Source organism: Vombatus ursinus, unplaced genomic scaffold (assembly GCF_900497805.2).
Source record: "Vombatus ursinus unplaced genomic scaffold, bare-nosed wombat genome assembly UNPS02000580.1, whole genome shotgun sequence".
NCBI lineage: Eukaryota > Metazoa > Chordata > Mammalia > Diprotodontia > Vombatidae > Vombatus > Vombatus ursinus.
The window spans coordinates 31,055,888-31,121,378 of record NW_020940358.1 but is presented as its reverse complement, the minus strand read 5'-3'; the positions used below and the strand labels follow the sequence as shown (position 1 = coordinate 31,121,378).

Here is a 65,491-nt window from a genome sequence, read left to right as displayed (position 1 = left end):
GTGCTGACATCAGCAGATGTGAGGAGCAGTCAATAATAGAGTTAAAAATAAACAGAAATTCCAGCTGGAATACAGCTCTAGAAGCATGAGTCGCCCTGACTATTCACAACCCTTTCCCATTTGTGTCCCCTGGCCATATATATTCCCTATGCATGTAGCCCTCTGTCATGCATGGTGTGGAAATCTATGGGAGAGTGAGCCCCCAAGTGTATGAGGGAAATATTCATTGTCATTTATTTTGCTGTTTTGTTTAATTAAATGTCTTTTGCTCTTTACTCGCTGACCTGACTAGGCTGATAAAAAAGAAGAAAAAAATCATCATTGGGGCCCATGAGATATGTTGTTAAGTAGATGTTAGACCAAAGGTGGCTTTGAACCTGTGTTAGCTTTTGGGAGAGGCCCAAGTGGGACTGGCTCCTCCAGCCACAATAATACAAGTCAATATATGAGACCTCCACAGTCTATAAATTGAATTCCACCTTAGAAAGCTGTTTGCTTCTGGGACATAGTGGAGATAGAGAAGTACAGAGTAAATACAGTCAAACATGACTGAAACAACTAAATAATAGACTAAATACGGTATTGACATTCCCTGGATCCCTGGAAGAGAGAGAGCAGACCTCAGTGAGACAGCATGATAAAGTGGAAAGTTTGGAACTCAGAGTCACACACTGCCAATGCCACTTATTGCCTGTGTGACCTTGGGCCAGACAACTCTCTAGGCCTCAGCTTCCTCATCTCTGTAAAATGGGAGCAGTTGGACTAGGTTAGATCATCTCTAAGGTCCCTATGATCCTCTAGTGTGCTATGCTGGATTGGAATAGGGATGGAAAGCAGTGAAGGGAATGGGGGAATGATGGAGGACAAGGATAAATGTGGTTGTACTAGAGGCAAACCCCAGGACTGGCTATTTCAGGGAGGGGGAATGCAAGCCATCTTCCCACCCTACTCTTGGTCAATCACATAGAGTGTTAGATAGGGAAAGGAAATTAGCATCACACAACTTTTAGAACTAGAAGAAATCTTGGAGCAGAGTCTCCAAAGTGGGGAGTAGGGTACCCTGGAGGGACCAGTCTGACTCCCAGGGATATATGATAAACCACTCAAAAAGTAGGAAGATGAGGTGCATCCCACCCTCCTAGTAATAGCCAATCCTAGGGCTTGTCTCTAATGCAACCAAACTTGTCCTTATTGTCTATCATTCCATGCCTTCCACTATGCAAGCTCCCAACCTCTCCAGTTCTGACCTGGCTGTCGGACTACCAATCCTAACCATCACCTGGGCACCCACAACAGTAGCTGCTCAGGTGCCTTTGGGAAAATATCTTGCCTCGCAGCATCCTCAGCCTTGTGAGAGGGACTGAACCAGGCATCCTTGGAGGATAGGTTCCTGTGCACAAGGAAAATGAGCTGTGACTAAGAGCCCCTCCTCTTCATTTTGGGGGACGGTGAATCTCCCAGAATCAGCTGACCTTGGCGCGGGTTGTGATCTACACTTCAGATCTCATGTTATCTTCCCCATCCCACTACCCACATCCCACTCTTCCTCCAAACGTCTTTGTTTCTATTGAGGGTGCCAGGAACATCCCCATCACCCAGGTTCACAAACCTCTGTATCACCCTGGACTCCTCACTCTCATGCCACATATCCAGTCAGTTGCTGGATCTCCTGCTTTTAGCCTCTCCGCCATCTTTGCATCTGTCTTCTTTCTCTTCACACAGATACTACCCTATCTCAATCTCTTATTTTCTCTTGCCCAAGCTATCAAAATTCTTCTAACTGATCTCTCCAAGTCCTAACCCTCCTCTCTCAAATACATTGTCTGCCTAGATCTCAGAGTGATTTTCAAAAAACTTGGTGACCCTACTCCTGTGCTCAATATACTCTGCTGGCCCCCTCTTGACTTCAGGATGTAATATCATTTTATCCTTTTAAAATTTATGTTCTTCTGTCAGTTTTATATTTATAGAAGAGTTAGTATAGTAGTACATGTATGTGGGGCAACAAGGTGACACAGTGGGTAAAGCACTGGGTTTGGAATCATGAAGACTCATATTCGTGAGTTTAAATCTGGACTCCAACACTTACTAGTTGTGTGACCCTGGACAAGCCGCTTAACTTTGTATGCCTCAATTTCCTTATCTGTAAAATGAGCTGGAGAAGGAAATGGCAAACCATTCCAGTATCTCTGCCAAGAAAACCCCAAAATGGGGTCACAAAGAACCAGACAAGACTGAACAACAACATGTATGTTAATTATAAGTAATATGTACTTATCAGGAGGATGTGCTTCAAAATTCTTTTTCTAATAAGGGTGAATGGTCAAAAAACTCTGAAGACCTTAGAGAGAGAAGCTGAAATTGGTGTCCAAGGAGATGCTGCTAATTCAAGAAGAGCTATCTACAGAGTATAACCAGAGATCCTTAAGGTTGCATAAAAATTGCAAACTCATACTAGGTGGAAGAGAGGGAGTTAGATCCTCGGCAGGATTCAAAGATGTTTATGACAAGGGATTATTTATATATAATACCTCTTTCAGATCTAAAATGTATAGAGAACTGTTTGTAAGTTAGTAGATAAGCCTTCAAAAGTTTCCTAAGATTCCAAGGGGTCACAATTTTCTAAGTGTCAGAAGTGAGCTTTGAATTTAGTTCTTTCTGATCCCACCTGGCCCCTTCTTACCTTTTCAGTCTTCTTAAACCTTATTTACCTCCCCTTATCACCCCCTCTAGGATAATCTATGATCTAGTGACACTGGGCCCTTTGCCATTCCACGAACAACACACTCTATCTCCCGACTGGGCATTTTCTCTGGCTGTCCCTTGTACCTGGAACTGTCTCTCTCCTCATCTCTACCTCCTGCCATCCCTGGCTTCCTTCAAATTCCAGCTAAAATCCTAACTTCTATAAGCTGTTCCTGATTCATCTTAATACCGGAGCCTTCCCTCTACTGATTACCTCCAATTTATCCTATACATATTGTGTTGTTCCATAGTCATTTGCATGCTTGTCTTACCCATTATATTGTGAGGTCACTGAGTGCATCAATGGTCTTTTGCCTTTCTTTGTATTCCCAGCACTTAGCACAGGGCCTGGCACATAGTAGATACTTGATAAATACATATTGACTGAACAACTAACTCCAAGGCCAGCACTTGATCCCTTTTACCATTCTGCCCCCTTCTAAATTCTCACTTGCTGAAAATGAGTTATTTAGTATATTGAGAGTCCATTATGTGGATGACCAAAAAACAATGGAGAACAAGCTAGTGTCAGAACAAGAGAGCCCAGGCTCAAACCACCCAGCTGCTTCCTTGTTTCTTTTGTTTCTTTCTTTACCTATAACTTTACTCAAATAGTTCCTGAACTGAAGGTCTATTTATTTTACAATCAACAATGGGCTTGTAAATGTTTTCTAGCTAAGCCACAACACTCCACAGTTGTTTTCTGATTCCTCCAGGGCTGAAAAAAAAAGAAGAAAATGGGTTGAAATGTCATCAAGGGAAATCCATCCTACATATGGAAGAATTTCTGGATTGAGCATAATTAAAAACTGCAGCAGGTGACCAAGAGATATTGTGGTCTTTCCATCACACATATGTCTATATGTGAGAAGTTAGGGGGTGTGTATGTGTGTCTACATAGACAGATAGTCGGATAAATTAAGAACCCCCAGTCTAGATCAAGAACAGGTACTGTCGGACTTAGCTCGTTTTCTTTTTGGATAGGATGACTAAAGGAGCAGATAAGGGGAACATTGCAAATGTGGTTTAAGTTAGATTTTAGCATCACTGTTGATAAAATATTTCCAACTAGAATATGGAGAGATATGAACTATCAGATAGAGTCAGATATAGATATTTACCTTCTATATAGGTAGTATACATATATACTAATTGGATGACCAGACTCCAAGAGCAGTTGCTAATGGTTCATTGTCCACGTGACAAGAAGTGACTCACAGATTTGTGCTTGACCCTGTGATGTTTAGCATATTGGTCAACATCTTAGATAAAAGCATAGAGGGTAGGCTGATTAATTTGCAGATGACACAAAGCTGGGAGAGATAGCAAACACGTTGGAAGACAAAGTCAGATCCAAAAGGATTCAGCATTAGGCTAAATCTAACAGGATGCAATTCAGTAGAGATAAATGTTAAATTTTGTCCTTGGATACAAAAAATCAGCACCACAAGCATAAGGTGGAGGAATCTTGAATAGACAACAGTGGCTCTGAAAAATATCTGGGGGTATAGTGGACTGGAAGCTCCAGATGAATCGGCAGTGTGATGTGGCAACCAGAAAAGCAAAGGCCATCTTAGGTTGTGTTAAGAGGAGCAGGGCACAGCTTCCAGGAGCAGGGAGATGATGCTCCCACTGTGGGCAGCTAGGTGGCGCAATGGTTAGAGTGCCAGGCCTGGAGTCAGGAAGATTAAGTTCAAATCCAGCCCTAGACTCTTACTAGCTGTGTGACCCTGAGCAAGTCATTTAACCCTGTTTGCCTCAATTTCCTCATTTGTAAAATGAGCGAGAGAATGGCAAACCATTCGAGTATCTTCAACAAGAAAACCCCAAATGGAATCGCAAAGAGTTGGATATGACTGAAAACTACTGAACAACAAACCCCCAGTGTACTTTGCCCTCGTTCAACCTCATTTGAAGTATTGTTCTCAGTTTGGGGCACCATGGTTCAAGAAAGACATTGAGAAGCTGGAGAGTGTCCAGAGGAGAGCACCAGGATGATGATGAGCCTTGACGACCTCATGAGCATCAATTGAAGGAACTGGGTAGGTTTAGCCTGAGGAAAAGAAGACTCCAGGGGGAAATGATAGCTGTGTTCGGTTATTGGAAGGATTGTCAGGCTGAAAAGGGATTAGATCCACTCTGTTCTGCTCTGGAGGGGAGACTCAATAGCAGTCAGTGGAAATTACAAGACCATTTAGGCTTGAGGTAAGGGGAAAAAATGCTTCCCCACATTGATAAATGCCCCAAAGTAGAATGGGCCACTCTGAGAGATACTGGGTTCCTCCTCATTGTAGGTCTGTAAGCAGAGACGGGATACTCACTCATCAGGTACGTTCTAATGGAGGTTCCTTCTGTGTATTAATTGGGCCAGGCGGACATGGAGGTCCTTTCCAACTCTGATGTTCTAGGATTCTAGGATGTCTTGATTTGGTCTACATGTTGGCCTCCAAATAAACCAAAAGGGAGTTCAACATAAAGGTAGAAAGTAAGGTAGACTAGTCAGAAGAAGGAGCCAGAATCCCCAGACAAAGGACCCAGAGACTAAAGGGATACAACTTTAAACATCAGGGATCACTGGAGAAGGTTTGCTCCTGCTTTAATCCTGGGCAAAGTTTACTGAGTGATGGCGTGCTGCCCCTGTGAATTACTTATGTGGAGCTTTTGCCCTTGAAATTCCATTACACTCACATAAAGTTTGGCTGTACGTCTGAACAGACCTCGTATATATGATTGAAATGGACCAGATGCAGGAAAGAACCTGTGTTGGGGCAGCTAGGTGGTGCAGTGGATAGAGCACTGGCCCTGGTGTCAGGAGGACCTGAGTTCAAATCCAGCCTCAGACCAAACACTTGATACTTACTAGCTGTGTGATGCTGGACAAGTCACTTAACCCCAAATGCCAAAAAATAAAAAAAAAGAAAGAACCTGTGCCTGAGACATGACAATGGGGAAACACCAGGAGTCTTTGATAGGAAAGATGATAGAATAAGGTCATCTGCTAGGAGGATGTAGAATCAACAAGACCTGAGTCTGAATCCTGCCTCAGGCAAGATATTACTAGACATATGATCCTGACCAAGTCACTTAATCCCTCTCAGTTTCTTCATCTGTAAAACTTGTTATGATAACACCTACCTTACTATTGTTGTGAGGATCAAATGGGATACATAGAGCACTTTATAAGCCCTAATGTGTTATATAAATGTTATCAGCATCCATCATCATCATCATCATCTAGATCAACTATTATTTTGCAGATGGGGAAAATGAAGTCCAGAGAGGTAGAAGAAGCAACACTTCCCTGTGTTTTGCTTAGGGAATCACAGCACCTCAAACTCTGAAGGTGCCTTAAAGGTCATGTACTAGATGATATAAACTGAGCCTCGAAGAACACTAGGGGTTCCGGGAAGCAGAGATAGGAAGCAGAACATCGCAGGCATGGAGAGGAGCTCATGCAAAGGTGCAAAGGCAGGAGATGGAATATGGTGTATGGGGAACAGCAATTAGGGAAGTTGGACCCTAACCCCAAATTTAGAATGTCTGTGGGGAGGAGCAATTAACCTGGAAAGATAGATTGGAACCAGTTTGAAATGAGTCTTAAAATAGTCAATAAAACAGTTTGTATTTTATCTGTCACAATTGCAACTTTGCAAAGGGGTAAACTGAGGCAGATCTCCGGTCAAGATAGCATTTGTTAGCAGAGGCGCACTACCTGTCAATAAATGGATCAATGGATTGTCTCCATTTATACCAAAGACTTTTAATGAGAGGACAGTTCTCCTTATGTAGGCTTTGGGGAGGACAGAACCAGGAACAGAACCACGTTGATGACATCATGGAATTAAGGACAACATGATTGGGTACAGAGCTAAGATGAGGGGAGCAACATAATTGGTTGAAAGTTTGGTAATGGGGGCTAACAACAACTCACCTTCTTCTCTCATGAGACTATTATTTTAGTCCAGGTACAAGATAGCAGCCCAGACTTTTGGACAGCAAACCAGACATCCTTGAAGGATAGCTTGGCGGAGTAAAGATATCAGGCCCAATTCTTTCTTTCACACACATTCCCCAAAGTCAGCAAAATTTCTTGGGGCAAGAATGGCTGAATTTTTAAACTTAACCCATTGCAGGCCAGCTGAACTCTAAACTAAGTTCAAAGACAAAAAACCATGACTTAAGCAGTCATAGGACAAAATCAATTAAGTGTAAATATGATTAATAAGAAAATGATATTGGATCAATCTTAATCTTAGCATATCCTAGAGTCAATAGGGAGCCTTTGGAACTTCTTGATGAGAAGAGTGACATGGTCAGGCCGATGCTTTAGGAATATCAATCTGGCAGTTGTAGAGAATGGAAAATGGATGGATGAATGATGGATGATGGAGTTGTAGAAAAGGGAGAGGCTGGATAAAGAGAGACCAGTTAGGCGCCTGCTTCAAAAGTACAGGTGAGAGCTTTTGAAGCCCTGAACTTGGTGGTAGTTGTGTAAACAGAAGGAAGGTGACAATTTGAGAGATGTTGTAGAAGTAAAATCAGCAAGACAACACCTGAATTTAGAGGAATGATGAGGAGGAAGGAGTTGCAAATGGCATAGAGATTGTAGACCAAAGTGTTGGAAAGAATGGTGCTGCCGTCACCAGAAACAAGAAAGTTAGTTACTTTGGGGAAAATATAATGAGTTCTTTTTGAGAAATATTGAATTTTAGATGCCTCTGGAACATCCACGTGTAGATGTCTGGCAGGCATTTGGTGAGGCAATATAGTACAGCAGAAAGAGTTCTGGATTTGGAGTCAGAGGACACAGGTTTGAATCTCAACTTTGCTATTTACTATCTGTGTGGTCTTGACTTAGTCACTCCCACTGGGCCTCGGTTCCTATAAATGAGAGAGTTGGACCATATGGCCACCGAACGTCCCTTCCATGTCTATGAACATGACCATGGTTTGGGACTGTAGCTCAGGAAAGATGGTGGCTGAATATGTACATTCAGGAGTCATCTGTATAGAGATGATAGTGGAACCCACGGGCTCTGATGTGATCACCAAAAAGAGAATGACTACAGAAAGAGAAAAGGGTCCAGGAGAAATCCTTGATAACCACTCACACATAGGCCAGGACATAGATAACAGTTCCATAAAGGAGATTGAGGAGGATCAGTGAGACAGAATGGAGTCATGAAAACCAAAGGAGGAGAGAATATTCAGAAGGAAGAGATAGTCAGTGGTTTCAACAGCATCCAACACTGGAGTGAGGTCAAGAAGGATGCTGACTGAGATTCTATCTTTTTCACTGTCTTCCAGTCCTGGCCTACTTCCTATCTCAACTAGAGTTGAACCCATGACAAGGTTCTTTAGAAGTTTTCTAGACCATGAGTGCATTTTCACTAGCTAACATATATCAAGGTGTATATTTCAGGGTCAGAGATGGCCTATGATTGGGCCAGGGACCCAGGTCTCTGGGACCAGGCTTGTTCATTATAATTGCAGAATTCATGTTTTTTTAAATGATAATTACAGTTTCATCTTTTTCCCTTTGTTTTTCCCATTCACATTGCTATAGTCATTGTTTTGTTTTATTTATTTTGATATTTTACTCTGCATTTTTCATAAAAGTCTTTCCATACCATACTTCTTCATATTTTTTCATATTCTTTGTTTCTTTTTCCTTTTTAAAAATAATTTTTTCAAGGAGAGGGGAAGTGAGGGAAAGAGAGAGAAAATTTGGAATTTAAATCATTTTAAAAAAGAATGTTACAAATTGTCTTTACAGGTAACTGGGGAGAAATAAAATATTATTAAGAAAATAAAAAATAAAACTTATGAGACTAAACAAATTAATGAATAAATAAATTTTATTGGTATCTTTTGTTTTTGTGCCACCTGTATTTCCCAGGTTATCTTTCTTACCTTCCCCTCCCAAAGAGTAATCCTTTAAAATAAGGAATAAAAAAGAAGAGAAAAAACAGTTTAGCAAAATCAACCAATATATCAAAAAAGTTTGAATTCTAAGCTTTATATCTAAGGCATGACTCTCTTTCCATCAAATAACAGTTCCACAATGAATACACAGAGCACTTAGCCACTTAATCCATTTATCCAAGTCAACGGTGAAACAGAAATCAGAGAAAGTATACATTTCTTGTTGTTTTCTTTCTTTCTTTCTCTCTCTCTCTCTCTCTCTCTCTCTCTCTCTCTCTCTCTCTCTCTCTCTGTCTTTCTCTCTCTCTGTCTTTCTCTCTCTCTGTCTCTGTCTCTCTCTCTCTTTTTTAATTTTGGAGGCAATGGGGGTTAAGTGACTTGCCCAGGGTCACATAACTAGCTAGTAAGTGTCTGAGGCCAGATTTGGACTCAGGTCCTCTTGACTCCAGGGCCAATGCTCTATCTACTTCGCCACCTAGCTGCCCCCTTTCTCCAGACCTGGAGTTAGGAAGACATTCAGTTGTTTCAGTCACATCTGACTCTTCGTGACCCCATTTGGGGTTTTGTTGGCAAAGATACTGGAAATTTGCCATTTTCTTCTCCAGCTCATTTTACAGGTGAGAAAACTGAGGCAAACAGGGTTAAGTGATATACCCAGGATCGCACAGCTACTTAAGTGTCTGAGGCCAGATTTGAACTCATGAAGAGGAATCTTCCTGACTCCAGGCTCTGTGTTCTGTGCACTATGGCGCCACCTAGCTGCCGTTTTAATCTAATAGCATAGCAAAATGAATGACAGGAATGCCCTGCCTCCATAAAAAATAGGAAACATTACCCCACAGATTAGCAAATGACCAGTGGGATACAGGACACATCCAGGGAACATGCCCAACTAAGAAACATACACATAGAAGGACGCTCAAAAATGTGGCCTGGGAGTAGGCATTGCTGGCTAGTTCTTGCTTCTGATGCTGCAGAACTGCAGAAGTCCTGGAGGGATGGCATTGCACTGCCCTCTTTGGGGTATCTCTAATGAGCAACTCTCCTTATAAAGCATCTTCATCTTTTGGGGACATCTTCCCTGAGTTGATGCTGCTCTCTGATGCCACCTGCTGGTGATCAACTATACTGTGGCTTCCCAGGGGAAGGACCAGCCAGCTTTTAAAATGGAGGTTTTAATTTCAGTGCAACCTTGGATCTCTTGTGATACAGACCTCAGCCAGCTAGTTCAAGAAACCCCTAAGTATCTTAAACCATTTTATTTCTATTCTATTTCTATTTTTCTCCTGCTACCACTTCAAGTCTTTCAGTCTAAATGCTTGTTTGACTTCGGGTGAGAAAATCTGCTTTTCACCTTTGGCTGTTGTGGGTGGAAAAAGACTGAAAGGGGCTGGCAACAATTATCCTACTCCCCACCCCCCCAACCAAATCCCTACACTCACTACGTTATTCTGCACGCCATGAAATGTATATAGAATTAGCTTTGTTGCAACTGTTAAGTAAAATAATCCTAAACTCTGTTCATGCAACATCAATCTCAATTGGTCTTACAAGGTGATAATTTATTCTTTGTTTTTAAAAATTAAATGGAATTTTGACCTTCAATGGACTATTATATGACCTAGTGGTTTCTGTGTAGGCTTTGTAAAACAAAACTGAATTCTGTGTAACTACAATGACCAAGCTTGGTCCTAGAAAAGAGGTTAAAAAAAAATGTAGACTCCTGGTGAGTGGGGAAGGGAGGATATGGGTGTGAAACAGTACAAATACTGTCAGACTCAGTTGGTGTGATTAGTTTCCCTGAGATGCTTTTTTCCTTTTTTTTGTTACAAGTTGTTGTTTGTCGTTGGTTTTCAAAGAGGACATCACAAGGGTGACGTCCTGACTTGCACATGAATTGGATATGAGTGGGGCAGAGCTGAGCAGTCATCCTTGTCCAGAGTCATGGGAGTCCATTGGCAAGACAAAGGTCAAGACAACTGGCAAATGCAGTAGGTGACCTTGGCCTTTCTAAATTAAGGTCTTTCCCAGGTGTCAGTTTGTCTGAGGCCACGCCTTGTCAATAGGAAGGGGTGAGAGATATATTCAGAAATCAAGGTGATATAAAGACAAAAGGTTTAAAATATATTTAGACCTCACTACAAATATGTGGGTTCTGTACAGGTTTCTCTTTTTTGGGATCAGTCAGTCAACAAGTATTTATTAAGCACCTGGGGATACAAAGAAAGGCAAAACAAACAAAACCTAGTCCTTGCACCCAAGGAGCTCACCGTGTAATAGGCAAGACAACAGGCAAACAACGATGCACAAATGAGATATATACAGGATAAACCAGGCATAGAATTTGAGGGAAGTTTCTAAGCCTAAGGAGCGTAAGAAAAGCTTTTTGCAGAAGGTGGTATTTTAGCTGGGACTTGAAGGATGCTAGAGAAGCCAGGAGGTGGAAACGAGGAAAGAGAGAATCCCAGGCATGGGGGACAGCCAGAGAAAACGCTCACGATTGGGAGATGGTGTGTTTTGTGCAAGGAACAGCAAGGAGGTGGTGTTATTGGATGTCAGTGTGCATGGAGGGAGTAAGGTGAAAGAATACTGGAAAGGTAGGAAGAGGCTAGGTTATGAAGGGATTTGAATGCCTGGGAACTTCATATTTAATCCTAGAGGGGCTTGGGAGCCGCTGGAGTATTATTAACCTTGGAATATTATTATTGAGTAGGGGGTAGTGGGGCAGCATGGTCGGATCTGAGCTTAGGAAAATGACTTTGGTGGTTGAATGGAGGCTGGGCTGGATTAGGGAGAGATGTTAGAGAGGCAGACCTGCCAGCAGACTGTGGCAATAGGAGGCAATTAGGGCCTGCACCAGCATGGTGGCAGCACCAGAGGAGAGAAGGGCATGTCTGAAAGATGTGATGAAGGAAGAGAGAAAGGGACTTAACAACTGACCAGATGGGGGCAGGGGAGGGAGATCTGTGCTAGCATTGGTGTGAGGAACTCCAGGTGCAGAAATCCCCTTTACTAGTACAGCTATAACTCATTTGTCATTTACAGTCTTCAAGAACTTCCTGGGATGCTAGTTGATTGTCGTACCCAGCGATCACATTCTTAGTATATGTCTGAGGCAGTCCAGCCCTCTACCCACTACTCCTTGTGTTCAGTGTACAAACTTGAGTGCTTTGTAGAAATGATAAGACAAGAAGCATTGGGTGCAACATGAACCCCTGCAGGTGAGGAATGGGCCCTGAAGGACATGTTCCACAATACCACCCCCAGGTGACACATACCAGCCCAACTCTATTAAACATAAATACTGAAGTCAAGGAAAGAAGAGAATCAAATTTCTTGGAAACAAATGAGTGTGGAACCAGGGATATGCAGGTACAGGAGAAATTCACAGGGTCCCAGGGTGGGTGGGAAGGTAGAGGAAGCTTAATGGTGGAGAGAAGTCCTCAGAGTCACTGTCCTGAAAGTGCTTCCAAGGAAAAATGAACTGCTATGCAGCCTAATGAGGGTTCCAGTCTCCAACCAGGTGCTGCCGCATGCACGGCGTGCCAGTGGGCATAGGCACCTCCATGTTTACTTGCTCAACCAGCTCCTAACTTTCTCTGCAACGTCCATAACAACAGTTATCTTGCTAGCCTTCTTCTGACCTCTGGTGATAGGAGAAGGGGGAAGAAATACAATCCACTGAGACATTACTCCTATTCATGAGAACACTTTTGTGATTTTTATCACATAAGCCAATGGAATCATTAGATTCATTTTTCATAAAGTTACACCAACTTTTCCTATAGTGCATTTATACCATAAAGCAAGTGCTGTACTTAGAGCTAAGAGGACCTGAATTCAAATCCTATCTCTCAGACACCTACTAGCTATGTGACCCTGGGCAAATTACTTTATCTCTCTGAGCCTCAATTTCCTCATCTGTAAAAACAAGAATAATAATAATACCTACCTCATGGGGTTATTATGAAGATCAAATGCGGTCATATGTGTGTGTAAGGGTGAAGGTTGATTGCGTCAATCAATTACTCCACCCAACTTAGCTAACTCTGCAAACTTGAAAGCATTGCATAAATGCTACCTATTGTTTTTCAGTGTAGAAGCATCAAAATTAGAGGATTTTCGAGTCAGAAGGGACCTTAGCTGTTACCGGTTCTCCCATGCCCCTAGTTTACTTTATTTTGATAGCTTTTATTTTCTGGACCACTGTGATGTTTCTGCTGAAGGCTAGCTTTGTTCTCAATGAGCATAACTGCCCCCCATCCGGACACCTGCCCCCAAAAAGGGAAACTATAAAATAAATCCAGGCCATCCATGTCAGGTTTAGTTTATTGAGTTAGTTGTTCAAGGAGGGAGGTATCTCCCTACAGCAGCAAAGTACAGGTGTTAACAGTGTGAAATCTGGAAGTGCAGGCAGATGTGGGGTGTGAAGGGGGCCTCTACTGGACCAAGGTCTCCTTTATTATCCCACCTGACCTTGGTGACTAGGGAGCATGCAGGAACCTCTTGGAGAAGCTGCAGGATCTGGATTCTCTCAGCCAAACAGTGGGGGAAGCTCCAATCACACGATTTGATTTTCTCTGAGAAAAAGAGAGAGAGGAAGAATATTCCTTGAGAAAATGCTGATGAGTTCTCAAATAGCCCTACAGATAATTAACTTCCTTTAACTGGGGAGGAACAAGTAAGTTCTACTAGGCAAGAGAGGTCTCCACTAATTGGGAAGGTGCTAAGCAATTTGCAGCAGATGAAAGTGGCGGGATATTACTGCACCCTAACAATGAATCAATAGGGGGCAGCCAGGTGGCACAGTGGATAGAGCACTGGCCCTGGATTCAGGAGGACCTGCGCTCAAATAAGGCCTCAGACACATAACACTAGCTGTGTGACCTTGGGCAAGTCACTTAGCCCCACTGCCTAGCCAAAAAAAAAAACCAACAACAACAATGGATCAATAGGAAGAATTCAGAGATGCACGGCAATACATACTAACTGCTGTGGAGTGAACTAAGTGATAAGACACAATGATTCCAAAACCCCAATTGAACACAAGGTAATTAGAATGATCAAGCTTGGCCCAGAAGAAGAGATGAGAAAATGCACTTAGCTTTCCTTCTTTGCAGGTACATAATATTGCACAGGCTTTTAGGCTTATCGTTGGGTCTATTAGTTTTACTAACCTTCTTTTCCACCCCCACCCCCCACCCCTACCTTTTACAGCCTATTCTTTGCTGTAGGAGATGACTTTCTTGGGTGAGTTGGGAGAGTAGGAAGAATTCATTTGGAAGTGAAGGTAATGTAAACATTAATATATATATATAAAATTAATGAAACATTTTAAAGAAAAATACATTAAAAAAGTCTCTTCATGATTTTAGCTAGCAAGTAAAAGGGAAAAGAGGATGGTAAATTTTTCTTGGTTTCTGGATTGAGCTAAGGGGCCTCCCTAGAATAGCAAATCTCATAAATGGGGGATACCCCACTTGAGATGGCATGGTGGAGAGGAAAGAGCACTGGATTTGGAATCAGAGGTCCTGAGTTCAAATCTCAGTACTTTCTACTTTCTATCTTGACTTGGGCAAGTCACTCTTTGATCTTGTTTCCTCATCTATAAAATTAAGGGATTGGATGAAGTGACCTCTTTCAGCTCTAAATATATGGTCCTATGATCCAGGCTAATAACAGTGGCCACCAGGAATGGCCACAGGCATCCTCTGATCACGTGACTCACAAATTTATCTTTTTGTATTGCTTTAGGGCTTCATCTGCTACTATCTCCATGAACTTGGGGTCATCCCAGGAGATCTCTGCAGGCACAGTCAGCGTGATTGGCTCCGAGTCAAAGATCTGCACGACCACTTCTGTGTCGGAGGGTTTGGATGGGTCCTCTGGGTTTGAAGATCTGGAGTATACCTAGGGAAAGGGAGAAGAGAAGGGAGAGCACTGGAAACTTTCTGTTTCTAAGGACAGGAGGATTTCCCAGAAGATCTCAGATTTGAAAGGGGCCTTAGGGGTTGTCTGGTACAGCCTTTACTGAAAGTATCAACTTTCTCTGCAACATTCATGACAATAGTTTTCTAATAAGGCTCTCCTTGATCTCTGGTGATAGGAGATGGGAGGAAGAAAATAAGCATTTATATCATGCGTATGTGCCAAGCACTGTGCTGAGCACTTTACAAATATTATCTCATTTGCTAATTCTCTACCTCTGGAAGCAGCTCCTTTCATTTGGGGGGCAGCTCTAATTATTCGGAAGCTCATTCTGTCATTGAGTCAAAATCGGCCTCCCCCATGATTCCCAGCCTCTGGTCCTCTGGGACCAAGCAGAATAAGTCTCTTCCAAATAGCAGCACTTCAAACACTTGAAGACAGTCATCAAGCCCCTATTAAAACATTTAGGCAATTAGATGAAGAGGCAACCGGCATGCAGGGCTTGGAGTCAGGAGGCCCTGACTTCCAACGCTGCCTCAGATGTTACCCCGTTACCTGTGGGACCCCAGGCAAGTCACTTCACCTCTCTGTGCCCGAGGGTTGCTGTGGGATCAAATGAGTAAGCATATTGAGAGAAATGATTATTTTTCTCTTATATTAATAATCAATTATTGAATTAGGGCCTGTAGGTTGTTCAATCTCTGAAGGACATTGTTAATGGATGAGATTGCCCAAATCCATAGGGTACATGCCTTTCAATCCTGGGTAGGAGACCCCATGCAACTAGAGAAGCTTTCAAAAAATTTACTCTAATCTGGGTGAAATCTGGCCTATTGTGTTCTACTCAGAGACGAGTCTGGGTGATCAAAGTCACATCCCCCATTCCCTCATTAGAATATGTCCACCTCTCACTAAAAATATTCATTCTCTCATTACTTGTTAATCAATCAGAGTCAAATGCCACCCTGAGGAATACCCACTCTTCCAGGGACATATAAGCACTGAGTGGGTTGCATGAAGGTCTTGGGTATTCAAGAGTGCCACTGATCCCTTCTTATTAGTTATCTGCTAGCATGATTAATAAAATGATTAATTACCCAGAAACTACGTCTCTCCAACTTTGTCACAATATGTAAAGCACTTTGCAAACCTTAAGATACTATATAAATGCTAGCTAGAATAATCAACATCAATAATTATATCTAATTATATTATATATTATATCAAATATGTATAATAATTATACCTATATAATTATTAATTAGAGTTTGCTTGTAAAAAATAAGATCTTAGAGAGGCACCATAGATAGAGTCAGCCTTGGAATCAGAAGAAACTGGCTTCAAGTCCTGCCACTGACACATACTGACTGTGTGACCCAGGTAGGTCACAAAACCTCTCAGGGTTCCGGGCAACTATCTTTGATGATTAAGTTGCATGACAGCTTTTGCTGTTGTTTAGTTGTTTTTCAGTCTTGTCTGACTCTTTGTGACCCCATCTGGGGTTTTCTTGTCAAAGATACTGGAGTGCTTTGCCATTTCCTTCTCCAGCTCATTTTACAGATGAGGAAACTGAGGCAAAGGGGGTAAAGTGACTTTCCTAGGGTCACAGAGCTAATAAGTGTCTCAAGCTGGATTTGAACTCAGGTCTTCCTGACTCCAGGACCAGTACTTTATCCACTGAGCCACCTAGCCACCCCTGCATGATAGCTACTTGTTTGCATTTACAGAGGGAGTTCCTAATATTAATGAAATCAGACATCCAATCCAAAATAAGGAAGAGGAAGAGGAGGAGGAGAAGAAGGAGGAGAAGAAGAAGAAGATGATGATGATGATGATGATAAGGAATAATTTCTTCATCATGGCACTTTCTCTCATTATTACCAAACATTTTGATGAAATGTAAAAGCAAGAATAATCAGAAACCCGTTGGATCTGGTTTGGGGAAAGGGGAGTTGTTTTCATTTTAATTATATCTACATTGAAGCACCAAATCCTTGATATTTCTAGAAATGGTAGTGCTCAGCAAACACTGAAAAGTTTTTGTCCAGGATATTGTATGAGAGGTTCCTCTATTGGTAGGGAGTTAGACCAGATGAAATCAAAGGTCTCTTCTAACTCCAACATTCTAGAATTCTTTTCTCCTCCATACTAAACCTCCCCAGCTTCCAACTAAAGAACTTTGAATCCCCTTCACCATCTCAACTGTCCTTCTCTGGACATATTTCAGCTTGTCAGTGGCGCTCATGAAGTATGGCCCAGGACTGAAGCCAATGCTCCAGATTCAGGCAGGCTGAGGAAATTATTCAACGCGTTGCTCTGACTACTTCATCCCTCTGCAGGGTGCACTCCTGACTCATCTCTACAGGACTTTCTCTACTAAGCCAGAGAAATCTCTTGACCCTAGAAGCTCATTCACTCCGCTCCTGGACTACAGCTCATATTGGAGTCAACAAGACTCATCTTCCTGAATTCAAATCTGGCCTCAGACACTTATTAGCTATGTGACCCTGGACAAATCACTTAACTCTGTCTGCCTCAGTTTCCTCATCTGTAAAATGAGTTGGAGAAGGAAATGGCAAACCACTACAGTATCTTTGCCAAGAAAACCCAAATGGAATCATGAAGAGTCGAACATCACTGAAATGACCAAACAACAACAACAATTGTGCTGACTGACCATTGGGAGTTCTCCTGAGGGCACCTAGCATCAGCACAGAAATATATTTTACACTAACAAATCCTCCATCCTCTACCCCCACCCCTAATCTAATTGAGGTGCAGAAAAATCTAGAGAGGGGATAGAGTATACCACAGTCTAATGAAAGGCTTAAAATGTTTATCCTTTTTAAAAATTTATCTATTAAACTGATAAAATTGTGACTAGGGTAAACCTGGCCTTATTTACCAAATCCTAGAACTAAGGTGGCACCACTTTGAAATTTAAAACAAACACATTTATAATGATCCCAGCTCTGTCACTTGCTCCATATGTGACCCTGGGTAAATCAATTAACCTCCCTGGGCCCCAGTTTCCTCATCTGTTAAAAAATGAGGGAGTTAGACTAAAAGATTCTATGGTCCTTTTGAGTTCAAGATCTTAGCATGATATTTTATCATTACCGATCAAGAACTGGAAGAGATCTCAGCCCAACCCCCTCATTTTACAGTGGAGGAAATATAATCCCATGACAAATCTCAGGAAGCCCAAAGCACTCTATGAATTTTGAACAGGTTGACCACAGAAAGAGCATCTGCTAAATACATAGAAGATACCCCAAATGGGCTCTTAGTAAAAACCAAATACTTGGGAAATATCTCCAAACTTTTAAGATTGTCATTAAAAAACAATAACAACAAAAAAAAAAACACCTCTGCCCTTCAACATCCTGGGCTGGGTGGAATACTGTCAGTTTCCTAGCCAATGAAATATCCACTTAGAGATATCTCCCAAACCAGTGGGAACTCTGGATATCATAGATGTACAAATTAGCCTATTGGAGAAATAGACAAAAATACGGAGAACTCATCTAGTCTGAGGACGCAAGACTAGGGCATGTGGCAAACACTTAATCTGTTTCACTTGCTCACAGAGAAGGAACTTACAGTGGAGACCTGGAGATAGTCTCCGTTCTTGCTCTGGGTGAGGTTGGCCAGCCGGGACACCCAGCCGAACTGCTGGTTCAGCTGGTCCAGGAGGGAGGAGGTGTTCAGCATCTTCAGCTGGTACATCTGAAGGAGGTCTTCATACTCTCTGCCAAATTTCTCTACTATCCGAAGAGCATCTTCATACTTTTCCCTCAGCCGGCTCTGGCTTGGGTCTGTGTCAGAGCAGTCTTTCCACAATGAAGAGAAAGGTAGAGAATAGAGGCATGAGGTGAACAGGTAAGAATAGAAACTTGGGCCTCCACTGAGCTACAGGTCAGTCTAGGGTATTCAAGCTAGGCAGGATGATATAGTGGCACTGGATTTCAATTCAAAAGACCGGAGGTCAAGTTCTGATCCTAACATTTATTAATTGTGTGACTTCAGGCAACTCAATGAACCCCTCAGTCTCCTTTTCTTCATTTGTACATGATAATACCTAGAGTACCTACCTCACAGGGTTCTTGTATGGAAAGCACTTTGTAAACTGCTCATGTAAATGGGAACTATTCTTGTCATTATTTTTATAACTACTCATTACTTATTACTTCAGCAGCTAGGTGGTCCAGTGGATAGAACATTGTGCTTGGAATCAGGAAAACTCCTGTCCATGAATTCAAATCTGGTTTCAGATACTTACTAGCTCTGTGACCCTGTGCAAGTCACCTAACCTTGCCTCAGTTTCCTCATCTGTAAAATGAGCTGGAGAAGGAAATGACAAACCACACTAGCGCCCTTTCAGAGAAAACCTCAAATGGGGTCATGAAGAGTCAGACAGGACTGAAATGACTCAACGACAAACAGCAACGATTCACTTCTAATTGAAAAGTCCCTGAAATAGCCTGAAAATCAGCTGTTCTCTCTAGTCTCTTTGCTTATGCAAATGGCCCTGGGTTTTTTCTCCACACTTGCTCTTTGCGCATCAGAATCAGGGATTGGTTTTCCTACTTGGGTTAGTCATAGGTTAGTCCTCCAGAGTCAATACAGCAGCAAAAAGCATACAGGATATTTTATTCTTTCACTCACCAGTTGATGTTCTTTGTCTATTCCCCTTTGATGAGTAACAAAATATGCCGGGAGAGTGATAAGAAGGATATGGATTTCAAGCACTCTGCTACCCAGTGAATGGGCACTCCCGGCTAATAATGTCTTAGGGAGAAATCACCATAAAGCTCTATTTTATGAGGGTGCCATTTTGTTCCATGGTGTCTTAAACTGCTCAGAACAATAAAATACTTTGGGTCCCTTTATGAAACCTCTGGCAAGAAACTAGGTTTTTTATAAAAAAAAAAAAGTTTTCTAAATCCTGTTGGGAGTTGTTAAGCTAAGCTTTTGTTTTGATAATGAAAGGAAATGAAGCAAACTCAGGGTAGTTGAGAACACTGCCAAGAGCAGGGAATGATTCCCCTCATAAAGAGGTAGTTCTTTATACTGAAAAGGAACTAAAGAGATATTAAAAAAAAAATAACATGGAGACAACAAAGAGCTGAACTAAAGAAGCAAATAATTAATACCATCTTTCTGATAATATACAATACCATTTACACCTAAAAACACCATGTTGTTGTTGTATCGAGTCATTTCGGTTGTGTCTGACTCTTTGTGATCCCATTTGAGGTTTTCTTGACAAAGATACTGGAATAGTTTGCCATTTCCTTCTCCAGCTTATTTAACATATGAGGAAACTGAGGCAAACAGGGTCAAGTGACTTGCCCAGGGTCACAGTGCTAGTAAGTGTCTCAGGTTGGATTTTTGAACTCAGGTCCTCCTATCTCCAGGGCTGGTGCTCTATTCACTGTACCACCTGGCTGCTCTTAAAAAACAAACCAAAAAACCCATACATGTGTGAAAATGAAATGCTTTCCTTGAAGCAATAGTTCAGCTAATTAGTGATTGATAGCAGTTGAGTTACTTGGCAAAGGTCTTTGCCTGGGTGTTTGTATGTCCTAATTCTTACTAGAACATATATCACTTTCTTATATTTCAGTTCTACCAGGAGTTGTAATTTCAACAGTGTAGGGACTTTTCCCACCCATGAGGACTGCGATCTTTTCACATCTTCACTCCCTGTAAAAAGAGAAAGGCTAAAAACCTCTCCCTGGACAGTCTTCATGAGTTGTTATGGCCAAAAAATAAATTCCCCTCCCAGAGGCCAATCTTTTTTTTTTTGGCAATAAGCCACTTCAAAATGAATTAAGTTGGTCCTTTAACAGGAGACACAGTTCATTCCCAGGTCCACACTCAAACCTTTCCAGTAACCTCGAGGCTCTCATCACTCTTCCTCCCCCCCCCCCCATTCACTTCATGCCAGCTACTAGAATTGCAGGTGTGGTATCTAAGAGTAACCTGTTACAATAGGGCTAATTGTGCATAACATAAACCTGTGAAGCCACATGTCAGTCCCTGAACTGACAGACCTTATAAAATAAAAAGACTACTGTTTCAGGATTATTCACACAATGGGAAGAGAAAGAAAGGCAAGTTTCTAGATTCCTGGTAGACTTTACAGCACCCATGAAGAGAAGAATATTTCTTTTGCCTTTACAAAGAAAACAGTGGTAAAGTACTGAGATGTTTAAAGTGGCATTCTGACCCCAGGAGCCAATGATTGTCAAACCTTCTTATCACTGACCTAAGCTTTCTGCATCTGGAATTTAGAAGAGAGAAAAACAGAACATGCTCTTTGTCCTTACCTCATAGAATTTTAAGCTTTGATTTGTCAGGATCCCCAGGTCAAGACCACCCCTCTCTTCTTACCCCTCTCTTTTTATTATTAGGAAGCATCCTGTTTTATAGAACTAAAGCCCAGTAAGCAATCCGTGCCCTGAGCTTGGCATAACAACAATCCTTTGTGCTCACCCTCTGGATGATCTCAGCCACAGCAAAACTCCAGAATTGTTTCATACCAGCACCAGGTGGTCCCTGAGCAGTGGCAGTACCCATGTTCCGACTGTGAAGTTCTACTATGAATCAAACTTGTCTCATTGTTGCTGTTACCCCTCATTGTCAGGGCTACAGCTCACTGTGTAGGCATTAATATATGTACTGAGCTTTGCCCACACTAAAGTGGGTCTCGTAAAAGAGGGGGACCCCAGCACATACGTCTAGCTTCCCTCCTTTAATGAAATAAAGAAAGCTTTTTGCTTATGACCACCGTTATCTCCTTGGTTTTATTTTGTTTTTGCTTTTGTCTTTTCAGAGTTAACTGTGGTTTTGATCATCTGTGTGAGCTCTTTGGTATTTTTAGAGTTAACAGCAGTCACAGAGCTGCTGTGGTTCTTTGGTCATTTATTATTAGAGTTGGCAGATTCAAAGTCTAGTTTAAGTATTACTGAGACCCTTGCTAACCCATCAGGTTACTTTTTGTGTGCTTTCTATACTTATCTGTATACATGCTGTATTGCCCAAGTAGAATAGAAGATCCTTGAAGGAAGAAAGGAAGCAGCATGTGGAGCAGGGAGCCCAGTGCTTGGGCTGAACCACTGCCTTCTTTGAAAAAGAACAACCTGACTGCTTGTTTGGAAGCCCTAAAAGGTCGGACCAGGGCCCCACCTAAAAAGAAGGTTCCTTAAAACCGTGACATAATGCAGAGACACTGAAAGGAAAAAAAAGGTATGGACCTGGGTAAATAAACAGGGTTTATGGTGAATGATCACAGGATTGTAAATTTAGAGCTGAAAGAGACCTCAGAAGTCATCTTGTCCAGTACCCTTTCATTTTACAAATAAGGAGACTGAGGCCCAGTAAAGTGACTTGTCCAAGGTCACACAGGAAGTAAATGACAGAGCAGGGATTTGAACCTAGGTCTTGTGGTTCTAAATTCAGTACTCCTTCCATCGTACTACTGGTACAGTGAATGGTATAAAGGGATACATATGCTCCTTGGGCAATTAGTAAATAGTCATTAAGAATAACATTGTACCTATGAAAAATATTTTCTCCATGCTTCCTTACCTACTGACAAAATCTCCCGGCACTTCTCACATTGATCCTTCATCTTCAAGCATCCCGCTGAGTTGCGACGGATTTCCCGGCACACCATGCGATCACTGGTGCCATTTTCTAGGGACAAAGGAAGAAGAAAATTGCATCTTGTCACTGTTTAACCATTGGCCAACCATCAGAGGAAACAGTGTTTCTATGGTCCACATACATCCCTTTCTTCTCTGAAAACACATTTCTTCATTCCTACATCTCTTCTTTACATCCCTATCTCTCTAACCCTGAATGTTTATGTACAAATATAGAGACTGAAGTTCACAGGAAGAAACAAAATTAGTAACTAAAGCATCATTCTCCTAGGATAGAAACATAAGATTGTAGAGCTTGATGGAACCTTACAAATCCTTAAGGAACATATTCAAAGGCAGAAGTTACTTTCTCTTCATTCATTTAATTTATTCATATCCACTGGTGTTGAACTGGACTGCCTTGGAGGGTGGCCAAAAACTCAACTAGGGGAAGGAATCAATTCAGTTTCTTATTAAGTACCTACTATGTGTGCCAGGCACTGTGCTGGATGCTGGGGATACAAAAACAAAAATTAAATAATCCCTGCTTTTAAGGTGTTTCCATTAATTGATAATCAGCAAATTGGTAACCAGTGCACAGCCCCAGCCTTCTTTCACTGTTACCAATCCAGAAAAGGGGAGTCACCCCAGTTAAACTGGGGAAGGAGACAGGAAATCTATCTAACTGTCAAAGTCCAGGAGAAAATCAAGGGCTGTGGAATTGGGGAAACTAGAACAGGGTTACATGGGCAGAGGAAGCTGGGGATGGCACAACACCAGCCGCCCACAGCCCCAGTCTGCCCTTACCCTCTGTTCCTTCCTATCTGTGGGACACTGAACCAGGCACTTAATTACTTTGTTTTCTTAGCTTTAAAATAAGGCAGTTGAACTGGGAGGCCTCTGAAGCTTTAAATTTACGATCCTATGACCTTATCTATTCAGCCGTGCTGGGATTTACCATGAGAATGGTCTGAAGAGAAAGGTATGCTGTTGTCAGCCTCTCCCCAGACACCTAAGCAACACGGGGCAGCAGCCAAGGCTTCCATCCCAAGGCCCACCGACTCCTGTCCTTCTTGACAATGATACTTTTCTGCCACCCACTGGAAAATTCTCTCCCAAGGCAGAGCTCTGCCAAACACTTCACCCTGACCAAATTCATTGCGTTTAAAATATATAGATTCCTGGACCTCTCTCTGACTCTAATAAGGAAGCAGTAGTCTTCGGGACAAAACAGAAAAAAAAGATCATAGATTTAGCATAGGTTCCCAAAATGGGTGATACCTCCTCCAGGGGAGTGCTGGAATGACGGGGAGGGTGGGCAGTAGCAGCCTCAGGTGCAATTGGGGGGCATTGAATAAAAATAAAGGGGCGGTAAAAACATAAGGAAAGAAAAAAAGATAAAATCTGAAAAAGCATTCATACACGTTTCATCTGTTGAGTAACAGAATGAAAGTCATAGTGATTACATTATTTTCCAAATAAACACACAAAATGCAAGTTATAAACAATCAGTGGTCAAATCCGCCAACAGGTCTTAACAAGCAAGTTTTGGCAGGTGAGTGTGTCCCACCTTGTTGGGAGGTCCAGCATGCATTGGCAGGAATATGTGCGTGTAATGACTTGTATAAAATACGATACCATATGGTTATATGACACAATATTGCATCATCAAAATTTCAATGTAGGAAAAAACCCACAAATTTACAATAAATGATTAAATTTAAGATGCATCATTTTTTTAAAAATACATTTTTGAAATGATGCAAAATTTTTAAAAAACTTTAAAAGGTTAAAGAAAGTAGATTTTCGGGGGGGGGAATGAATAATTTTTTTAAAAGGGGGCAGTAGGCCAAGTTAATTTGGAAACCTCTGATTTAGAGCCAAAGGGTACCTTAGGGGCCATCTACTCCAACCTTCTCATTTTGTAGATGAAGACACTGAGGTCCCTAAAGGTTAAGTGACTTGCCCAAGGTCACATGAGCGACTGAGGCAATATTTGAAGTTAGGTCCTCTGCCTCCAAATCCAGTGTTCTCTTTCTCTGTGCTAGAATCCATTTTAGCTTAACCTCAACACATGGCTTCAGAACAGAAACATGTTGAAAGTCTCAGCTTTTGCTGCTGATCTTGTATAGACCTATGTTTTTGAAAAAAAAAATTATTCTGAACTTATGCACACACACATAAAAAGAGCAATTTCCACATAACAGAAGACAGACAGGATTCTTGTATCTATTTATGTAGATATTGTTTCCCCAATTAGAGTGTAAGCTCCTTGAAGGCTGGCATGGTTTTTGCTTTTTCTTCGGAGCCCTAGTGTTCATTACAGTGTCTGGCATATAGGAAGCACTTAATAAATGCTTGAGGATTGATCAAGCCTTAGCTCCCTTATCTAGAATAAGAATGAGATGATCTCATTTGTTCTGAATATGTAGACATGTGGATTTTAGGCACAAGGCACCCCAAGTTCCTGGAAAAATGTTAGTAGCAGGGAAGAAGAGAGAGGAAAAGGAAAAGAAGGAAAGAAAGAAGAGAGAATTAACCTAATGTGAGAGAGAAGAATGAGTGAATAGTTCCAATTTATTGAGAACCAACCTGAAGAGTGATAGCTGCTGAGATTCCATTGTCTCTCTCTTTCCATAGCCCTGCGGGCACTTTCCATAATCCTCTGGGACATTTCCAAGAGTGGCTGGAACAGGTGCTGGAAACCTATTGGGTGTTGGGAGAAGAAAGATGGAATGTCTCGGACCACCCTCTGCTTTTGGAAAAACCAAGGTCGGAATGGGGGCCTCGAAGAGTCGTCGAATACCCCTCTGAAGGGGCTGATGATGAAAGGGTGTGTGTTCTCAGGGAACAGGGGGCTGCCCTGGAATAACTCATCAATGTTGTGCTGAACCAAGCTGTAATTCTCTTCCAGGTCCATCAGCCTCCGTTTTTGTTCCTGGTCATCTTTCAACAGGGTGTCCATGCGGTCCCCGTTTATCCAGATGGAGAAAGGTGAAGACTGGTTCAGGAACTCCTCTAACTGGAAAAGCAAAGAAAGGAACACCTGAGTGCCAAACTCACCTGCATCATTCACTCTTTGTGTTGGGGAACTGAGCCAAGCTGGGGTTGTAATTATTTCTATAGGCCAAGTGCCGACAGGGGTGAGTGCCAAAGGTATCATTTCAGGGAAGGATTTTTGTTTGTTTGTTTGTTTGTTTGTTTGTTTGTTTGAATAAGTTTAAATAAACTTGAAGGAATCTGAGTGGGATTCTAGTTAAAAGTATTTTAAAAACCATCTCCTCCCACCCCTACCCCAAAATGCCTTAAGTACTAAGTGTATACTGGAGTTGTAAGGGGCTTATGTTAGCACAGAGAAGGTTTACATACCCAAGTATTTAAGTTTATTTCAATTTACTAAAAACTCATCATTCCCATATATTCCCTCATCTATAGCCATTGATAGGCCTTGCTGCTGGGATGACTTATCCAGCTGGGCTGTTCCTTTCACACAGTGGGAAACTATATTTGAATGCCAATTACCCCTCAGAATCAGACATAATGAGGAAAGGTTAAAAGTCATCATTTCAGGGGAGGGAAATAGCTATTTTTATGTAAGAGTGATTTTCTCTCTTGGATCCTACATATGACTTTTTCCTCAATTTTGTTGTCCTTTTAGTAGTGTCTGACTCTTCTTGACCACTTTTGGGGTTTTCTTGGCAAAGATACAGAGTGGTTTGCCATTTCCTTTTCCACTTCATTTTATAGATGAGGAAACTGAGGCAAATAAGGTTAAGTGACTTGCCCAGGGTCACACAGCTAGTAAGTATCTGAAGCCAGATTTAACTCAGGAAGATGAGTATTCCTGACTCCAGACCCCACACTCTATCCATTGTACCACCTAGCAGACCTCTGCATTCTAATGCAATTTTTATATGTCACAGTTGTCTGTATCTTGGGTTGTACTCAAGGCCTGCTAGATTCTAAGCTCCACGAAGGCAAGGACCATGGATTATCTAAATATTTGCTGACATGTTCAGCAAGATAGACTCCACAGATTTCTACATTATCACCTACTCAGTTGTTGGTTGAGAAGAGTTTAGACCATTGGCCCCCATTTCCTAGTCAAAAACAGGCAAATACAGAGGAACTCTGAGAATAGGGAAAATTTTCAGGTGAGGGAAATGAGGAAGAAAACCTGGGTCTAGAAGTGCCCTCCATGTACCCTCCCCACCCAAAGACCTGGAAACAGCACCAATTCTGAAGAAGTAGTTGCCCCCATTCCCATCATTCATTTCAGTCTGGATTTTTTTGGGACAGGAAAAGAGAAAAAGAAGAAAAGGGGCTCCATGTAGCTTTAAGATAAAAGGGTTATTATTTTTTTTTTGTAATGTGCAAGTCCTTGTTACAGATAGGTGTTTCTGTTTTTTGGTGGGGTTTTTTTGTTTTTTATTTTATTTTAACTTTTTTTTTTAGGCAATTGGGGTTAAGTGACTTGCCCAGGGTCACACAGCTATATTTTATTTTATTTTTGAAGCACTATCTATCTTTGCTTCTTTTCAGGCTTTAGGGTCTCAAAGTCCTATAGAATTCCAATTTAGATCATAGGGAGGAAAGATGGGGAATCACTGGCCTAAAACCAGAGTGGGGCTTTTTTGGTACTCAGGAAATAGTCTGTGCATTCCCCTGGCCATATCTGCTTGGGTTTGACTCATCAAAGATGCAGTGGATCTATGGGCATTCCCTCCAACACTGCAGACTGAAGCCTGTGTGTAACTGCCCATCCCATAAATCTGCCACTGGGGCAACCACCCAGCCATGTTAGGGATGCCTCTCCCACTCTCTTGACATTGATGAACTCACTGAAGCACATGGGTTGTCCATTAGTTGGCTCATGCCCTTCCTAAAAGACCAGCCCATTGTTTCCCCCCAGTCATATATTTCTCTGTGCTTAGCACGTAGAAGGAAACATCTCCTTATTTTTTGTCTAGAATGTAGCCAACTGGATGATAGGTAGGAGTGGTAGACATAGTGGCTACAAAAATAATTTTGGTAAGAAGGGCAGAGATATGGAAGCAGCCCTCTCAATAGAAAGAGCCTAGTTTGGAAGTCTTAGGTCTAAGGTTGGGGTTAATTAGGAGAATTTATAGTATTCTAGAAGCTTAGGGTGCCACGATGACCATGTTACCTAGGTGACATCACCAGGCCCTTCTGGTCTTGCTTTATTTCTAGCCTGGGTTTACCATTCCTAGAAATAAGAATTCTCAGCCCTCATTAGTTTGAGCTACCTACCTCCTCCTAGCCTGAGATTCTGGTCAGCTCATGAAGTCCAAAGCCACCATTTCCCAGTGGTTCATGGCTACTACTACCTTAACAGGTCCCCTTCCTTAACTCCCTGTGGGATAAAGGAGGAGGCTGCTGTTTCCTTACCTGGCGGCCCACGAGGCCTGAGCCACTCCTGCAGACCTTTGTGTAGAACTTCATGCAGGTTTGTTTCAGGCAAGGCTTGCATTCCTCCCACAGGGCCAGCATGGTATCATTGCACACCTCTGGCTTCTCAACCATCTGCTTCTCTAGGTGCTTGGCCTCTTGGATGGCATCCTAAAGGTGGGACAAAGCGATACCAACGAATCATCCACAGAGCTACTGCATGCTTGATGCCTCAGGCTTAATCCTGATTCTGACATGAGAGTCTGATCATCACCATCCTTCATCCCCAAACCTGTACTATTCTGTCCACAGAAAAGCCTATGTGGCTCCTTCCTGATGGCCTTCCTTGGGGGAGTGCCAAGGTGGCATAGACATCTGATCCCACTCTGCCCTGCTCCCTATGCCCCAGCTACAAGGGATATTCAAACACCTGGAATTTTTTTTGCTTTGGTATCACCACAAGTATCTAGAAGCAATGCTTCCAACCCCCAAGGAAAGCCAATTATCATGCTCATGGCCCTCCAGATCATGCTCTGAGAGCACAGAGCATCTCCACTCCTTTAAACTAAACGTGAGCAGGCCCACGGGAACTATAGCCCTCAAGAATATATACTTTCATGACCCCTGGACAGGTCAAGCCTTCCCTTCCCCACCCTCTTAGAGTATTTCTTCCCCGGAAGACAAGGGGAAAATATCCAAAATTCCTCCACAGGTCACTAGGAAATGCCAAGAGGGTTCTGGAAACTGTCTACTGTATACTGTCCTTGGTATTTTGGTAGAAAGCCTAGAAAAGACATCCATGGATCCCCAAGATCATCCCATGATGAGTCTGTGTTCCTGGGATGATTTCAGCAGGACCAGGAAGGTTCAGGTGAATGGGCCCCACATGGATACTTCTCACTATATAAGTTATTACTCCGTCAGCTAAGGCCACCCTTCAGTTTCAAAAAGCTTCACGTGAGAGAGTCAGAGAGTCCCTGCAGCTTTGGCCAAGTCCAAAGGGCTATCCAATCTTCCCACCTAGAAGCAGCCATGTCACCAAAACTATAAAGAGGTCTCTTTCGTGGTAGTGACCTCAGCAGCTCCCCAAGGGGCATACACAGGCTAAAAGAAACCTAGCAAGAAAAGAAACCAAGGACTTGTACTTTCCCAGGTTTGGCAAGTTTGCCAAAGAATTACATTATAATAATAGCTAATATTTATATAGCATTTACTATGTGCCAGGCACTGTTAAGCACTTTACAACTATTTCCTTATTTAATCCTTACACCAACACTGAGAGGTTGGTATTATTATGATCTCCATTTCACAGATGAGGAAACCGAGGCAAACAGAGATTAAGTCACTTGCCCAGGGTCACACTAGCACTAGTAAATGTCTGAGGCCAGATCTGAACTCAAATCATCCTGACTCCAGGCTCTACCCACTCTACCCACTGCTCCACCCAGCTGCACAGAAGTGCCTCTGAACAGGGAAAGTACCATTGAGTTGGTATTTAAGCCAAGGTACTCTACCCCAGCTATGTGTGGTAACCAAGCCTATGTTGTTAGCATGAGTGTTTCCTTCCAGGATGCCTAGGAAAGCACAGGTCCCTGCTAGGCTTCTATTAGTCTGTGTATGTCCATTGGAGGAGGCTGCTAAAATATGAGTGCCTATAGATGCTCAAGTTGCCAGGACAGTAACTGGTGCAGAGAATTCTGGGTAGACTAGTAACTACTGGTAGCTACAGTTTTATGTAGCCACAAGGCCCTATTGAACAGGAAGGGATGCTACTGGAAAGGGCAAAGGATACTCATAGCAGTGCCCTGCCCTTTGGGACACTCATTCCCCAACATACACCTCATTTAGCCTCCAAGGGTGAAGTAGAGGGAATGGCTGCTAAAATATTAGACAAGTCTTTTTATGAGGCTGTAGGGCCTAGAGGATCCCTAAGGCCTTGGAAATGGAAGTGCCATATTCAAACCATGGCTCTGTCGGCATGTCTGAGTGTAGTACAATAACTATCCCCTCGTTTGCCCCATTAGCAAAATGAGCATCATAAAATGTCACATCTAATAATGTCTCGTGTGATCAGCTTACAATTGCCCATGCTAATGTGACACCAAAAGGCTACAATGCCAGGAACTGCTCAGAAAAATTTACTGTGCAGAGTCCAAAACTCATTTCTATTTGACTCCTACCCAATGGCCTTTACACTACACCAAGGAGAGTCAGCAAATGGAAAAGGAAAGGGACCACCAGGCTCTTGACCACCAATCCACTATTGGCTCTAGCATTCCAGGCTCGTCTCTTAATTAAGAACCTTCCCTAAACTGTAAGCTTCAAGAAGGCAGAGACGACATTTTATGTTTTCATCCCCATTTCCACCCACACTCTCTCCAGCTCAGTGTGTTACGCATATTAGAAACCAATAAATATTTGCTGAAAAAAAAATCGATGGAAGATGGTGGTCATAGTAGAAAGGTCTAGACTCTGGCAATTTGGAAATATCCCCTGGACCAGGATCAGCACCACAAACTGGAAGCCAAAAAGCCTTGACAGATGCTCTTTGCTAATCCCAGCAGGCCCCAAAACAAACAGACCTTCCCTGTGACTCATTGCTTACTCAACTACTACATTTTTAAAGAAAAATAATAACAACCAGAAACCCTTAAAAAAAAAAACTGAACCCTACAACAGCTGCTTAAGACACTCTCCCAGGAGAATTAGAGGCTGCCTTGGCAATTTAACCAAGAAAATCACAGTTCTAGTTCAGTCTCCAACCAAGGCAAGATTACTCTTCCCTCATCTTCATGATGGAGTCCACCAGAGGCCCTTGGGTGTGGGGCTGTCCATTCTCACCTCTTTCTGTTTCTTGGCTTCTTCTAGGTCATTGAGCAGCATTCTGCGGTCCTTTCCTGTCTTGTCCATTAGGTTTTTCATCTGTTTCATGCCATTGAGAGCATTTTCAAATTCATTGCCTACGTACTTACTCCCCTGGGCAGACAAGTCTGCAACAGAAGGAAAGAGTGAGGCTGAGGGACAATCACAGAATGTTGGCACTGGTGGGGACCCCAAAGAGCATCTAGTCCAAGCCCCTGCAGCCTACCCCTCCCCCTACCCCATCCTCACCTCCACCAGGAGCCCATAAACTGCTCCCATCCTCAGTTTACAAATGAGTCAATGGAAGCCTAAAATGGGACTTGGGAGCCCACAGCTCATAGTCAGTGTTTACAAAAACGGAATTTGAGGTGGTAAAAGTTTGCACCTAAATCTTAGGCTTGGTCTGGGGTCTGGAAACTTGTGGCTTATCCAGCTAATGATAAGGTGAGACAAATGTCTCTCCTGTCTGTGGTGACTCAGTGTTATGTGAGATAATCAGATTTCTTCATTCACCACTCAGACCATTAAATCTACCTACCTTCTTTGGTGCTGAAGAGGGCATTCATTCATTCATTCATTCATTTGTTCATTCATTCATTCATTAGTTCATTCATTCATTTATTCATTCACTCAACTTATCCATGGGACTTCTCTGGGGCAAAGATATTGGAGTGCTTGCCATTTCCTTCTTCGAAGTGTCCCCATTTTACAGATGAGGAGCTGAGACAAATAGGGGTTAAGCGACTTGCCCAGGGTCACACAGCTAGTAAATGTCTGAGACCAGATTTGAACTAAAAGTTCTTGACTGCAGGCCCAATGCTCTATCCACTGCACCACACAGCTATCCCTAGGTGGGGGTTGTTGTTATTGTGTTTTTAAAATCATGTCTGACTCTTCATGACCTAATTTGGGGTTTTCTTGGCAAAGATAATGGAATGGTTTGCCTTTTTCTTCTCCAGCTCATTTTACAGATCAGGAAACTGAAGCAAATGAGGTTAAGTGACTTACCCCAGGGTCACACAGCTAGTAAGTATCTGAGTCCAGATTTGAATTCAGGAAGATGAGTCTTCCTGATTCCAGGCCTAGCACTCTATCCACTGTGCCACCTAGCTTCCAGGTTGGGGTTGCATACTGGCAAATAGTGGATAGGGAGACATGCACTCTCCTTTTCTTCCACATAATCAGAAAAGATCCAGCCACTGTTTGTGCCAAGAAAATTGGTCCAAAGAGAGGTGAAGGCAATCTAAGGCTCTTCCTGGGACTTACAGGAAGCAATCATAAGACTCAGAAGGTAGCTATGAAGGAAGCTGGTGGGGAAGACTGTAGGCTCTGAGCATTTCACGAGAGCCCCTCCTTGGACTGGGTGCCAACTTCTGGTCTGCTCACTGTCCTTTTGGGTTTGACTGAGATTGATGGAGAAGTGACCTCTGGAGAAGGGAGGTGTCCGTGTCCTCCGGAAGCCACTAGACCCAGAAGCCACACCAGCTCAGGAGCGCTTCCATTTTTAGCAGAAGCATTGATGCCTCAAAAAATCCATAGCTACAAATTGGGGCTGGAATTGTTGTTTTGACTGTTTAGACTTAAGAAAGTCTTAATTCAGATAAACGTATGTGTTATTGTTGCTGTTGTTCAGGTGCAGCCACCTCTTTGTAATCTCATTTGGGGTTTTCTAGGCCTGGCACTCTATCCACTGTGCCACGTAGCTGCTCCCTACTCCTCCCCCCCTACCCCCCACCACCCCCCTCCCCAGGCATGCTCCTTTATTACCCTATAAATAATTGCTTGAGCTCCACAGGACTGTTGAAAAAGGCTTAGAGAATGAAATCATCACCAGACTAAAGACCCAGTGACTCAGGCAGCAAGGTGGCTCAGTTGATAAGATGCAAGCTGCTGGACCTGGAGTGAGGAAGTCCTGGCTCTAAATCCTCAGACACTTACTAGCTTTGTGATCTTGGGCAAGTCCCTTAACCTCTATTTCCCTACCTGTAAAACTGGGATAATAATAACATACACCTCCCAGAGTTGTTATGAGGACATAATATATTGGCACCTAATAGGCAGTATATAAAATATTAGCTATTAATAATAAATGGCAATCATGTTTTTTTTAAGGTTTGCAAAATATTTTATGTACATTATCTCATCTGAGCCTTCCAACACCCCTGCTTAGACCTCAACCCATCTTCATTAGAACCACATCACTGCCCCACCATGTCAAAAATGTACTTGGCTTCCGTCGATGATAGAAGAGGTTTGAGCTGGCCCAGTGTGCAATACCTCTAGAATCAAACATTTTCTCCTCACACACAGCTGACATCTCATGCTGAGCAGCAGCCCCTCTACAGGTAACAGCATCCTTGTTCTCAAACCACCTTTCTGAGCAGAGCCTGCCATCACTCAATGCAGGTCCGTTTCTCTATGGTAAGTGGACACACACGGAGGCAGCTGTGATGGAAAGTCCTCTGGCTTTGGTGTCTGAGGATATGGATTTGAATCTCAGCTCTGCCACTTAAGACTTGGGCAAATCATCTGCCCTCCCTGGGTCTCATTTGGCTTCTGAGGTCTCTTCCAGCTCCAAACTGGGGATCATATGATTTGTCCCTTCGAGCTCCAAAGCCTACAATTCTATGACTTGTTGAACCCCGTTGGTATTCGACATCCCATCAAGATTACAAAAAGTGTAAGACCTGGTCCCTACTCCAAAGCTAATAATCTGGCTAAGAATACGATATTAATACACATTGGACAGTAAGAGAATAATATAAAATAGTATACACCAGAGGGTTAAATAGACTGTATGTTAAAGGAGTTCAGATATAGGCTACTGAACAGTGGATAAGGGAAGCCTTCCTGGTGGAGGTGGTGGCCCTTTTTGAGAACAACAACAAGGAAGGTGGGGTAGGCTTTGAAGGGGCAGCTGGGTGGGACAGAGGATAAAGCACCAGGCCTGGAGTCACAAAGATCCATCTTTGTGAGTTCAAATATAGCCTTAGACACTTACTAGCTGTACAACCTTAGGCAAGTTGCATAACCCTGTTTGCCTCAATTTCCTCATTTGCAAAAGAGTTAGAGAAGGAAATGGCAAATCACTCCAGTATCTTTGCCAAGAAAACCCAAAATGGAGTCATGAAAGGTTGGGCATGACTGAACAATAACAACAAAAAGGCTTTGAAGAGGTGGAAAGCAATGAGAACAACCTAAGCTGAGGAACAAGACAGGTGAATACAGGGCAACCAGAATGAGCAGAGCAGGCTTGGGGCACAGAAAGACTGGCTGGGCAGGACTGAATTGTGGTAGATAAGCTAAGTAGATAGGGTGAGGTCAGATCGAGGGAGGCTTTGAAAGTCAGACTGAGACATTTAGGCTGGTTGCCTAAGAAAAGGGAAGTGAGGGAGTCTGGGAGACAAAGTAGGAAACTCATTCCTTTATACCACAAATGTTCAGGGAGTAGATAGCATATACAATGCACAGTACCAGGTGCTAGGGGGAATTCAGAAGATGCATAGAACACCTCTTTGATTGACTTTTTGTACAAATTGTGCCCCACGCCTGGAATATGCTCCTTCTTTAATCTCTTCCACTTAGAATATCCCAGCTTTTGTCAAGACTCTACAGGAAACCTTTCCTGAGCCTTCTCCCCAGCTGCTAGTGCCTCTTCCCTCCCCAATAAAATTACCCTGAATTTACTTTGTATATATTTGTATGTATGTATATATATGTGTATATGTATGTATGTGTATGTGAACATGTTTATGGCTTTCCCAGGAGTAGAGTCATTAAAAAGATGCATTATTCTCATCAGCTTTGCTGCTGAACCCTAAGGACCATGAGCCCTTTCCTTCTGACTTGCAGCTGAAATCTTCTCTAGGTGTTATCTACCCCATCAGAATGTGGGCCCCTTCAAAGCAGGGCCTTTCAAATTTTTCTATTTATACAGCCAACACTTGGCACTTAATAAATGCTTTTTCACTCATTCATTTATTCATTTGTTTGTGTTTCCCCCCAAAAGAGAAGGTAAGGTCCCTGAAGGCAGGAACTATTTCATTTTTGCCTTTGTGTGCCCAGCACTTGGCACCATGCCTAGAACATTGTAGAGCTTCATAAATAATTGCTAATTATTTGATGTTTGATTTTGTGTCCCGGTTATTTGTATGTGTGTCTAATTCTTTCCTCCCCTAACTAGGTTGTATATTTCATGAGTAGGAACCTGGTCTTATCTAACCTTTTCAACTTTCTGAGTGCCTGGAACATAATGGGTATTAATGTGCTCAATCAAAAAGGAGAATATCTGAAAAGTGCCTAGCACAGTGCCTGGCACACAGTAGGAGCTTAATAAATGTTTGTTCCCTTTACTCTACCCCATCTTCTTACTAGAAATCTTTTGGAATGCCTGGTCTCCTCCACACTTCCACTCCAGCACCACCCTCTGCCTAAGGCTTTCCTGGTCCCACTCACCCACCCAGCAGCCAGTGCCTTCTTCCCTAAGGTTCCCTTGTAGATATCTGTAGTGTGTATACTTCCATCTGTGCATGTTATCTCTCCCATTAGAATGTAAGCTCTTTGAAGGCAGGGACTGTTTGACTTTGTATCCCCAGCACCCAGTCCATGACTGTGCATATAGTAGCATGGAATAATTACTTGTTGATGGATTGAGTCATATTGAAAACCTGGTCCTTATAATAGTTTAAAATCTATAGAGAAATATGACAGCATTACCAACTTACCCTGGAGGTCATTGGGAGAAATCAGTGCCTCTCCTCTCTTCCAGGTTAGCAAAAGCCCAAGGAACAAAAGCAGAGACAGGGACTTCATTTTCCTTTGGTGTTTGGTTCCAGAGTCTTAAGGCAAGGAGGCTGCATGAAGAAAAAGGAAGATATGGGTCATAGTAACCGTGGAGACAGAGCTTGCCGGCATCCACGGCCCATCAGGCCGCCTTCCGGCATACTGGGAAAATGGCAGCTGCCGAGGGCACTAGAATCCAAGTTTTAGGCACAGAATGCAAACAGATTCAGTGTCAGCGTCAATCACTTCTTGACCCTGGGCTCCAGTTACCCTGGTAATAAAATAAGGCAGAGGTCTTGGCCATCTCCAGTAAAGCCAAAAAGACAGTGAAGCCCACTGATACAGATGGCGTACAAAGAAGACAGAGCATTATTCTGGGGAGCTGTCTTTCCAGAACTGGGGGCAAGGATGGGACAGTGAACTGGGCCAAAGGGGCACTGAGCCAGGAGTGATGGGCCACGTCTTTCAGAAGCCTTTCTAAGAATTAGACTGTAAATATGCAGGTAATGAAGAAACTTTATTTAAACAGAACAAAACAAAACAACACAAAAAACTCCTCTACTATGCACAAGATGTGAACAGATCAGATCATCTTGAAAATAAAACTCTTTGTTTTTAATAATAATAGCATGTATATAGTGCTTTCACTAAGGTTTTCAAAGTGCTTTACATATGTTATGTCATTTGGTCCTCACAGCAACCCTGAGAGGGACAGCCTATTATTGTCCCCATTTCACAGGGGAGGACACTGAGGCACAGAGAGATTAAGTGACTTGCCCAGGGTCACACAGACAGTGCCTGAGGCAAGATTACAATTTGGTTCTTCCTTGCCATCCATAGTGCAACCTAGCTGTCTCACTTCATGTGGACAGAATTTAATACACTTCATCTCATCTACTTACAAGTTCTTGAGTTTTTGAGGCTATCATGGCCTTTTTGAATGCAGTTTCTGTGATCACCCCGTTCAAAATAGTGTAATAATATCTAAAACGGAATGATAGTTGTGATATAACAGAAAGAGCCCCTGCCTAGAAATTTGGAGGTCTGAGCTGGAGTTCAAGGTCTGCCACTAACTGACTGTGTGACCTTGGGCAAGTCACTTAGCTTCTCTTGGGCCTTGTCTCCTCATCTATAAAATGAAGTATTTGGAGTAGATGGTTCCTAACGTTCCTCTCAGCCCTGACGTTCTGTGTCTGCTGCCTTGCCCAAGACTGTGAGAGCAGATGAGGAATCCTGCAGGGAAGACAATTTCCCTTCTAGTCTCTGAGGCCCGACGAAGCCCCGACTGGGCAGGGTTTGGGAAGGACCACCAGGCTGGGTTTGGTTTGTTTTTTCCTTTAAACAGAACTCCTCCCTTCATTAGTCTCCTAGCCAGTGTAACCTGCAACAGTGTGACCATAGCCTTGGGGCCAGAAAACCTGGCCCAGGGCCTCCCTCTTATGCAATGATACTTTCCCAGAAACTAAGGGAGATGTTGCACAAGCCCTGAAACCCCCCTCCCCCCGTCAGCTGAAGGCCACCCATTTCCCATAACCCGTCTGGGGGGAGGTGGGGTCCCTTTTTCCTAGAACGGTCCATTGTCTCTCCATCAAAAGGGAGTAGGAGCATTCTAAGGACTGGGGAAACAAGTGGGCAAACTTGGGGTGGGGCCCAGGCAAAGTTGGACAAGGGCAAATACCCCCTCAAAGACCTGTTTTTGGTTCAGCGGCCCCCTTCCTAATACTTACAGAAACATTAATGAAAGGACGCCTCAGAGAAATTGCACAACTAATGAGCTGTCTGAGCTGTCTTTCCAGAACTGAGGGCAAGGATGGGACAGTGAACTGGCACCGAGCCAGGAGTGCCCATCCGCACGGCCTGCGGCTGGGAACAGCCTGTGATTTTTTTTCCAGATACCTCCTCCTACGCACACACTGTCCAAAATACTGTGTCAACCTGCTCAGTGAGGCCTGAGGGCTCCTCCTCCAGGGAATCCTGATAGGATCAGGGACTTAGAGTCAAAGGAGGCTTTAGAGACCATCTAGTAGTCCAATTCCCTCAGAGACAGCTGGCGGCTCAGTGGGTAGAGCCTTTGGCCTGGAGTCAGGAAGACCTGAGTATAAATGCAGCCTCAAACACGTGCTAGCTGTGTGACACTGGGCAAACCTCTGTCTGCCTCAGTTTCCTCAACTGTAAAATGGGATAATAATAATTAGCACCTATCTCCCAGAGTTGTGAGGATCAAATGAGGTATTTGTAAAACACTTAGAACAGTACCTGGCATGTAGTAGACACTTAATAAATGCTTATTCCATTCCATTTTGCAGGGGAAAGAATTGGGGCCTAGAGAGGCAAAGAGATTGATCAAGGTCACATAGGTAGCAAGAAATAGAATTCAAATTCAGACCCTCTGAATCAAAATCCAACATTCTTCTACTATAGTTTTACTCCCTAAAGAAAGTAAACACTTAAGGCAGAGATACTGTTATAGTACAGTGTAAAAAATAATGAATTTGAGTCAGAGGATCTGGGTTTTAATAATAACAACAACAATAATAAACATTCATGTAGTGTTTTATGGGGGCAGCTAGGTGACACAGTGGATAGAGTGCCAAGCCTGGAGTCCGGAAGACCCATCTTTGTGAGTTCAAATCTGGCCTTAGACACTTACTAGCTGTACCACCCTGGGCAAGTCACTTAACCTTGTTTGCCTCAGTTTCCTCATCTGTAAAATGAGCTGGAGAAGGAAATGGCAAACCACTCCAGTATCTTGGTCAAGAAAACCCCAAATGGGGTCATGAAGTCAGACATGACTGAAACAACTCAACAACAACAATAGTACTTTATAGCTATACTTTGTAAAGTACTTAAAAAGTGCTTTGTAAATATTATTTCAGCTAATAAGTGATTGAGGCCATATTTGAATTTCTGACTCCAGGTCCAAGGTTTCATCCACTCTACCCGCTAGCTGCTTTAAGCTCTAGCACTTACCACCTATGTTATCTTGGGCAAATCTACTGACCTCTCTGGGTCTGGGTTTCCTATGATTCTATGAAAGCAACAGTGATTTCAATTTCTACTACTGGTCTCCGAGCCTGGCTTCCTTCAGGATTCAGCTCAAATCCCACCTTCGGAGGGCCTTTCCCAGTCCCCCGTCCCCCCACCCTTACTGCCTCCCCTCTGAGATTACTTTCCATCCACTCTGTATATATCTAGTATGTACATTACTGTGTGCAAGTTGCTCCCTCTTTAGAATCTAAGTTCCTTGAGGGAAGGGACTGTTTTTTAGCTTTCTTTGTGTTCCAGGGCTTAGCATACAGTACACATTCAATAAATATTCTTTGACAGAAGAAGTCCTGCGTGCCTATGAAAACAGCACATCTACTTATAAGTTTTGCATAAAGTTTGGCATTGGGAATGGGAGTGAATTGGAGCTCAGCTATGTGGGCTGATGAACTGAGGTACACATGAATGAGCATTACTCAGATCCTGTTCAAAAATAGCCTGGTCCTGTTCATGCTAACCTATCTGCCTTCCTTTCCAAAGCTCTGCCTAAATGTAGTTTTGTTTGCCTGACCTTGCTCCATATCGATTGAATTTCCCCATCACCTTCCAGCTTGTCAGCCAGTGCCTGCTGGGTGGGACGCGGGTGCAGTGCTGCCCAGCTGCTCCCATTGGGTGATCTTTACCCCTCCCCTCCCTGCATTCCCCAGGCACATCAATCCGGGGCTGTATCCCTGAGATCAGATGACTTGAAGTGACTTTGCAGGTATTCTGTTCTCGGTCAGGGCTGGTGTCACAGACTCAGACAGGCCTAGCATCATAAGGGCTGGGTTTGAATGGGCTTAGGAGGGCACGGCATGAAGGGGAAAGGAGGAGACAGGGGAAAGAGAACGCCAAAAGGGCTGGTCCAGACAGTGGCTTTTTTCCACCTCCACCACAAAAGAATAATTCCCCCCTTAGAATCAAAGCACATGCATAGTTCAAAGGAGAGATGTAATTCACCACCCCTAAAAGTACCCAAACCCTTATTCTGCAACATGTGGGGTCTTGAGCAAGGAGAGAGTAGGGAGGTTCAGAGAGAACAGCTAAGGCAAATGCAAGGACGTGAAAGATGGGGAACCATATATAGGGAAGAGCAAAAAGTCAATTTGGCTGCACTGCAGTGTGTGTGTGTGTGTGTGTGTGTGTGTGTGTGTGTGTGTGTGTGTGTGTAAGAGAGAGAGAAAGACAGACAGACAGACAGACAGAGAAGAGAGGGGGAAAGGGACAAGGTTATGAAAGACTTTAAATGCCAAAATGAGTAGTTTATATTTGATCCTGGAGGCAATAGGGAGAATGGAAAGGTGGGGAGTGGGGGGAAGGGAAGAAGAAGAGGCAGACAATTTCAGGCACTCCAAGCTTCCCTATTGAGCCAAACTAAGCATTGGATCAATTGAAGGTTTTCTGCCTTTATCAGAAATTCCTTCCTCTCCCCACCTCACCAATCACCATTCAACTCCGTTCAATACAACAAGCATCCAATCAATAAACATTTCCTTAGCTCCCATCGCGTGCCAAGCACTGTGCCTATAATACTCACTTGCCGTTGTTTTATTTTTTAACAGCCTTATAGGACAGACTCCCCCCACCCCCATCCTAGGGTCTCCCACATTCATAGAATCTTAGAGTAGGAAGGAAATTTGGAAGTCACCTCTCCCAGCCCCTCATCCCTCAGCCTCTCAGATTCAGAGCAAAGAGGATGCAGGAAGTTGGTCTAATCAATACACTGCTGCTCAAGGATGCCTATTCTTGGATGATTAACTGCAAAGGTTTGGAGGATACCAGAGAAAGGGAAGGATAATTGCAGAGACTTTTAGAGGTCCTGAATGATGTTAAAGGGCTCGTGGGGGTCCAAATTAAATAGTGACCTCCTGAAACTCTATGGCAGGGGTGGGGAACCTTCGGCCTCGAGGCCACATGTTGCCGTCTCTGTCCTTGGGTGCAGCCTTTTGATTGAGTCCAAGTTTTACAGAACAAATTCTTTTACTAAGGGGATTTGTTCTGTGTTTGGATTCAGTCAAAGAGCCACACTTGAGAACCTAGAGGGCCACATGTGGCCTGGAGGCTGAAGGTTCCCCACCCCTGCTCTATGGATATGGCTCAAGATGCTAAGGAAAGACCCTAGAATGACCCTAACTTTGCCTGGAAATCTCCACAAGGCAGCAAATCATCCCCTAAAATCCTCTGGTTTGGACTGACAGCCCTGAGTTAGTCCCAGACGCCTTTAGGATCTGATATTCCGGGCAGGGGAATACCAGAAGCATGACGGCACCTCAAGCACCGACAGTCAGTCAGTCAACAGTCAACAAGCCCACCGTGTCTCAGAAAGCACATCACAGTACCTGGAGTAGTGGGGTGGAGATGACATTGAATTAGATTTAGAGGAGCCGGGTTCTGGTCCCACCCTTCTACTTCTAGCCATGCTGACTTTAGGCAAATCACTCCACCCCTCTCCAGTCTCAGTTTCCACTTTCTGTAAAACAGGAAGTATATTATCTGATCTCTACCCTTTGAGGTGTTGTGAAGATGAAGTAAAGCAATGGAAAGAAGGAACTTGGAAAACCATAAAGGAGGTTACAAATGTAAGCTATAATTCTTAACATTTCTGGGATCAAGTAAGAAATAACCCATATGCTGAAAAAGGAGAGGGAGAGAGTTGAAGGAAGCTACTCAGGGTCTCAGGCTGCTAGGTGGCCCTAGGTGGCAGAGTGAGCCAGGAGTCAGGAAGACCTCAGCCTTCGACACTTACTAGTTATGTGACCCTGAGCAAGTCATGTAATTGCCGCCTGCCTCAGTTTCCTCATCTGTAAAACGGGGATAGTAGGTTGTCATGAGGATAAAATGGGATATTTGTAAAGTACTAAGCACAGTGCCTGGTACATAGTAGGTACTTAATAAATGCTTATTAAATCCAAATCCTAATATGATAGGGGCTCAGTAATAACCTCTGTGCTGAAAAGTAGGGGTGAGGGAACCTAGTCAGGGGTTGCTAGATACCTTGTGGGGATAAGAAGCCATCCATTATCTATACTTTCCACTTTTTCCAATTCTTTTGCTGATCTGGTTCTTCCAGCTTAATTCCTTTATGAGTCTGTCAGTATTTTTCAGTGTCATCTTGTCCACCCACACCACCTTACCCTCCCACCAGAATTTTAAGCCTTGAGCCGATGGATAACCCAGGGATGGGTAAATACCTGCTGCAACTGGGTGGAACCCTCAAATGCTCAGTCATTAAGTCTATCTAACTTTATTCAGCAAACATTCTGCCTACAAAATCATTCTGCGGTTTAAAAAAAAAAAGATAAAATAGACATTATCCCCACCCTCAACAAGGCAGCCAGGTGGTAACCTCAGATAGCCCAGGTAGCTGTGCAATTCTGGGCAAGTCACTTATCATCTGTCTGCCTCAGTTACCTCAACTGTAAAATGGGGATCATAATAGCACCTACCTCCTAGGGTTGTTGTAAGGATAAAATGAGGTATTATTTGTAAAGTGCGTAGCACAGTGCTTGGCACATAGCAGATAATATATTTCCTCCTTTCTTTCTCCCTTCCTTCCTTTGTTCCTCCCTTTCTTTTTTTCTCTCTCCCTCCCTTCCTCCTTTCTTCCCTTCCTTTGTTCCTCCCTTCCTTCTTTCCTGCCTCCTTCCCTTCTTCCTTCCTCCCTTTTTCTCTTCCTTCCTTTGTCCCTCCCTTTCTTCTTTTCTCCTTCTTTCCCTCTCTTCCTTCCTCCTTCCCTCCCTTCCTTTCTTTCTTCATTCTTTTCTTCCACCCATCCTTCCTTCCTCCCTCCCTTACTTAAAAATTTATGCACCTAATTTGAATTTTAGGGATTTGGAAAAAAATCTTCAGAATGAAGGCCCTCGTTTTTTTTTTTCTATCCTCTCTACGGTCAGGCAGATCATCAGATCTAATCACCATCATCATTAGAGATACATCCAAACATCTTACAGAATAGTGTCATAGAAAACGACAAAACTGAAAGACAATTGACTTGTATTATGGTCCCAGCCCGTCACGAACAAAGTATTTGACTTTAGGAAGATATTTTGCTTCCCTGAGCCTCCATTTCCTTCTCTGTCAAATGAGGATGTTTGATGATCTCTAAGATCCTTTTCTCCTCCAATATTTTACCCACTCATGTAACTGGAGAAGGGAAGGCTGAGGTAGCTCTGACTCATCAGAAAGAAGACAGCTGAATGTGGGGAAAAAGGGAAAGAAACTCCTACTATGCACCAGAGACTGTGGTAAGCACTTTACAATATTATCTCATTCAACCCTCACAACAACCCTATTACTATCCCTATTTTACAGTAGGGAAGACTGAGGCACACAGAGGTTACATGACTTTCCCAGGGTTATACAGCTAGTATCTGCAGCTGGTTTTGAACTTAGGTCTTTCTAGGTCTCTTTTAGGCCAGCACTCTATCCATTGAGCCACCTAGCTGCCTAAGGGAGGGAGAGAGGTTCATGGATAAAGAAGTAGACACAGAGTTAGGAAGACATGTTCCCTTGTGTGACTCAGGACAAGATTCCCTGGTCCTCAGTTTCTTCATCTATAAAATGGGAAAAATAATAGTTACTATTTCCCAAGGTTGGTGTGAGGGTCAAACAAGATTTTAAATACACACACATATATATATATATATATATATATTTTATATATATACACACAATACATATATTATATATTGATGACAATTATATACAAATATACATGTTATATATAATATATTAATATACTGATTTACAAATTTTAAAGCAAATGTTAGCTAATTTTATCTTTAAATCTTACAATAAGTTACATTAGCACAGAGCTCAAAGTACTTCACAGGAAATGACAGGCAGAACAAGCAGACTTTGTTAGCCATGCCTGTGGGCTCTGAGTAGCCTCCACCAAGTAGTAGCCAAGAAGAAATTGATGGGTCTGTGATGGCTTAGAGCATTAGAGGCTTATCTGGAAGCTTTGCCCCTATACAATATCATCCCCCTGCCTCTAGGCTCACCCTCTTTCCTTGGTCAATTGATGGGTAATCCTAAACCTCGGGATTTCAAAGCCTACCTTTGAATGCTTACTGTCTGTGTAAAGTCGCTTCTCATAACCGGGCCTCATCCATAAAACGAGGGAGGTAGACTAGATGTCCACTGAGGTCCCTTTCAGTTCTATCACAACAGCACGAGCTACTGATGCTACAAACTCCTAACTCTTGTGGGTGATTTGGAGATACTGACACGCCAAAAAAGACTCAGAATCTAGCTATGAGTTATAACCAGCATGAGCCTCAGATATCATCTAGTAATTCCCTTCCCCCTCTTTTTGAAGGTGGGGAACTAGAACCCAGACAAGTAAAATGATTTGCCCAAGGTCACACAGCTAATTAATAACATAGGTCGGCGCTCCAACCCAAGGATCTAGACACCAAAACTTTCCTTGACATCACAAAACTGCTTTACTACCTGTTCCAAGCAAATTTAGCTGTTTGTCTGAAAAGCAAGAGGGAAAAAAGACCCTGAGGGAAATATTCTTTGTTCCAAGACTCATGACCAAGGGAGAATGTTTGGCCTCAGTCAATTAACTAGAAAGGGCTTGCCTTTCTTCTCTGGCAGTAATATTCCTTGTTCCAGGTGACCAGGGCACTTGTAAGGACTATGAAGCCCAGACCCTGGGTTTTACATTTATATTGTATTTTCTGTTTGCCCACTCTGCAGGTCACAGTGACCTTCCCTTGAAAGAAAGGCAGAAAATCCTCCCAGTTGCTGCCAGCACCCATTTCTGTCAAGCCATACAGGAGCTCCCATTACTCTCAGGAGATAGGAGATTTCTCTGTGATTTACTGAAACTGGTTGGGAGGTGGGGAGTGGGAGGAAAGGGGGCAGGGAGGATGAGGATAGGATTATCCATTTGGAACCGGGAGGAGCCTCAAGGGTCAATGAGTGGAAGCTTCTCCTTTTGCATATGAGAAAACTGAGGCTCAGGAAGGTTAAATAATTCACCTAAAGTAACACGGGTGGGACATACCATAGCAAGGCTTCAAACCTGGGTCCTCTGACTGCCAAGTTCAGGATTCTCCCCACTGAAGAGAAAGGATAGCTATAAGAATAGATGGACCCAGAGAGTTCTTTATAAATTATCCTTTCATCTCTCTTCACAAAGCTTACTTCTCATTCATTCTTCATCACATGGGGAAAGAAGAAAGGAAAGAAGAGAGGGTAAAAGTCAAATATAATTGTCATCTATTCACTAGACACTTGGATACCCCTTACCTGGGCAGAGAAGGAGCCAAAGACTATGCCAAGGTATAATAACAATAGGAAAGAATAATATAAGGATAATAACTTGTCCCAGAACCGTTTCTTTCTAGCCAATTGAAAAAAAATAAGCATGAGGAAAAATAATAATAACAGCAATAATAATAGTGTCTAATCTTTACACAGCACTCTAAGGTGCACAAAACATCTTAAATTATTATCTTATTTGATCCTTCCAATTTCTCTATGAGACAGGTGCTGTTATTATCCCCTTTTACAGGTGAGGAATCTAAGGCTGAGAAGGATTTTGAGCCTAAAAAAAATAACAGAAATAATAATAATAGCTGGCGTTTCTATCACACTTTAAAAGTTTGCAAAACCCTCGACTCCCATTATTAGCTCATCTAAGCCTCCCAAACCACCCTGTCAGGTAGGTATTGCCTCACAGGTTTCATCTCTGATTTAAAAACTTCACAGCCCTAGCAGAATCATTGAATTTCAAAGCAAAAAAAGAAAAGAAAAGACTCTTAAAATTATCTTGTCTAATCATATTGCCTCATTTTTTACAGATGGGGAAACTGAGGCCCGGGGAAGGGAAATGATTTGCCCAGGGTCTCATGCAGATGATTAGAGGCAGTTAGTATTAGAAGCCAAGTTTCCCAACTCCTAGTCCAGGGCTTTCTCCGGTCTCTCAAAACACAATCTGCCTGAGCCAACAGATGCCCCTTGAGCAGTCACAAACATTCCTTCCCTCCTGTAAGAACCTGTTATCTCCCCAGCTCTGCTAAAAGCAGATGACTCCTGGGACAGGTGCATACCCTCCAGCAAATCCTCCCTATCTATTTCTGTGCAAAATCTTTGCAGTTGAAAGAGATTTTACAAAGCATCTCACCCTGTCAGGAGGATGCCGGGAGGCCCAGCTCAGCTCCTCTCCTCTCCTCTCCTCTCCTCTCCTGTCCTCTCCTCTCCACTCTTTTCTTGCCTGCGCCCGTGGTGATGTCTGATGGCTGGCGCTGCAGGCAGTATTTATAACCCTCTGCGCACGCACCCCTGCCTCTCTCACTCCCGTCTGCAAACCTTCATGAGTCATACACAAAGAACGCCCTGGAAACGTTCAGGGAGCGTTCTGGAAGCTGGCAGCTGGAGTCAGGGCAGGCTGCGGCGGGAGAAGCAGTGGCAGCAGGGGGCACCTGCGCTCTGTGGATGGAGGAGGAGGAGGAAAAGGACTGCAGCTTACCCGGGACTCAGCTCCCGGGCAGCAGTGAGGCAGCGACGGAGAGAGGAGAGAGTTATGGCATTACCTGTCTGTGCCAAGGGCAGAGAGGCAAAAAGGGCAAAATTTAGGGGAGCGGGGATTAATGCAAAAGTTGGGAAAGTGACCCCCACCCCTAGAAGGGAGGCATCTGTCTTAAAACAGTATATACATTATATACCCCGCCAAAGTCTGTCCTCCCAGAGAGGGCATTTTCCAAGAGCCTGCCAGGACAAGGGTTTGTTTTTCATTCTAGAGACAATGGGGAAAGCTACTGAAGATTTTTGAGTCAGGGAGTGACGCGGTCAGACCTATGCTTCAGGAATATTAATTTGGTAGCTGTTTACAGAAAGGTCTGGAAAGAAGAAAGCCTAGAAATAGGGAAATTAGTCAGATGGCTATTACAGGAGCCCAAGCGAGTCAGGGGGAAGGGGGCAGGGTGGTGGGCTTATGAGTGGAGACAAGGGGGTGTCTCTCCTCCCTCCCCCCCCACCTGAGCTCGCTGAAATGCAGGTGTAGAGAGATCTGAAATCCCCTAACAATATACCACCACTCATGGCCTAATTCCCAATTCCCCAGGCTAAATCATTCTGTAAAAAAGATTCTTCATCAAGAGAAACGTTGTACTCAGTAACAGCAATATTGTTCTAAGAACGACTTTGAATGACATTCTGAGTATTATAAATACTCAAATCAACTGCAAAGAACCTATGAAGGAAGATACTATCCGCATTCAGAGGAGGAACTGATAAATAGAAGTATGCATAGTATGGTTTTACATATATATGTGTGTGTATATATGTATATACTAGTTGTATATATTGTATATATCTGTATATATATGTGTGTATATATATATATATACGTATTTTTGACTAGTATGATGTGGAGAGGGAGGGGGGAAAATAAAAAGTGCGGAGTAGAGAACAAAAGAAAATTTGAAAGCACACAAAAGCAGGGTAGCTTTGAAAACAATGTGTAGGGGCAGCTAGGTGATGCAGTGAATAGAGCACCCCCCTTGGAGTCAGGAGAACCTGAGTTCATATTTGGCCTCAGACACTTACTAGCTGTGTGACCCTGGGCAAGTCATTGAACCCTGATTGCCTCAAAAAAAGTGGTATAGTATTTATTACATAGTTTTTCAAAACAAAATAAACAGTGGGAAATGAAAATTCATGGTTTTATATTAAATCCTCTTTTTATGTTGTTCTGTGTACATGAAAATGTTCTCTTTTTTTGCATTTAAGTTCAAAATAAATAAAAAAAATTTAAATGATTCTTCACATTGAACCTATTACCTATCATCCCATTTCAATGTAGGATGGGAGGTCAGGATCTGTGCAGAATTGAGGGGTCAGAGTGAGAGAGGCAGCTATGGGGGCAAGAAGAGAGCATTGGATTTGAAGTCAGAGGCATTAAGCATGAATCCCAGCTCTGGAGGTGATCAGGGGCCAGTCATATGGCCTCTGTGGGACTCTGTTTCTTTAGATGTAAAAGGGAGAAAATAAAACCTACCTTACAGGGTCATGAGGATCAAATGAGATTATTGTATATAGAACACTTCACAAATCATGAAGTCAATGTCAGTTTTTATTATTCAGTCCAATCTTAGTAGGAAGCTGGTAACCATGCTTTGTTGCCCAGAAATGCCAGGAAACCCTTCTCAATCCAGGAGCTAAATTGAGACCTTTTCATGGGAAAGCAGATAGTCTAGATTCTAGACTCTAGAAGGCCATTAGCTGGTGAATGTTGTCCAGTTCCAGAGACATGGTCCAGGAAAAATGTTAGAGAAATCTCCTGTAGGAATATTAATAAGCTGTGTTGGTCAAGGTCATAGATGAAGAGTTAGAAGGGAGGCCATGTAGTCCAGCAGGTGAGGAAACTGAAGCCCAGAGAGATGAAGTGATTGGCCCAGGGTCACATAAGGATCAGGACCACTAGGATGAGTTACCATGTTTCTTCTCAGTGGAAAAAGCACTGTGATGAAGTTGAAGGATATGCTTGCGTTGGGTCTTTGATGAGCTGGTAATGGGTAGAGTCACTCCTTGGGGCTTCTTGTCCAGGATAATACAACTAGTAAGTATCAAGAGTGGGATTCAAACCCAGGTCTTGGGGCAGCTAGATGGTGCAGTGGATAGAGCACTGGCCCTGAAGTCAGGAGGACCTGAGTTCAAATCCGGCCTCAGACCAAACACTTGACACTTACTAGCTATGTGACCCTGTGCAAGTCACTTAACCCCACTTGCCTTAAACAAAACAAACAAACAAACAAACAAACAACCCAGGTCTTCTTGCCTCTAAGATCCATACACTATCTGACATACTGCATCACACTTGATCTCAGGTTCTATAACTTCAGAAATCCCTTATATCCTCATCTGTACCTAGGAAATACTGTCACATATATGGGTATGTGTATATATATATATACATATATATATACATATACATATATATATACATATATATATATATCCTTCTGTTTTGCATTATGGGGTTGTGAGGTTAAAACAAGATAATAAGTATAAAATATTTTTAAAAACATAAGCTCATCCTACAAATATTTCTGTAAACTTCTTAATAATTGTGATAATAATAAAAATGAATTGGGCATCCTTGGGATTCAAACCATGATGAAAGGGTTTCAAACAGAGAGAGACTGGGAATGTTGTAGAGGGAGTTTCTATAAAGATGGGGGTTGGATTAGATGGTAATAGAGGAGTTACTGTAAATCTTAAATATCTTCCCACAAGAAATCTGACTCACCCCCACTGACTAGGGCCCCTCTTGCATGGACTGGCCAAGCTAGAAAGAAACAAATTATGTCCTGGCAGCATTAAACCTCCAGTTGTTAATGATTACTCTTTAACAATTACTGTTCTTGTTCTTTTGGCAAGGGACGATGAGGGTAGGAGGAGAATATCTCGGAAAGCTGATAATAAACATTCTTTACTATTTTTATGATCTGTTGGCTTGTTTGTAAATGATCTCACCAACAATTACTCTGTTTAATTATTTTCTCTATGCACATAACATCCACTTCTTTATATTCTGTGCTAATCTCTTTTCTGAACTCCACTCCCTCATCTCCAAATGCCTGCTAGACATCTCTGTTGGATGTCCCATTGGCGTCTCAAACCCTGCATATCTAAAACAGAATTCATTATATATTCTCTCTGCTTCCCCAAAAACATATCCTTCTTTCACAATTCCATTTGTGTTGTTCTACCTAGGCATCTATGTATCACAATGGACAGAGTCCAGGACTTGGGAGTCAGGAAGACCTGAGTTCAAAACCTGCCTCAGACACTAGTTGAGTGACTCTGGGCAATCGCTTAACCACTCTATGCCTCAGTTTCCTCAATTGTAAAATGGGAATAACAGAACTGATCACATAGTGTTGTGAGGATCAAATAAGTTAATATATATTAAGTGTTTTACAAACTTTAAAGTGTTACATGAATATTAATAATACATAAACAATAGTAACTATTATTATTTGTATTGAGAACAATCACTCTCCTTCTAGTCATCAGGCAAAGTTATCCTTAACTCTTTCCTTTCCATCACTGCTCGTATCCCATTAGTTGCTGAGTCTTATCCATCCATTCTACCTACGTGATATTTCTTCTATTCATCATCTTCACTCTCTTCATAGACCACCACCTTGCCCTCTTCCACCTCTTCCCTGTCTATCAAAATAGGCTCCTGATTGGTTTTTCCGCTTCATATATCTCTCTAGTCCATTCTCTGAAGCTGCCAAAGTGATCATCTCAACACAGGTCTGACCACTTCATTCCCCTACTCAGAAATCTGCAGTGTATTGCCTATAGGATAAAATGGAGAGTCCTAAGCCTAGCATTTGAAGACTTCCACAATGTGACTGTCATTCACCCTTCTAGACTAAATGGATTGAATAGCTGGTCCCTAAGTGCAGCAAATCACCTCCTCCCTCAGTGCACTTGAAATATACCCACTCTTTATGCGCACCTCTTGGAACCCCTGTTTTTTTTTTTGCAAAGCTCAGCTCAGATACCACCCCCTAGAGCAAGCCTTTCCTGATTCTTTCACTCCTTAATGCCTGTCCCTCTTAAAACCACTTTGTATTTACTTCTCTTGATACAGTGGAAAGAACAGGGGCCCTAGGAGCCAGAAGACCTTGGTTCATATCTTGCCTCTGTCATTTACTAGCTGTGTGACTCCAGGCAAGTCACTTAACCTCTCTGGACCTCAGTTTCCTCAAACTGAAAAATAAGAGGTTGGAGTAACTGACCTCTGAGGTATCTTCCAACTCTAATTCTTTGATCCTATGTTCTATGTCTGTGTTGCACATACTTCCCCACCCCCAGAATGTTAGTCCCTTGAGGGTAGGGACTGTTAAGTTTTTGTCTTTATATCACTGTGATTTAGCCTAGTTCCTCGCACATAGAATATTATTCAGTATTGTAAGATAATCAACTTTGAAAGATTTCCTGACTCTGAATGACACAATGACCAACCACAATTCCAAAGGACTCATGATGAAACATACTAGAATGCAGATTGAAGCATATTTATATTTTATTTTTTTATTTTCTTTCTTTTTTGGATATGGCTAGGGCAAGAATTTTTTTGCATGACTATACATATTTGTAACAGGTTTTGTTTTTCTTACTTATTCAGTGGGTAGAGGAGGAAAAGAAAGGAGGGGGAGAATTCAGGACTGAAAATAAAATAAAATTGAATTTAAAAAGAAATATTGGTTGACTCAAAGTAAAAACAAGGTTTCCTATTTTTTTCTTAACCATTCTTAACCATTATCAATAAAGGAAAAATCCAACTAATGTGTCAGATTCAAGTTTTAGCCTGTATCACTTGAGATATACCCAAGGAGTCTGAAAATGCCCAAAGTCAATGAATGATGCTTAATATTATATGTGCACACATAAAAAGCATATTGGATATGGGTGATAGCTCAAGTAGGGGAGACTTTCCAAGGAGAGGGATAATAGGTTCATGAAATCTTATTTTAGGTGAGAAAACTGATAATGACAGCAGGAAAGAAGGGGTCAGAAATAGGGCTGGCAACTAGAAACCCATCTCACCTTCTCAGCATTCTTGAATTCTCTGCCCTCTCCCTTCAGAACAACCCGCTCTTTAGAAATGACCTGATATCAGCCTTGTACACCTTAGTATGAATAAGTTCAAGTTCCATATGATACATTTCAAAGGTATTCACATTTCAGAGGCAACCTGATGCAATAGAAAGGAGCTAGATTCTTTGATGCATAGTAGGTGTATGACCAACTGAAGCTCTCTGAGCATCAGTTTCCCTATCTGTAACATGGGGATAATACTATCCATAGTAAATACCTACCTTCTAGGACTGATGTAGGATCAAATGAGATAAACCATGTGAATCACTTTGCAAAACCGAGAGTTTTAGATAAATCCCAATTATTATTACTGTGGGATAAAAGGATCACAAAAGTGTAGCATTAGAACTGGAAGAGAGTTCATCTAGTCCAACCTCCTTATTTTAAAGATAAAAAGTCAGTTCCAGAGAGTTGAAGGGACTTACCCGAGGTCATGCATGTATTAAGTGGCACAGACCCTCTAACTTCCTCATTAGAGGAATATCAGGCTTCAGCCTAGGAATTAGGAGAGATATTTTTGAGTCAGAAGGCTTTTCATGCCTAGAAGTAGCAGGTAGGCATTCACCTATTTTGCGTTTCTGGGACTGATGGGGTGCTTGTGTTTGGGCTCCAGCCCTAAGATCATGTCTCTGGAAGCCATCCAGTTTCTCTGTAGGCCCTGGTAAGAAAATCTTTTTTTGTTGCAAGCACATGAAGGCCTAACCCTGGAATTCCTTTGATAAAAGCTATCTCAGGGGTGCCTGGCCCAGGGACTCTTTCCCTGGTGCCAGATCCCCAAGGACCATGCTCTGACAACCCTTCTATCTCGTCCTCTCCCCGTTGTCTGGTATCAACAGAGCTATCTCTGTTGACTCTCTGAATTTTCCCATCCATAGATCACTGGCACCTTCTTTCAAGTCACCTGGATGCCTTGCATATTCCTCTGAAGTCCCTAGACTACCTAATTAGCATCCTTGACATTCTTTTCACACTCCCTTTTCCATATAAGCCCTAGCACCATCCTCACTAGTTTGCAGGTTCCCTAAGAACCTTTGCCCACTTTGTTAAGCATTACAATAAATTTTACCACTTGGCTAAGAGACAGCTTGCATATGTGAATTTGTTCCGGGCAACTCCTCCTTGTACCCTGACATTTTGGGGTCCCAGCACCCCTAAACCTTGTCAGCATACCTAAACCTCATCAGGAGTGCTTATACCAATTGAATTTTCTTCATACAAAGGGGAGGGGGAGGGAAAGCACTAGAATATCTTTGGCTGGGGACAGTGAATTAGGTGCCAAAGAAACTTCCTGTGATAGTGAGGATACTAGGGAAGTTATCAACCTACAAAGCCTTCCAAAATTTAGATACCTTCTGGAAAGCACCTGAATGACTTCTACCCCTAGGATATTTGAGCACCATGAAGGAGAAAGAGATGGAAGTAAATAGACCAACCAAGAAATGTTGCTTGGCAGACATGTATACCAAAGGATTGCTGATGATTGATGACAATTGTCCAGGTTTCTTCACCTAGCTTTTGTTCTTGCCTTTAGCTTTGTTTGTATGCCAATCAAAAATCTTAACAGTGGGGCTAAGTTCAGCACTCTAGCCTTCTATACTGGGAGGTTTTATGGTTAAGCTAAGTCTCCCAAATAAGGTTTGGAGACATGGAATTCAACCAGGAATTTAACAGAAATTAGGAAGAACTTTCTAACCCCAAGTCAGATAGCTGTCTGAGACCATGCACCTGGAATCAGTACCAAACAAAGCAAGTCAAAAGACTACTTAATCTTAGCCTGAAGGCACTTAATCCATGCTTCTCTCCCCCACCCTCCTCACATACCCCAGATGATTAGTTAGGATTCAGGGGCCAAAAAGCCTATCCCTGAGTAAGGTAGGCTGGCATTCTTTTAGAATTTAGCAGAGATTATGAGGCACCATACAAAGCTAAGACAACCAAATGAAGCTCTCTCTTTTTCTTTCTAGCTGCTACACTTTAATTAATTATCTGGGATACATGGGGCAGAGGAGTGAATTAAACCTATTCTTTTGAAATATAGGGACAAGTTGTTCATCCTTTATTTTTGAAGAGGACCAATGACATCACAGGGTGATGTCTTGACTTGCATGTGAACTGGATTTAAGTAAGGCAGAGCTGTGCAGAGTCATCAGTCTTACTCTCTGTTCCACAGTCATCAAAGTCCAATGGCAAGACAAATATCGAGATGACTGGCGATGGCCCAGGATGCTGTGGATGACCTTGGCATCTTCAATCTCTGACCAAGCTCTAAGCACTCCACAATGCCTGCTTCAGGCGCCTTCATGGCTGTTGTAACAAATTGTTGTCATCCACACATTCTGATAAGGGCAATCTTCACATCCTTGGGTAGACACCCCCCTAATTCACTGACAGGTTTGAGACCCATCAGTTACTTTTAACCTGGTTTAGCCTGTGTGCATTGGAAGTTTAACTAGGGTGTGGCCTCTTCTCAGAGTCACGGGTGAGAGTTGTACACCAAAGAAGGATAAGCAGCCCTAAAAAGGGTTTGGCAAGCCCTCACACCAGAGGTACTAGTCTTCCCTGGACCCCTATACAACCCTTAGATGCTAGCAGCCTGAATTTGGAGTGGTAGGCTTTAGAAGCACATAGGTCCACTTGTCAATTTGCAGTTCACCACCATGAAGAAGAAAGCCTAGGACTTCCTAACCACTCAAGATCCAGTTACTACCAGGGACTCACCCCTTTCCCTGTCCCTGTCTCTGCCCCTGACCAAAGAAGAGCCCCACTTTCATGAGCACACTGAAGGGCAAGCTGAAGTGAGCCTCTCAAAAAGAAATGAGCCTGTCCAAAGCTTCTCACAAAGAAACCTAGTGAGACTCTGCAACAATGCTGCCCCACCCCAAGGGAATGTCTCAATTTATTTTATTCAGTAGCTTCTAAAGATATCTAATAACAAATCCGATGGTTAATAACAGTTATTTTGATATTGCTCTTTCTTTTAAAAAATGTTCAGGGTCAGAACTGTTCCCTTTTTTTAAAAAATGTTCAGGATCAGAATCCTCCCTTGTAAACATTCTTTCTAAGTTTCCCATTATTTGTAACTCCCCCAGGGTCAAGCATATGAGCATGAACATAAGATTAGGATAGAAAATATGACCTTGGCAGAGAGACAGAGATACCTGGCCTATCTTGTTGAAAAATGGGAAAATGGAAGAGCAAAGGAGAAAGAAAACAATCAGTTCTCAGCTGTGTAAAACCTGGGTGGAAAACTGTGGTCCCTAAGGAATAGAATGTTAAGAAACAACTGTAGCTAAGGAAAATTGTGGATTAAAAGTTAGGAGTAGAAAGAAAGCCAACAGCATCACTGACACCCCCCCCCACACCCCCAACAACAACAACAACAAAAAGTTAGGAGTGGAAAATTGACAGTGATTCATCAAAACTGCACCTAGGGAGACTGAGGAGTCCCCCTCCTGGCTGATCCTTATCCAGCATCAATGGAGGAATGAGCTGCTCCACGTCAAATGACTTTGCTTTTTCTTTTTTTAAATGACTTTTCCAACTATCTAAAAACAAAAAAGGTTGGCTGGCAGATATGTATACAAAAGGCAGGACTGTGGATGACTGACAACAATTGCTTAAGTATTTCTTTCTCTTTAAACACCCAAACTTGAAAAAAAAATTTTTCCCCACTTTTCTGTAGGATCCTTTCAGTGAAATCACATTTTGCTGCTTCTTTAAACAGTATAATGAAAATGATTTAACTCTTTCTTTTTTAACTTCTCAGGATCAATCAGTATAATAATCATTGGGCTTTTTTTAAAGCAGTCTTATAAACATGTTACCTCATTAGTGTGGTATTTCCTTTGTTCATATTACAGTTCCATCAGATCTTCTCATTCTGTGTATCCATGTTTTCTTGTATTAGGTAGCTCAAAGAGACCTCTTGCTGGATATATGCATACATATATATGTGGACATATGTATGTGTACATATACATATATACACATACATATTTATACACACACACACACAAATATCATAAAGACAAGAATGTGGGTCAATAGGAAGCTGATGATCTTGCCCTCTTAGCTCAGCTTTTGTGTTTTTTCAGATTCATTTTCGTGATGGTACAAGGATTTTGTGGGGCCTGAGGTAAAGTTCAGTAACTAAGATCCAGACATCTTTTTGCAGTTCATTACAGGGGGGCCCCTAAGTGATTTGAGGGAGGTACAGGTGGGTCAAAGGAACTAAAAGGAGTTAAGGTGGACTTTCTAACCCCAAGTCAGAGAGAGTCTTTGTACAGAGATATTAATTCTGTTAGCGGGAGGAAGTGAATCAAAGATTAACCAAATACCTAAGGACGCTATTTTACTGCTACAAAATAAAAATAAACCTTAGTTCTTGATGGCAGAGATTCTGGGAGCTAACAATTTCTACTCCTCATGGGAGAAAAGCACCTAGTTTTTCTTTTACTTTTCTAGTCTAATGACTGGGTTAGGAGGGCCCTTGCATTTCTAAACAAAATGAAGCAGGTTCTGGGGATTAAACTAAAAGAAGATTAAAGAACAGACTCCCGTTACAGAGACAAGGTAGCACCTCAGCTGAGATTTTCTGTCTAGGAGAGAAAGAAAATGGGGGAGTGGCAGAGACAGACATAGCACCCAATAGGGACTGTGAGGACCAGGCATAGCATAAGCAGCACAATGATAGCACCAGAAGACCTTAGAGGGCTTACCACTTCTGAGATATCCATTGCCCCCTTGGTATATGTCCCTGCAACATATTTTTCTGACAAATGTGTCCATCACAAATATGATCCCTTTTTTGAAAAAAGATCCTCTTTTCATTGAGGATGTATATACTTGTGAAAGGGTAGACTCTATGTTTATGGGGTGGGAGCAGAGGGAATAGATTTTTTTTTTGCTACTTTTCTTACTCTGTTTATTTACAGATCTCTGCCTCGAACAAACTGCATCCTCTGGCTAATAAATAGAAGTAAATACGTTCGTGTATCTTTGGAGTTCTCCATCATGACCTAGCAACTTCTTCATCCTGCAAGAGCACACCAGCCCTTGAGTTCACACCATTAGTACTCTCTGCCCCTGGGGACCTTCCCTCTGTTTGGAGGGTAAAAAGCAGAGAGCTCCTCCCAGAGCTTCCATTTAAGAAGAGTACCCTGGCCAACCATCTCTTCGTTTCCCATGTGACTGTATTTTTTGGACTCCATGTGCCCTTCCCCTCTTGCAGGGTAGCTTCTCTTTCCCCACTCTTTTCAGTTGCTTTTTGTTTATTGTCTTCCTCGATTCAATTTTAAGCTCCTTGAGGGCAGAGACTGTTCTTTTCCAAGTATGTCCATTTCCAGCCTTATCACAGTGCCTGGCACTTAGTAGGTGCTAAATAAATGTTTATTGACTGACTGGTGGGAGTGCTTGTGAGTTATCTTGGACCTAGAGCAGCTTTTCTGGAACATCCATGATGATAAAGGGAGGTGTCTTAGGTGCTACACTCGGAAATCCTCTCTACAGGATCAGCCCAGTATGCTGCAGACCATCCTCTCATTCCTTCAGTACAAATATATTAATGAGAGACAGTGTGGCTGAGTGGATAAAAATCTGGGTTCAAGTTTTACTGCTAACAAATATAGGTTATATGACCCTGGTCAAATCATTTATCTTCTGATCCAGGAAACACTCTAAGAATATAAGTATTCCTCTTTCCCTTTCTTTCCATTCTTCTCTTAAGATCACCAAGACGTAACAGAATGACGCCCAAGCCTTCTGTCTATTTAGACTCCCTCTGTGACCTCTGATGATGATAGAGGTCAGAGGAGGCACATGTATCATCTCCCACATTAGAATGTAAACATTTTATTTGTTGATGACCTTTATCATCATTTGTTCATGGTTTTTGTTTGTTTCTCTTAATTCCTATGTTTAAACTTCAAAGTTTCTACGCAACTCTGGTCATCTCATCAGGAATACATGGAAGTCCTCTATTTCATTAAAAGTCTATTCCCGTCCCTCCCGCCCTTCTAGGATTATATTCAGTCTTGCTGGGTAGGTTACTCTTGGCTATGTGCTTATATACAAATTAATTCTGAGGTAGGGTCTGACCTTTTTGAAGATCTACCCAATTCTGTCTGTGAAACCAATTTTCCCACCCAAAAGGCTCTTCTTGACTACATGATTAGCAGGCAGAACTAGTTACAGAATTTCTACACATGCTCCATAATCTCTTCAAGGCATTCCTATCCCATACCATCACAGTTCTCCCAGAAGCAACCTGCTTAGCTTCTCCATTTGGGAAGGTACTATCAGAGGCATTCTGCAAATGTACCAGATTCCTGTTATAGATAAAGTAAGAGTAAGTAGGCTCTGTGATGGCCCTATGGGGCTCTTCTATGAATAAATGGCATGATCTGTGCATGGTTATTATGTCATTGACCTTTCAGCTACTCAGAGACTTTTTTTTGTTTATTCCTGGTATCTCATTGCATGCAAGAGAGTTGTTTTTTCTATAACTAGACCCTAAGTTAATTAAGTCCTGCTCTGTGCACCTTCTGGAAATGGGCACTTTTTCTCCTACAGTCTCAAGAAATCTACCATTTCAAGAAGCTTAGCTCTATCAGGGATTACTAAGATAAAGAGTTAGGTTAAGAAATGACAGGTCAAGAGAGACCAGCCAAGATGGTGGAGTAGGAGGAAGCCATACAACTCAGCTATCCCTCACAACTACTTCACAAACATCTAGAAAATGCACCAAATTAAGATATGATAGGGGAATGCAAAGAAAAATCAAGAAGACAAACAGAAGTTTTGGACAATCAGGATGGGGTTTAGTGAGGAGAGAAATATACAAAATCTTCCAGCATAGGGACTGAACTGAGCTCTGGGGCCACGTATTTGGAAAAGAAGAGGTTCTAGATCCAGCATGGAGGAGCCTGATGCTGGGTAGGAAGCAGAGATGGGTACCAACAGGCAGTTCTGTTACTTATACTCAAGAATTGGGTCCTGGGCCTAGTGCAAACTAGGAGGAAAACTTGTGCCTAGGAATGGTCATACAGGACAGGCAGTAGTTGTAAGATTGGGAGATTATATAAGCGGCCCCTCAGAGCCCTCTTATCATTGGAGATCACAGAAGAAATCAAATAAAACAAGAAGGCTTGGGAGTTATTTTGTTTTGGTGATCTTTAAAGAAGAAATGAGAAATGAGGTAAAAATAGACCTTTCAAATCTTGGCTGATCTCTCAACCTTGCATTTCTTAGCTCTTAATCCCAACAAAAATATCGATTTAAGCAAACATAAATGGAAAATAATTTTTAAAAAAGCATATACTCCAAATAAAGTTCCCCCCTCCCAGACTGTTTTCTAAGTGGTACAGTTTGTGGCTGTTAAACTTTTTAAACAAAACAGAAGAAGAAAAGAAGATGAAGAAAAAGAAAGGAGGAGGGGAGGAAGAGAAGAAAAGGAGGAGAAAAGGATCATACTGGGGAGAAGGGAGAAGAAGGTTGGAGAAAATTATCTCATATAATCAGGGTGTGCAAATCAAATTCTATACACACAAGGACAAAGAGGTGAAGGGTTAGGCAACACTTGAACCTCACTTTTCATCTGAACTGGTCAAAGGAAGGAAGAATCCACATATACATATGGTTAGGAGCAGAAATACATTTTGTTCAACAGGAAACAGGAGGAAAAGGAGAGAAGAGGAAAGGGAGAATAAAAGACACCGTAGATTTAGGGAAGGATTAGTTCTAAGTAAAATAAACCCTAACTAAGGGGAGTGAATAATGAAGAGGAGTTAAAAGGAAAGAAAGAAGGGGAAAGAAAGAAGGAGAAAGAACCTTAGATCAAGATCTAGGCCAGAGAAACAAAAGAGGAACAGGGAGCAGAAACAAATTGATTATCCAAAAATTAAAAGAAGATTTTACACAAACAAAACTAATGCAGCTAAAATTAGAAGGGAAGCAGGTAACTGGGATTTTTTTTTTTGCAAAAAGTTTCTCTGATAAAGGTCTTGTTTCCAACATATTAGCTAAATGAACTGATTCAAATTGGTAGGAATAAGAGACATTTCTCAACTGACAAATGGTTAAAGGGCATGAACAAAGCTAACCAAAAAAGTGGAAACAATAAGTATGGGGAGGAATGCAGAAAAATAGTCACATTAAATGAACTATTGGTGTAGTTGTAAATTGTTTCCAGTCATTTTAGAAAACAATTAGGAACTAAGTCCTTGAAGTTATTAAATTGTGCATATCCTTTGGCTCAGAAATACAACTATTGTGTCTGAGAAAAAGTATTGGGGGCAGCTAGGTGGTGCAGTGGATAGAGTTCTGGACTTGGATTCAGGAGGACCTGAGTTCAAATCCGACCTCAGACACACAACACTTACTAACTGTGTGACCCTGGGCAAGCCACTTAACCCCATTGCCTAGCCAAAAAAAAAAAAAAAAAAGGAAAAGTATGCATAAGTACAAAAATATATTAGCTCTTTATGTAGTAGTAAAGAACTGAAAACCCAGACAGTGCCCACCAATTGGGTAATAACTGAACAAAATATGGTATATAGATGTAATGAAATGCTACTGTGCTGTAAGAAATGAGGAAAATGGTTTCAGAGAAACTTGGGAAGACTGGAATGAACTGATGCAGAAAAAAAGTGAAAATCAAGAGAACAATTTATTCAAAAACTGCAAAATTGTTTAGACAATTTTGAAAGACTTAAGAAGCAATCAGGATTTCAGAGGGCCCATGATGAAACATGCTACGCACCTTCTGACAGGTAATAGAATTAAGGTACAGACTAGGACAGGACATGGCCAATGTGGGAACTAATTTTTTTGGTTATGCATATTTATTACAACGGTTTTGTTTTGTTTTGTTTTCCAATAGAGGGGGAAGTGAGATAGAGAAGAAACATATTTTTTAAACTGAAAAATAATAAAATTAAAATAAGAAAAAAAGAAATGCAAGACCATGGTAGAGAAGGATCTGGGAAACTTAAAAAAAAAAAAAAGAAAAAAAGGAAAAAAAAAGACAACATTTAATCAACTTTCCACCATTCGCATATTGATGAGTGCCTGAAATTTTTTAACCCACATTGACTTCCTCCAACCACCCAAAAAGTTTGGGGCCTTTTCTTCTCCCATTCCCGCCAGCTGAGGTGAGTTCAGGGAATATCTGCTCATTTTAATGTAGTTTAAACCAAACATCATTAAGATGGTAGATTTGCTGAGAGGAAATCTTTCAAAAGTAAAATGCAAATGCTTTTCTGCTTATTCTTGATTTTGAATGATGTATGTCACTGTTCCCTTCCAAATCTATTCTGAGGGAACTCTTGGGAAAACAGCTTAAAGCTGCCTGGATCCTATTTTCATGGGAGACCCAGGCAGCTGGAGCCATCTCCCCTTTAGTTTAGCCCCATTCAGAAATTCACATTACACATTTGCAAGCAAAAGACAATTAGCATTGTCCGTGATAAGTCTTCCGTGTTTCACACTGTCAAAATATTTAACACTCAACAACTTACCACCTAAACCTTTCTCTCTCTCATCTAGGGCCCCTCTCTTTCAATTTTGGAGGAGGGGAACGTTTTGTCATTTGGTAAGGGGAGGGAAGGAAGTTACTACTTCAACTAAATCCTATAAACTAGATAGATTTTCCTGGTTCCAAAGGATCAGTGACTCAGCTTACTGAGTTATAGTTCCTTGGATGTAGTTAATCTACACAGGTAAAATAAAGAGGCACTGGAGAACAGACTAGACCAGGGGTGAGGAACCTGCAGCCTTGGGACCACTTTCTGTGAAGTTTGAATTCAGTCAAAGAGCCGCACTTGAGGACCTAGAGGGCTGCCACATGTGGCCTTGAGGCCACAGGTTCCCCACCCCTGAACTAGAAATAGAGTAAGGGAAAAAGACTCACCTTTTACTCCCTACATAGGCACAAATAGCACGGAAGAAGTCCTTTCTTCCCGTAGGGGAGCAAAGGCTGGAACAGAGGCATAACACTAGAAGTATGTTTTATTTTTCAAAAAAGGATAAGGGGCCCTTTCTTTTTCCCTTGGAAGCCTGGGATTTAACTTACACCTATGCCAAACATTTGAACATTGTGACTATAAAGGATGCTTCCGAGGCACCGGTCATCTGAAATATACACAACACTCTCCAAGATGCACCATCTCATTTTTATGTGGCACTTTATTACAATTGTGCTAAAAACACAAGCCTTTGCTCCAGAGAACAGCTTGGAATCATTAAAAAGCTCTGTACCGTTTTCCAACTACAGTCCAGCCTGCTCTCTTTCTACTCCTAAATTCTGGGCTTAACCCACCACCCATCTGCAGCGCCTGCTCCAGATACCCATCAGCCTGGTCATCCAACTGCGTGCCACAGTCCAGAGTTTAGACAATAGGCTAGTTTTCCTGAATGAATTCACAAGCTAATTTCCAAACGAGATCTATGCAAAAGTAGATGAACTGATTTACTTAGAGCTCTTTAAGCAATAATTGGATGAAGGTTTCTCAGGTAAACCTTGTTCAGTTGCAGGTTACAGTAGGCGGCCTAAGGTCATAGACCTTAGATCCAGGGTGTAAGGGATTTCAGGGGCCACCTAATCCAACCCCCTCATTTTACGGGTGGCCCAGAAAAGTTAAGTCTTGCTCATGGTCAGACAGGTAGGTGGTAAACTTCAGAGCCGAGATTTAAGTTCAGGTCCCCATAATTCCAAGTCAAGGTCTTCAATTCAGGTCAGGGATCTAAGTTTAGGGCTATTTACACCACACTACCCTGTCTCAGTCGGGCATCTAGGTGGCACAGGAGATAGGTGCCAGGCCTGGGGTCAGGAAGACATGAGTTCAAACTCAGCCTCAGACACTTGTTAGCTGGGTGACCGTGGGCGAGTCACTTAATCCTGTTTGCCTCCGTTTCCTCATCTGTACAAATGAGCTGGAGAAGGAAATGGCAAACCATTCCAGTATCTTTGCCAAGAAAACCCCAAATGAGTCAGACAGGACTGAAAAACAAATCAACGACAACCCTGTCTCTGAGGTCTCTTCCAACCCTGAGATCCTGTGATCGTTGGAGAATAATCACGAATCTCACAAAAGAGGCCCTGCGATGTGCCAGGGCTTGGTGCAATTAGTGCAATGGCATCTGCGAACAAGGGAACCTGGAGGCTCTCGTTTTATAGAATGGATCCCTCTCTTGGGTTTAGGCCTCAAGGCAGGGATGAGCATATGTGGTGAGAATGCATCATCCCCTTTTATGCTTCATCTGATGTGAAGAATCAGCTAGTCACTGACCAGGGTTATCTCTGTGTTTCATTTATGGAGGAAGCTTGGATTTGGACAGAAGGTCACTGGTGACCCTTCCCTGAATCTCAGAGTTGGAAAGGACCTTGGAGGCCATCTAGTCCAGTCCGTGCCCCAACACAGAACCCTCCCCATAGCTGCCCCAACAAGAGGCCATCGAGCCTCTACTTGAAATCCTCCAGTGATTCTGAGCTTACTATCTCCTCAGGCAACCCGCTGCACTCTGGGGCAGCTCTAATTATTGAAAGGTTTTTACTGACATCGAGAATAAATCCACCTCTTTGCAACTCTACCCATTCTCCCGGTTTTACCCTCTTTCCCAGGCAGAACAAATGTAATCCCCTTGCTCATGACAGCCCTTCAGATACTCAAAGATAGCTTTCGTGTCCCTCCTAAGTCTTGTCTTCACCAAGGTAAACATAGTAACGTTTCTATAGTATTTTAAGGTCTATGAAGGGCTTTCCATATATTGTCTCATTTGATCCTCACAATAACCCTTAGAATTAAGGATTATGTTGCTGTTTGTTGTTCAGTTGTTTTTTCCAGTCATGTCCGACTCTTTGTGACCCCTTTTGTGGTTTTCTTGGCAAAGATGCTAGAGTAGTTTTCCATTTCCTTCCCCGGGTCATTTTGCAGATGAGGAAACTGAGGCAAACAGGGCTAAGTGACTCACCCAGGGTCACATAGCTAATATCTGAGGCCAGATTTGAACTCAGGAAGATGAGCCCAGTGCTCCATCCACTGTGCCATCTAGCTGCCCTCCTTAAGGGCTATAGTTATTAATATCTCCATCTAGAGATCAGGAAACTGAGAAGTCCTGAAAAAGGCGGGATGGACAGGAAGAGGGCAACACCAGGCAGTAAATGTTTTGTCACATATTTTTCATTGTCTATGTTCATATGTTTATGTCTGTGTTCAGCGGTACGATATGAATTCAGATTTTCTTGACTCCAGGTCTGTACTCTAATTTTATTCCAACATTTTTCATATGGTACAATCTGGAAGTCTTTTATTGCTTGAGTTTCTATCCTCTAGATATTCTCCAACTTATCAAAGGTCTTCCTAAACTGTGGCTCCCCAAACCGAGTACTACATTCCAAATCGGGGCAGAATATCATAAGAAATGTGGTGAGACCATCACCATCCTAGTGCTGGGCACTACACCATTCAGTGCAGTCTAAGGTTCATTTCAGTTCAATGAAGGAGAAGGGATGGTAAGAAGTTTTTATATAGTTCATACTATGTGTCAGAACCTATGCTAAGCACTTTGAAAATATGCTACCCACCTCTGGAAAAAGAACTGATGGTTTTTGAATACAGATTGAAACATACTTTTTTAAACTTCATTATTCTTGGTTTTTTGGTCTATGTTTTCTTTTGCAACATGGCTAATATGGAAATGTTTTGCATGACTGCACATGTATAATCTATATCAAATTGCTTGCCTTCTCAAGGAGAGGAGAAAGAAGGGAGGGAAAGAGTTTGGAACTCAAAATTTTTAAAAAATGAGTATTAAAAATTTTGGTTTACATGTGATAGAGAAAAAAATTAAATGTAAAAAATAAAAATATATATAATCTTGTTTGATCCTCACAAGAACCCTATGAGGTAGCTGTTGTCCTTTTCCAGGGAGGTCAGTGGAGACTAGAGAAATCCTGCTCTGTCTTTCATTAACAAACAAAAAACAAAAACAAAAAAAAAACCCTGTTTCTCTCACTCAGTCTTGCTGTTCCAAGTGCCTCCTTCTAAAATTTTTTTCTGGCTTTAGTTGGTTGCCAGAGATATAAGGAAACATTAACTAGTTGGAAGTATGTAGGTGCTCAGTGGAAAGAGGGCTGGACTAGGAATCAGGAAGATCTGAGTTCAAATCTGGCCTCTGACACTAACTAGCTGTGTAACTCTGGGCAAGTCATTTAACCTCTCTATCTCAGTTTCCTCATCTATAAAATGGGGATAATAATAGCACTTACCTATATTTCAGGACTGTTGCAAGGATCAAATGAAATGATCATTGAAAGCACTTAGCACAATGCCTGGCACATAGTAGGTGCTTAATAATGCTTTTTTTCTTCCTTCCTTTGGGCCCCACCTTCCTCACCCACAAAATGGGAATGTAGCAGTAGTCATTGTATTGTCAGGCTAAAGTAAAATAACATAGGAAAATACAGATGTCAGCTGTCATAATCATTATTATGTATTATATGCTTTTATCAATAAAAGCTTTAACATATTTGATTACATGAGGCAGGAATTAGAAATCTAACCTATTAAGACTTCAGATTGTCCTCTAAATTTCCAATTTGGGGAGAGCTATTATAAGACAAGAAGCTTGATTTTGTGAATAAGCATATTAAGATTATTTTGGGCAGAGCCAACACGGCAGAATTCAGACAGCAACCCAGCTGAATTCTCCCAACATTCCTCTTGAAACAACTTTAAAATAACTTCTCAAATCAAATTTTGGAGTGGCAAAGCCAACAAAAAGTCAGAGTGAGTGAGACATTTTCCCAGCCTAATACAATCTAGGAGAGAAAGATCTCTGATCTTCAGGGTGGAAGCCAGGCCAGAGTGCAGCAGGAGCACCAGTAGTGGACCATGGAGCTGCCGTGACCAGGGCAGAAGCAGCAGCAGGTCTCAGTCCAGAGATGGTAAGGGGGCTGGACAATGGGTCAGAAAGAGATTCCAGGTGGATGGATTAGGTGAGTGAGTGAAAGCTCACCTAACCAATTATGTCTATGTCTAGCCTAGAGCCAGCCCTTTTATACTATCCATTAATTCATCGAATATCAGGGCCTCCTTAGCTTGAGTGTACCCTTGTCCCTACCACCATATTGTTGTCGTTCAATCGTGTCTAACTCTTCATGACTCCAGTTGGGGTTTTTCTTGGGAAAGATACTGGAGTGGTTTGCTGCTTCCTTCTCTAGCTCATTTTATAGATGCAGAAACTGAGGCAAAGTAGGTTAAGTGACTTGCTCAGCATCACACAACTAGCAAATATCTGAGGCTAGATTTGAATTTAGGAAGATGAGTCTTCCTGACTTTGGGCCAGGTACTTTATGCACTGCGCCATCTAACTACCCATATACCCTGCCACCATACACACATCTTTCCACCTCCTGCTCTTGCTCTGGGAACAGTAATCAAATCAATGCTGCCTTTACTGATAGAAGAATGCAATAATTTATTGTCCTATGGCCCCACTCAAAATCCCTCCAACTACCCAGACCAAAACTTCCT

General features: G+C 42.3%; 1 protein-coding gene across 1 annotated transcript; it reads right to left on the bottom strand.

The window, feature by feature from the left end:
* Positions 1 to 12,981: 12,981 nt before the first annotated feature.
* CLU (clusterin) lies at positions 12,982 to 45,582 on the bottom strand. Its single transcript, XM_027852293.1, has 9 exons — positions 45,466 to 45,582; positions 35,246 to 35,374; positions 30,501 to 30,649; positions 27,660 to 27,830; positions 24,843 to 25,272; positions 22,195 to 22,302; positions 18,202 to 18,431; positions 14,399 to 14,580; positions 12,982 to 13,250 (listed from the first exon to the last, which is right to left on the bottom strand). The coding sequence occupies exons 2-9, from the start codon at positions 35,331 to 35,333 to the stop codon at positions 13,232 to 13,234; spliced, it is 1,377 nt and encodes a 458-aa protein (XP_027708094.1). The 5' UTR covers positions 35,334 to 35,374; positions 45,466 to 45,582; the 3' UTR covers positions 12,982 to 13,231.
* Positions 45,583 to 65,491: the final 19,909 nt, after the last annotated feature.

Excerpts from the sequence above, each read along its gene's own strand:
- CLU (XM_027852293.1), bottom strand. The coding sequence starts at position 35,333 with ATGAAGTCCCTGTCTCTGCTTTTGTTCCTTGGGCTTTTGCTAACCTGG. Across the intron at positions 18,432-22,194 it reads CCGGGAGATTTTGTCAGTAG|ACTGCTCTGACACAGACCCA; the intron begins GTAAGGAAGCAT and ends CATTGTGGAAAG. Across the intron at positions 14,581-18,201 it reads ACTATCTCCAGGTCTCCACT|GTATACTCCAGATCTTCAAA; the intron begins GTAAGTTCCTTC and ends CCCTTTCCCTAG.